The sequence below is a fragment of the Lycium barbarum genome, chromosome 2, assembly GCF_019175385.1.
Source record: "Lycium barbarum isolate Lr01 chromosome 2, ASM1917538v2, whole genome shotgun sequence".
Classification (NCBI taxonomy): domain Eukaryota; kingdom Viridiplantae; phylum Streptophyta; class Magnoliopsida; order Solanales; family Solanaceae; genus Lycium; species Lycium barbarum.
Genome location: NC_083338.1, coordinates 57,403,272 through 57,475,360, shown reverse-complemented (window position 1 = coordinate 57,475,360; position 72,089 = coordinate 57,403,272). Strand labels below are relative to the sequence as shown.

General features: G+C 39.3%; 2 protein-coding genes and 1 non-coding gene across 3 annotated transcripts; 1 reads left to right on the top strand and 2 right to left on the bottom strand.

Annotated features, from left to right (window-relative positions):
• Positions 1-23,438: 23,438 nt before the first annotated feature.
• Positions 23,439-47,733, top strand: LOC132628593 (mavicyanin-like). Its single transcript, XM_060344360.1, has 2 exons — positions 23,439-23,562; positions 47,267-47,733. Exons 1-2 carry the CDS (start codon positions 23,439-23,441, stop codon positions 47,560-47,562), a joined length of 420 nt encoding a protein of 139 aa, XP_060200343.1. The 3' UTR covers positions 47,563-47,733.
• Positions 47,734-48,554: 821 nt separating this feature from the next.
• LOC132626529 (origin of replication complex subunit 1A-like) lies at positions 48,555-66,283 on the bottom strand. Its single transcript, XM_060341443.1, is given in 18 exon segments — positions 48,555-48,936; positions 50,012-50,095; positions 50,496-50,572; positions 50,844-50,939; positions 51,516-51,586; positions 52,599-52,713; positions 61,422-61,600; positions 61,687-61,708; positions 61,711-61,746; positions 61,832-61,993; positions 62,066-62,188; positions 62,315-62,414; positions 62,491-62,642; positions 62,730-62,864; positions 62,944-63,096; positions 63,547-63,682; positions 63,795-64,637; positions 66,154-66,283. Coding segments are annotated over 17 exon segments (2,478 nt in total). The 5' UTR covers positions 64,568-64,637; positions 66,154-66,283; the 3' UTR covers positions 48,555-48,872.
• LOC132629658 (small nucleolar RNA snoR28) lies at positions 62,959-63,036 on the bottom strand. The gene has a single exon (XR_009578418.1). It is a non-coding gene; the product is annotated as a small nucleolar RNA snoR28 (small nucleolar RNA).
• Positions 66,284-72,089: the final 5,806 nt, after the last annotated feature.

Sequence of the window (72,089 nt, the reverse complement as noted above, 5' to 3'; positions counted from 1 at the left end):
TAAGGGTTCTAATTATCCTAAAGGGAAGGGGTTAGGCATCCTCTAGGATCCGTAACTACGGTTATCCGGCCAAACTTAGGTTAATTAATTAAGGTTAAATAAGGTGCTTAAATTTTAAGAAAATGGCTTCTAATATTACTAAGGTTTTAAAGGAAAATACAATAACGTTGTTTAAAATAAGATTTAAAAAATATGTGCTAAGGCTTTAAATAAAAATGCTATTTAAAAAACAAGACTTGTAGGATAATTTGCACAAAAAGAGACTTCAAATGCTATTTAAAATAAACTATAAATATTGCTAAGCTTTAAATAATAATGTTATTTTAAAAATGAGACATGCAAAATATAATGATTTGCATATAAATAGAAGCTTTTAAGAGAAAACCTAGCCAATTTAAACTTGGGATAAAATGACATTATATGAGTATAGTGATATAGAAAATCTACACTTGTTTTATAAATCGAATGCAAAAAAGGTTTAAAATAATTCAATTGGCTAGATATGCTTACTTAATCTAGACTATTTATAAATAGAATGCAAAAGGTGATGGATTTTCTTTCTCTTTCTTATTAATTTTATTTAACTGTGTTTGGCTAAATATATGTATAATCAGATTAATCTAAAATGTTCATGAAATGTACTTGGATTAATATTTACATATTAGGGGGCGTTTTGAAATTTTAAGATAGTAAGTATAAAATATGATTTCCTTAACTCAAAATATATGGTCATGCTATTTTGTAATCAATTATTCCGCATAGAGTAAATATCAGTCATTATAAGTAGTTTTAACAAAAAAAACTTATGGAAATAATTATTGATTTTCCTTAAATTAGCTACCCGTTACTAAACCCATTAATTCGCTAAGGTGAAACAAGAATGTTAGTCATACAAGGCAATTTAAATGCACAAGACGAAAACAGCATAGAAGGATGAATATTTGAACGGATCGGCCCAATTAGGCCACTGCTGTAATCCATTTTCTGCCACTGGGCTTCGGCCCAGAATCTTTTTATGCTGGACAGGGGCTGACTCGAGAGAGATTTCGTTGGGCTTTTAGCCCAACACCGAATATGGAAGAAGAACGAGTCCCTCGGACTCGTATGCGGTGGTCATGCAAAAATGAAAGGAAAAGGATTAGTATATAATCAACAAATGAGGTTAAACATATAAAATATAAACTCAAAACAGATTGGTAGATTACGTATATGCTGTGTATATTTAAGTATATCTCATGTATACACATTCGTAGGGATGTATAGAAGGTTAATATTGGAAAGCTTTCGCCCTCGTCTTCCCAATGTCGCACAAGTTCCAAGGGATTTCACGAATCCCAGGCATGGCTAACATCGGGGAGGGTTCAAGCTTGATCCATGATGACCAATCTAACCTCCCCATTAACGTGTTTTCACGAACATACTTCAAATATACATTTATATACATACTTCAACGGAAAATATACTTGCAACAACGCACAAAACTTAAACAAACCAAACTGATAATAAACTATACACAGGATTTACTAATGCATGTTTTACTTGTACGAAAATATATCTTATATAGACTGAGTACGTTCACAAGGATACTTTTCACAAGAGAGACGTAATATTTAGGGGAAAAGATAGGTAAGAACATGTACAGAGAGATTTATATCAGACCATATTGGAAATTTCACGAACTCAGGAGCACACAACAGACATATGAGATGCACTACAGGACTTTGATTGACTTATTTAGCAAACACCACTACTAAGACATTTTAGCTAGTGACTATATACTCCTGACAAGGTCTGAACACTTCTAACTTACATACGAAACAGATTTTGCTTTTAAAAAACACAGCAAGGCATCAAGGATTAGGTTCCTAACGATTCAATGAATGGCAACTTATCAAGAATACAGGTGAAATTTCAGACCAGTTTTCAATCAGTGTTTCGAATCAGTTTTCACAAGTATACATGCGATGACAACTAATCTCACGAAAGGATCATTGCAGGCTTGAACACTCAAAATTTAGGCATGAGTGGATGCACAGAGTTCTCAATGTCATTAGTAATTAATCATGACTAAATGCTCAGATGGGTTACATTAGAAAATTTTTAACATATACCTTTGACATGAACTCATTCAACCGAGTGATTAAGGCACAAGTTAAGTTGACTTAGCTAACCTATGTTCATAACCTTAAACTGATTTCATTACCATATTTTCCTTCATGGACGGAATTGGAACCAAAAGGGAATGGAAGTCCAACTGGACATTAGGGAACAAAAAGAAAATACACTCAAGAAACATACATTTCCAAGTAACTTCTAATATCAAACAAGACCCATGGACTAACTAATGACAGGTTAAATCATACTAACTTCATTTTAAACAAGTCACAGGATCTAGAACCAAGCATATAGAACAGTAATGGCTTAAATCATTATATTAGCAGGAAGACTAAGCATGTGACAGTCTGATTAGGCAGGTTGTGGGCTAATTTAGAATGCAACTAAATAAACTTAATCTTTTATAGCATAACGAAGTAATTGTAGACCCAAACTACACACGGCTGAATTAGAACATATCCTAGATAAATTGTTCAGGCTAACTAATCCTAGAAAAAAAAGCTAATGCATACAAACACGATTGACAGGTTACCTAAATCAAGGCTAGCACATGATTAATCCAAGGATATACAGGCAAACAAAGATAAACTTAAAGCACCAGGTTAATCTAAACTTGCATATAAAGCTGAAATAGTCACAAAACTGAATTAAACAGAACTAAGCATGCTTAATACGACTAGAATAACTACGAAAAAAAACTGAAATACAACTAAGCAAAACAGATCGCATAAACAGTTTCAAACATTCCAACAAGCACTAAAAATAATTTAAGGGAAGGAAATTTACCTCCTTAGGGTGCAGCGAAGTGAGGCCTTGAATCTTCGATCCACTTCGAAACACTACCAATCTCGAGTTTATCACAATGCGATCTCAAACAAATACCAAAGGCAAACAGAAAGGAATTTAGTGTTTGAGATGATATCCAGAAAATTAAGGCTAATATCTTTAAAGGGAAACTCGTGCGATTAAAGACTTGTATTTTCTAGGGGTATTCAAGGCTGCTAAAAGAACTGTTTTTCAAGGTGGGTTTGAGGCGGCTCCAAAAAACTTCTTCCTAAACGAACCCAGAAAACGATTATTTATAGGGGGGGGGGGGGGGGGGGAAATCTAGGGTTTGCTCGGACTCCACAAATTTGAGCTGGATTTTTTGAAGTTCAAAATACCTTTTCAAATCAACAACGCTAGGGCTTTTTCTATCCTCGATCAGAAACGGATGAAGAAGAATACAAAACCCATTAAAACCCTTGTACCCGAAAGTAAAAAAAAAGGAACCAATAAAACGATTTTTTATCACAACTTGACAAAACTCATCAGAATCATTTCAGATTCTAGCAGAAAAGAAAGAGGAAGAAACAAGATTTACCCGCGTCAACGATCGAAAAACTGACGGGGAAAGGACAAGCATTAAATCCTTTCCCCGAAATGGCCACGCATGGCCTGATAAGGATCGAAGGGTCTGTGATCTTCGCCATTTTTGTGACGAAGAGATAGAGGGGGTGAGGAGAGAGAGGAGCGGAGGGGGGGGGGGGGGGTGCGGCGTCTGAAAGGGATGAAAACCCTAGTTGTTTCATTAAGAAACGAGATGGGCCGGGTCGCCGGGTTTTGGGCTAGTTATTATTTGGAACGAATGGGCTCGGATTTAGGTTCTCCATTGGGCTGATGAATTAAAAATGATATGGGCTGGTCCGAAAAATGTTTATAAATTGATTGGGGCGGAGTTGGGCTAATGAATTAAAAATATGGGCTGAATAAGAGAAATAACTTGGCTCCTAAATTTAAATAAAAGACCCATTTTAACTAATTATATGCTAACGTGTCTTAAAATATTACCTCATATAAAATATATGTAATTATCAATGCCCGGATAAAAATAAGATTATAAAACGTCGTAATAACCGTGCGATAATATTTTAAAAGTTCAACAGTAAATAAAACGCTATTATTTAAATTGCGTAAAATAAATGTGACGCGTGCGCATAAGCTGGTAAAAATGCTGAAATGATAAAAATGTGAATTATAATAATACTAGTAGTAATAATAACAAATAATAATAATAATAATGATGATGATAATAATAATAATAAGTAACAAAAATAATAACAGCTAGTGACTACAATAGAATAATGAGACGCCGGTATTAATAAAAGCTAATAATTATAGTAAAGTATAAATAATTATTTTTTTTTAAAGTTGCATAAAATACTAGAAGTGTAAATAGATATTTCGGAGGAAAGGTGTGACAAAATTGGGTGTCAACACTCTTATGACGAAAACAAGAGACATAACAGAAATCTACTTCAAAAGAAGAGGAGAAGCAAGCAAGACCTTCTTAGAGCATGAAGAGGAGCTGAAGAACTTAAAGCTGAACCTCACTGCTGAAACTAAAAAGAATGAGCATCTCAAGAATGACTTAGAAAAGGCTAAGTTCGATCTTGACAAAACTCTCAAATGAGGAATTTACTTCCAGAAATGATGAATTTACTTCTAGAAATGAGACTAATGGAAACAACAAAAGAGGACTTGGCTTTGTGGAGGAAAAGGCGCCCTACAATCTTCACAGCAATCATGTTTTCAATATGGAAAACTGGGCATACACACACGGTGGACAAGTTGATCACCACCGGGAAGCCTTTGAAACTAGGACTAAAGTTGTTCAATCAGAAAGGAACCTTGTCAAGAAGGGAACGAGAAAGAAAGGAACAAGTCCTCAAAAGAAAGGATCTCAAAAGAAGAAAAGGAACATGTTGGCCTAGTAGGCCAGAAGAACTTTAATCCATCCTTTCTACAACTACAAAGGTCTCAAGCTGGTTTGGGTTTCCAAATCCAACTACTGACATCGTTCCAAAGGGGTGGGAGAGAGAAGGAGCAGTCAACATGAATTGATAAATCGTGACAGCTCCAAAAAGCAAGACTGAGGTCAATATCTTTCCGTTCAAAGCCCTTATAGCAGTATGTGTATCGTATGGAGATGAGTTTTTTTTTTTTTAGCAGGAAGGGATCTCTCAATGGCTACAAAAGAGGCTAGGTACATCGCTGGCAAGTGTTTTTTGGCTATCTAACTCACTTTTGTACCATTACAGGTATACATACATGGGAGGATTAGGAGAACTTAAGCACAAGCAATTATGCACAGTTCACAGTGATTGCTGATACATTCAAATTACCGTTCAGAGACCTAGTCTCCATATCTCACGTCAGTAATCCCTTCAGTACTCATAAATGTATTTGAACTGTAAGATTGCCAAATAAAGTATACGTTCTTTCCTCTTCCAAGATCTTTCAAAATAGTATTTGTGACAAATCGTCACTTAAACAAATTCCTTGTCCTCTATTACACCTATTCCAAAAGTGTCAACTCAGCCTGTTTAAAAGACATCCTTCTCATCCTGCCCTATAATCTCTTCCCCAAACCGTCGAAGCACAAAGACCAGGTTCCTCCAAGAGGAGAAGTAGTAAAAAAAACCTACAAAATCAAAAGGTTCTCCTTGGGAGAGTTCTTAACTGTCAAGATTGAGAGAGTATCCAGAAATGAAGGTTTTCATGGAAGTGGTGGAATTCCAGGAGCGGAGCTATCTTTTTTATTTAACCACCACCATGTGTATATAAAGCAGAAGTGGTTGAATTCTGTAAGAATCTGCTCTGCTCTGATAATGCTCTGGCCCTTACAGTAAATCTGACAGAGTGTGTGATCATTAAGTTGATACTTGGGAAAATCTTGGAAGTAAAGACAGCGAGACTGAGAGCTGTAGCAAATAAGAGATCTCCAAAATCCCAGAGAGTCATTTTTCAAGTTTCAGGGTTTACAACAACTGTTTTATGAAATAGTGAGCTTAAGCCTGAGCAGCAACGAGCTTTCGTGTTTGTCAACAAGGACCTTTTGCCAAGATGGAGGGATGATCTACTGTCATAGTAGCAGACTTGGTCTCCCATATGGACTTTTTTTAACAAAATTACTTGTGCACTTTAATGTAAGAACTGGTAGAGCCTCCTTGGGATCTAAGGACCATGTGTTGTTTCTGGCCACCCTGAAGGAGTATGAGTTTATACCACATGGACAAAATGCTAGAAGTCCATCCTCTCTCTCAATTCTAAGTGAAGCTCAAGAAGCGGAAAATGTAGAGATCAAACAACTCAAGGAAGAAAATGCCCTTCTAAAAGCCCAATTTGCTAAACGACCGAAAGAACCAGGCTCCGGGCAAGAAGCAGAAGAAATTGAGAAGCTACAGGCAGAGAGGGATCAATTGAGAACTCAAGTGGATGCACTCCGAGATGAGATGATAAAGGATCATCAAGCCCATAGAAATTTACCTATACTTGCTCAGCCCCTTTATGTTTGTACACTGTCCAGAAAATCCTTCCTAGCCTCCATCCTTTTGCATAAAATTAATGTCATCTTTTCTTGAATTTTGGCAGATTTGCAGTTTAACTATCATTTATGTATACTAAATTGATTACTATCTGCACTTGTGCTGATCTTTTTATTGGCATACTGATGCGTTCCTGTGCATTATTGCTAGCTTGCTTTCCTCTATCTTATCCATGCTTATGTTGTCCCTGTGGCTATGAGTTAATAAATCTGAACTTCTTGATGGTTGTGCTTAAATATTTTTTAGGATGCCAAATGGGGGGGATATTATGAGGTAGTGAACTGTAAGGAGAATTGTAAGGGGGAATACATGTCGAAGAATTGGGCTAAGCAAGGGGGAAGAACTGGAAGATTGATATGTGATGATATTGTGGCAATGTTTGTCTTCCAGTTGAAATTGGTATTATGTTGCTAACATATTGCAGGTGCCTTGATAATGATGGTCTGCTTCGCAGGGGGAACACGTGGGAAGTTGGTTCTCAGAAGGAACATCAGTCTATGAGTTTGTCATCATCAAAAAGGGGAAAATTGATAGTCCCTAGTGCATTCGTGTTTTGATGATTGTCAAACAGTTTCAGAACCAGACAAAGACCTGGTTTGTAATCTGCTCTCTGTGCACCTTGCACTATCGGCAGAGACAGCTGTAAAGCCGAGCCACTTGCTGCACACAAGTACAGCTGTGAGTTGGCCCATGCTTTAGGTTAAAGTGGACAAGTGGTCTCTATCCATCCCGCATGCTCCTACAATATATAAAACATGATGGCAACATATTGAGTAGACTTGAAAACCTAATCAAAATTGAGCAAATCTTTGCCGTCACAAGTTCTCAATTTCTCTCAAGAACAAGTCACTTGCAAAACTGAAGAACCCGATCCAAACGCAGATTTAGTCTAAGTTCTTTATGTTATTGTAAGCCTTTATTCGTTTGTCCTTTAACTATAAACCTACTCTTCTTGTTTAGAAGCTAGTTGTAGGTGTGTCTTAAATTCTCAAAGTGTGCATGTTAGAAGTGTATTTCCACAAGCTTTTGAGTGATACACTAGGCTAGGTGTCATGCCCCAAAACCCACCCTAGACGTGACCGGCATCCGACGTCATGAACAACATCGGAAGAACCTAAAAAATGCAATAACAATATTCAAACCCGCCAGGTTCAATATTCGTCTCCAACAGTTTATAAAATAAATGTAACAAATCATGAATATATGAATTAAATCAGCGGAAGTCTTTATTCACCAAATACTTAGTCAAACGCGATAACGTGCCCGAGAGTTAATCAATAACTCAACAACTACCCACAAGAGCGTATACTATGGAGCTTCTAAAATAATTAGCAATGTCTAAATCATCGGGACGCAGCCCGAAACTAAAAGATGAAAAGTAAAGATAGAATGGTGCCCCACGAACAATCATGTGGGCTCACCGAATAGTCTCGAAAGCAGCAAGTTCTCTTAAGTCATAGGCGTATCACGAACCTGCTCCTCAATGATACCTAACATACCATAAAAAACAACAACGGTATGCCTGAGTACTAGGTACTCAGCAAGTGTCTAAGGGGCAATAGTTAGCAAAACAAGATATAGTGAATAAAATCAATAAAATGATATCAATGAAAATAACAGTTCAAACCCAGGAATAAAGTGAGTCAGCAACATTAAAGAGTCATCAAAGAACCCAACAATGACAGACACATTAACTTAACTCCTTATCATTTACCAGGCCAAGTATTTCACTGACGAATTCAAATCACCACAAGCCACTCACAGGTAACAAGATATGAAACAAGCCACTCACAGGTAGATCAATCAATCGATACTCCGGGTTAGGAAACCACGGAGGCTAATCGTCCTCTGGACTAGCACAGCAATAGATACTCTGACTTGGAAGCAACGGAGGCTAATCGTCCTCTGGACTAACACAGCCATAGATACTACGGTCTAGGAAGATACGGAGGCTAATCGTCCTCTGGACTAGCACAGTAATAGATACTCCGCGCTAGGAAGATACGGAGGCTAATCGTCCTCTGGACTAGCGCAGCAATAGATACTCCGCGCTAGGAAGTAACGGAGGTCAATCGTCCTATGGACTGACACAACAATACTCGTATCGATACGTTAGGATCCATAACAGCTAATCGTCCTCTGGATTAGCACAGCTTGCCCATACAGGCCCAAACACCAACAAAATACAAATCATGGCATATTACCGAATCATCAATCATGGCTTAGAGCCGAATCTCACTTCTCAAGTCATCATATCAAAATGGAGGCATTTCAAGTCATAACCTATTTAGAATCTTATTCAAATCTCTTATTCAATTCTAAGTTCAAGAAACCCATTCAACAACAAAACAAGTTGAAGGTCCAACCTTTAGAAGATTAAGTTCAATCATCCAATAATGGGAAAAGCGAGTTTCACAAAGTAGTATAGTTCGTATAAGGTTCGATGCGGGCTTGACCCTACACACGCATGACCTTGTCTAAAAGAAATCATATTTAATTCCAGAATAAATTCCACCAAACAAGAGTTATAACTTATACAAACAATCAAGGAAGGATTCTCAAATACAATTCATTGCTTTCAAAATATAAGCGTACTTCACAAGTAGACATAGTTTAAAAGATGATTTTTGGAATATAGACATACTTCAAGAAAGATTTTCGGGAAAATCTAGACATACATGAAAAGACGAATTTTTAAATATAGACATACAAAACACATTCATGGTCAAAAGGATTTTTTTAAAAGAGACATACAAATTACCTTTATATTCAAAAAAGGATTTTATTTTTAAAGAGACATACCTTAATATGTTAAAAAAATTTCAACACTTCACTTTCCTAATGAAGAACACCCAAACCCTAGCTTGAATCACTTTAGGAAGAATTATGCTGCAAACCCTAGGTTTTGATCACAAGAATCATAGGTTTGATGTTAGAATAGATTAGTAATGTTAAGGGTGTTCTTACCTTTGATTTGAAGACTTGGAGAGATGATTTTCGTGCCTAGGGTTTGGAAGGATGAAAAAAAAATGGGAACAAAATAAGACCATACCCATTTTAAACCCAATTTTCTGCCAAAAACGGAGAAAATACGGCCTACAAAGTACGTCCCGTACTTGGAAGTACGTCTCGTACTTGTAGCCCGTATTTAGGCTGCCAAGACCAGTGAAGAACGGAAGAATTACGTCCAAAAGGACGTCCCGTACTTTAAAGTACGGCCCGTACTTTCTGGGCGTACTTTGGGCGAATTCTCCAGCTTTTCTGCCCTTTAGTAAAACGGACATAACTTTTTGTACATAGCTTTGCTCGGGCTGGGCGACCTACCGTTGGAAATATATTTCAAAGATATACAACTTTCATCAAGGAAGTTTTTCCAAATTCTCAACAAAATTTCATGAAAATCGCCCAGAAGACAGTCCTACCAAAATTTAGGCGAAGTTAAGAGCCCTTAAGAACTTTAATTGTTAGTTTGACTTCAAAACGACCATCTTCCACCCGAATTCATCAAGAATGAATTCATATAGATATAATATCATCTTAACACTAGTTATTTACATATTCACACTTAACCCGAATTTACGGAGTGTTACACTAGGGTTAGTCTAGGTATATTAGTGGTCCTTGGCTAGAGTTAGTCAGGTGGAGGTGCTTGCAATCGGAGCATTGCAAGTGATGAGGGACTACGGGGGTTAGCTCCTATGTTGCATAAGTGTTATTGTAAGGGTGAGGGATTATGGGAGTTAATTCCTAACTTACGATAGAGTTGTAACCTGAAGTTGCTCGTGTAGTGGAGTAGAAATCCTACTGGGTTGAGTCGTGGTTTGTAATCCCTTGAGCAAGGACTTTTCTACGGTAACATCTTGTGTCCTTTACATACTTCACTGCATAAGGGAACCGGTACACAATCAATTCTCTCATATACTATTTGGTGGATGCACAGCCTTCAATAGTTCTCCATTGGGAAAATGATGTCTTCTCATCCATTTGGTGTAACTCTAGATCCAAACATGCAACAATATCCAAAAGTAAGTGAATTGAGGTAAACTTCATAACTTGTGAAAAGGTTTCCTCATAATCTATTCCATCTTGTTGGGTAAAACCTTTTACGACCAATCGCGCCTTGTATATTTCTATGGACTCGTCTGCTTTGTGGTTAACTTTGAGAACCCATTTGTTCCCAATAGCTCTATGCCTAGAAGGAAGGTCAACCAGATCCCAGACTTTGTTGGTTCTCATGAACTCCAATTCTTCTTTTATTGCTTTCACCCATTCATCTTTTCCAGGGCTTGCCAAAGCCTCAGTAACATAACTAGGCTCATCTAATTTTTTAGGGGATACCAAGAAAACGTAATCCTCAATCTCGTATGATCGTTTGGGTATACCTTTTCTAGTTCTCTTATGCAATTGAAGTTCAAATTTCTCAATCGGATTTTGGGATTCAAAACTCCCACTTGGATCAGGAACCGATCCTTGATCTATTTGACTATCAAACATGTCGAAGACATTGTCTGATCATCTAAATTCAACATTTCGTAAAAAGTCTCTCCTTCCTTTATTTCACCCTTTTTTTAGAAAAATATTTTCTAGAAATGTGACATCTCGTGATTCAATTTTAGTTATACTTCCATCTTCTAATTCAGCAATGAACACATACTGTAACACCTCGTGAATTTGAATTAAGTGTGCATATATTAAAAATCTAGTATTAAGATGATATTATATGTATATGAATCCATTCTTGATGAATTCGGGTGGAGAAGGATCGTTTTGAAGTCAAATCAACTAGTGAAGTTCTTAGGGGCTCTGAAATTCGCCTAAGTTTTGGTAGGTCTGTCTTCTGGGCGATTTTCATGAAAATGTGTTGATAATTTGGAAATATATCCTTGATGAAAGTTGTATATATTTGAAATAGCTTTCCAACGGTAGGTCGCCCAGCCCGAGCAACATTTTGTACAAAAGGTTATGACCGTTTTACTGAAGACTGTCTTCGCTGGAAGTTTGGTGGCTTCGACGGAGTAGATCGACGGTTCGTCGAATGAACCGTCGATTGTGCCTGACTCACTGGAAATTTGACGAATTCGACGGAGTAGATCGACGCTTCGTCGATCTGATCGACGGTTCGTCGAATGAACCGTCGATTGTGCCTGACTCACTGGAAAATTGACGAATTCGACGGAACAGATCGACGGTTCGTCGATCTGATCGACGGTTCGTCGTTTGAACCGTCGATTGTGCCTGACGGGCTGAAAATTTATAAGTTGCCAAATTTTAGTTTTTCTTCCATTCTTTTCACTCTCAAAACCCTAAGGACGAAAATCATTCCCCAAGCCTCCAACACTAAGGTAAGAACATCTTAATCATTGATTATCAATCCTAACAATAAACCCATGATTCTTAACATGATTCTTGTGACAAAAACCTAGGGTTGCAACATAATTCTTTCCAAAGGGATTCAAGCTAGGATTTGGGTGTTCTTCATTAGAAAGTGAATTGTTAAACCTTGTTTAACAAATTAAGGTATGTCTCTCTTTTAAGAACTTATTTTGAATGAAAATCACTTTTGAATCTATGGGTAGAAGTATGAATTTTCTTTCAAGATTTTTTTTTTATGAATTAAAGGAAAACTAACCTTTTCATGTTTCTTGAACTCTAATTCATGTCTAAATGGTGGTTAATGTGTGTGAGGGGACAAACCCACATTAAACCTAGATTGTAACAAACCCTATAGAGGTATGAGATATTGTGAATGTTTTTCTTCTATGAGAGATGCGTAATGATGATGGTTAAGGGTTGGTAATGACATATTCATTGATGAATTTGGGACATGGAAATCTTTTGTAAAGAAGTTATATGTTTTCAAACCGTTGATTTGAATGACTTATTCCTTCGATATGGCTTAATGAATTTTAATGTTATTAATGGTGTGACTACTTTGAGATAAATTGTAAATCGGCTTCTATGCCATGAATCTTGTTGTTGTATTTGCCTTGCTATTCGGGAGGAAGAGTAGCCACTATGGATCCTAGTGCATTAATTGCCTTGCCATTCGGGAGGAAGAGTGGCCACTTCCGGGTTCGCTACCTGGGGGTGCATTAATTGCCTTGCTATTCGGGAGGAAGAGTAGCCACCGTGAAGTCATGTTCCGGTGTATTACGAAATGTTGATGATATTGAGTTGGGCTCATATAGGCGATTGTGATATCCATCTTTATTATGAAATTGGTATTTATGCCAGATTGATTTAAAGCTTAATTGAAACTGGTATTTTGAAATGGCTTATTAAACTGTGCAATAAGTGATATTAAGACTCATAAAGTGGAATAACAGTTTGTATACTATCTTTTTCGGAACTGATTTCTTTATGTATTATTCATTTATGTCTATATTACTTATTGTCCCCGAGGCACTCACTGAGTACGAAGTACTCAGGCATACCATTGTTGTTTTTTTGGATGGTATGTTAGGTAACGGAGAAGAGCAGGTTCTTGACACTTCAGGCGCTTAGAAAGGACTCGCTGTTGCTGCTGATTTGGTGAGCCCACATCATTGTTCGTGGGACACTTCCTGTTTCATTTATTATTTTAGATTTCCGGGCTGCGTCCCGAAGTTTGAGGATTGTTATGTCTCTTAGAAGCTCCATAGATAGTTGTTAGAATTGTGGGTAGATTGTCAAAAGTCTCGTACGACTTAATGGGTGTTTGCCACGTTGATGGCTAGTACTTATAAAGACTTCCGCTGATTTAACTCATGATGTGTTGCATTTAATTTATAAATTGTTGGAGGCGAATGTTGAACCTGGCGGGTTCAAGTACCATTATTGTGTTGTTTAGGTTCTTCCGATGTTGTTCGTGACGTCGGATGCCGGTCACTTCCAGGGTGGGTTTCGGGTCGTGACACATACCCTTTGGAGTGTTCGAAGTATCTTATAAAGATACATTTCTTCGCTTTTGGACTCAATTTTCCAAACTCACTAAAACGATCTTTTACATATGCAACACAACCCCAAGGTTGTAAATCATTCATGTTTGGTTTAGGACCAGTCCATAGCTCATAGGGAGTGAAAGTAACTGACTTAGAAGGCAATTTATTCAATATGTAGGTCACAGTCAACTACGCATCTCCCCAGAAAGAGATAGTTAAATTTGCCTGCACCATCATGGAACTTGTCATGTCCAATAACGTTCTATTCCTCATTTCTGCTACAACATTCTGTTGAGGTGTGTAAGGAGTATTTAACTGTCTCGTAATGCCTTTTTCATTACATAATTCTTCAAACTGTTTAGATAAATATTCACGGCATCTATCAGTTCTTAAAGTATTTTTATTTTTATCTAATTGATTCTCAACTTCATTCATATATCTTCTAAAGCATTCAAGTGCTTCAGATTTGTGAGAAATCAAATAGACGTAACCGAAGAGCGTGAAATCATCAATAAACGTAATGAAATACAAAGCACCCGACCTTGCCTTCATATTCATTGGACCACAGATATCATAATGGATTAATTACAATGGGGAATCTGCTCTCTTAGCCTTCCCAAATGGTTTACATGTAATCTTTCTGGCAAGACAATTTTCAAAAGTTGGCATTTCGATTTAAGAGAAAGGACCTAAATGCCCTTCCTTTGCCAATCTATTCATACGGTCTTGCCCTATGTGACCTAATCCTGCATGCCATGTAATAACATCAACACCATGTTACTAGAATAACATGTCATTACACAACGGTCAACATAATAGTCATAAGTTGAAGGATTTCAATCTAAAACGATAAAACCATCATAACGAAGTCCAAAACCATAAAAAACATTGTCTTGAGTAATTCTAACATCATTGCGACTAAACTTTAAATCGAAACCAAGATCTAGAATAACAGACACAGTTACTAAGTTACGTCGGATCTCTGGAGCATATAGGACGTCATGCAACATCAAAGATCAGCCACCACACAAGTCCATTTCGCAAGTTCCTATCCCGTTGACTTCAACCTTTGCATTTTTTTCTACATATATCCACCTTGATCCAGGTGAGACTTGATGAAACTCCACAAATGCTTCTCGATCACGACTCACATGGTCGGTGGCCCCTGAGTCTACAATCCACACAGAATAAGATTCAGTTAGTAAAATAGTGCTAGAAACATATGTAGCACTTAAAGATGTATTTTGAAATACTACCTTTTTCAGTTATGGACGCCCATGAGCAAACCTGGAACATGGCAGTTGTAGCATTTCATCTTAATCTTATCTTTCTTCCTGAAAAATCATTTTCCCTTCTTGGGATTTGGCTTGTTCCTTTTCTTGGAGGGTCCTTCTCGGTCTCCTTACCCTTTCTGTCATTTTTCCAATTCTTCTTGCGCTTGAAGCCTGAAGACTTCGTACCACTTGATTCTAGCACATAGGCACTAGATACAGTTTTAGCAACATCAAGGTGCTCGTCTTCAAGCTTGACTTGACGGCAATATCAGAAAAAAAATTGATGCTATCATTGTGGGTTAAGTTAACCTTCAAATGTTCCCAATTGTTGGGAAGAGATCGGATCACTTCCTAAATCTGCTGCTCATCAGAGAGAACATGAGCAGCACTTTTGAGTTGAGAAATCATGTTAGAAATCACCCTAAGGTGTTGTTTGACATTGTGATCATGACGCTTCTTGTAAGTGTCCAATTTGATATTCAGCTGTCTAAGGCGGGTCACAGTAGTAACCCCATATGTCTCTCGTAAGTGTGCCCACATAGCATGAGCAGTAGGGTATTCCTCACATTAGTGAATGAGATCATCAACAACAGAACTCACAATAATCCCACATCCAGTAGAATCTTTCTTTTTCCATGCATTGTAAGTTTACAGATCTCTTCTGTGTTGGGCAGTGTTACCCTCTTCTGGGTGAACCAAAACATGGTTAATATCTTCCAGAGCATTTTGTTGTTCCAGTACATACCTCATTTTACGACTCCAGTTGTCGTAATTCTCACCGTTTAGTTTCTCACCCTTGTTTAAATCAGCAATGATGCTCTTAGATGCCATATCTATTGATTGAGACAATTAACCAAGTTTTTACTCATCAATATTTACCCTTAAAATAAAAGCATGTGATATACACATTCAAGCAAATCAATTTTCATAAAGGTTTCACATTTAGTGTAAAATCGAAAGGTCACAAAAGTTTCCAATCATCATCTTCGAACTAAATGTTTCACCAAAATTAATCATTTCTTAATGTGTATTTAATTATATTCATGACTAGAATCACACAGATTCTTTTAGTCTTATCCCCTTATAAGATTATGTTATACATATCAATTAACAATAAATATATAAATATTCATATGTATATATAACAGAAGAGATAAACAAACATATGTTCATAAAAGGAATTTACACAATTACAAGTCATATACTACTCGTCTATGGCTTTCTTCTCATTACGCGGGTGGCTAGGATCTAAAATACTTTTAGTCACGTATTTAGCCAATTTATCTATAGGAGAAAGTCTAGAAAGCTGAGATTGGACAAAGTTCAGAAAGCTAAGATTTAGGAACTATCAGACTCAATCTGGGTGTAGAATAAGTCTTTAGTGTCACGACCCAAACTGAAGGGCCATGACGGGCACCTGACTGTACTAGTCAAGCACCATCTGACATACATCTGTGACAACAACATAAACATAGGTGGGACAATAGGGCTGTCATATGACTCTCAATAGACTCATAAGAAACATGCATGTATCAACTGTTCTGAAAGACTCATCTGTGAAAATGCTGAACATACTGTATGAGCCGGTAAGGCTATCATAACCATCTGTAATGACATATGAAATCTCAAGTCTGGACCTCATCTGACTGTACATAACTATCTACAAGCCTCTACTGGAAAACATAACACAACGTGGCCGGGACAGGGCTCCGCCATACTCATATAAAGGTGCGTACATATGTACATATACATAAGACATGCTGACTCCTGGCATCTCCAGAACGAATGGACTGCATCAACTACACCTGCTGAGCTGACATCCTAATTAATGGATCACCTACCAGTATCTGCAGACCTGCGGGCATGAAACGCAGCCCTCCCAGGCAATAGGGGAGTCAGTACGAATAATGTACCGAGTATGTAAGGCATGAAAATAGCATATACACAAGAATCATGAAAGGAATCTATGACATAAGAGTCAATCTGTATGTCTGACTATAGCTGTATGACTATATATCTGAAAGTGTCTGTATAACTCTGTATAACTGGAAATGCCTCTGAGGGTGTATGACATGCATGTTTTCTTTGAAAAATCATATACATATATCATAATTGTTAGTGCTGAGGAACATACAGTCCGATCCATAAATGTCAGTGTTGTGGAACATACAGCCCGATCCATATATCATATCATCCCGCGTCCGGGGTATCATCATAATCTGCCCACTGCAGTGGTGTGCACATCTACGTGTCTGCCCGGCCGATTATAGCGCGGCGCGGTGTGAGAAAATAGCTATACATATATATAAATGCATGAAGGACTCATGAAAATGACATCTGAACTTTTCGGAGTGACGTAGAGTCGGTAACCTCCGAATGTCGCTATGGATTTAACATCATCAACATCTCTTACCTCTACTGGATCAATGATCATGAGAATCATAAGCATGAAGCAATAACATTATCAGGAGTTCAAAGAAACATAAGCTTTCTAACATTTGAAGAATGGAATCGCTATGGATAACGCTCGTTCATTCGTTTCATTCTTTCTCATATGATCATGCCAAAAGAATAAAAGAGATAGCCTTAACATACCTCGTGTCTCCATTATGATCCAATAACGAACTCATCGTAACTAGTGTGCCAACCCTATAACAAAGGGATACACATATGATCTTAGACGACACCAGTATATCTCATGTATCAAAAGATAAATCTATTCTAAAATGAAACGAGCAACATTTCCCCTATTCCCTAATCACTACAACACAACCAGCAACCAACAACAACAACAGCAACAACCTCATATAAGCCTCTTTAAACTCAAAGCATCATCTTCCAAAGATATACACCAAAATAGCCCAATATACGCCTTGTATGCGATATATTTATACACTTTCTTCTTCCAAATTCAGGAACAACAACTTAACAATAACATCAACCCCTATGTATATTTTAGAAAATCCATCCATAATGACTCAAGATCATATTCCAAATCAGCTGACAAAACTAACAAGAGCTCTAGCATGTATCCTAAATTGTCTTCCACAATTTCTTTATCTAACAAGTTGACTAATGACCAAACTAACTCAAGGACATAAAGAAAAGATGTAATCTTACTTCAATCCACAAGAACAGCCTTAATCTTAGGACACTTCACCTAGAAAAAGCTTCAACTTCAACACAAAATAAATCCTGAAATTGCTAAGATTCGGAGGCGACCAAAGTTATAATCATGAAATCGATGAAGGAATAAAGCTATACTTGATCTTGGATGGGCTTGAGAGAATTTGAGGAAATTTTCATAAAAGAAACCTTTAACAAGTTGCCACCGCACTACGTTGAAATTCAAAGAAGGAACAAGATTTTTGTAGTACTTCATTAATTTGGAGAGGAAGAGAATCAATTGTTGCTGCTGTGCAAATTTGAAAGAAGGAATAAAATACTTGCCGGTACTATTGATTAATTTAAGCAAAAGATATTTGCTACTGCTATCAACGAACTTGAAAGAAGAAAACAAAGATACTTGCTATTAGTACTAATGAAAAATAGGCGGTGGAAAGCATATGTTGGTACTTATCCATTAATTCTTTAATATACTACATTTATGTCAATTAGACATGACACGTGAATACAACATGAAACAATTAAAAAATATAAGTCTTACCTCATGTGCTATTATTAAAATATTAATGAATCATGGTACCATATAAAATTAATACATACACTAATATTTCATTAAAACATCCATGTAAAAATATATATATATATATTATCAACTTCTAATTTTCCCAATCTCATATAAAGAGTACCAATTTTTGTACCCTTAATTCTCAAAACGGTAGAAAGATAATCTTCTTTTCTTATGAGAAAATAATTTCTATCTTTACAATAAAGAAAATTCCATTTATAAACTTCCTCATACCATGTGTATAATTTAAAGCATATTCAAAAAGTAGTAGCAATAATAGTAAGTACTCAAAATCATACTTTTCAAATTTTTACTAAAAGGTTTCACTTAAAAGAAAATACCATATCAAGGCTATATATAATAGTTTCAAAACTCGTCAAACTTATGGGTCTTACATATATAATCTCATGTACGACGTTAATCCTCTAAATCCATATTGATCAACTCGTGACGCAACTTAACGTAAATATACGGGATGTTGTTATTTCCTTTTCCCCCCACTTGGATTCAAGTTCCATAGTGTATACCCAAATGGGTTCATTTGGACCAAACTTGTGATAAATATCAGCCAACTGACCCTTCCAATAATCTGGTAAAGATTACTCTAATGTTCCCAAGGCATCCCAACTCGAAACATATTTAAAATGTTCAAACATTAATTCTGACAGTTTCTCCCCAAAAAGACAAAGATGACTTGGTATAGATGCAGATGGGTTCATTTTAAATTTTTGAAATTCTACATATTTTCTTTCTCCTTCCCTCCACACAATTCTTTTCTCCTTAAAGATATTTTGTAGCGTCCTTGGGACATTCTTGATGACTTCAGGCTCAGAGTCAGAATCATTACTGAATTTAGTCATTCGACGACGCATTCTTCTATGTTGTCCTTTTGCTCTACTTTTACCATGACTCCCACTTAGAGCAATTCGAGCATGTCCCCGTCTAGCCATGTCTGAAATGGGAACAAGAAAACAAAATGATTGTTACCATTCAATGTGACAACATATGCCACAATTAATCGTAGAAGACAAAATTATGTTTAAGGGTCATCAGGACTAAACAAAATACACTAAGGAGACAGAGAGTTATTTAAAGACCAATATGCAAAAAAAAAATATAGGTCCATAATCCAGATGACACAACATATGAAATCATATAACAATAACAAATTCTGGGCATGAGCACTTTTATTCTTTTTAAAAACTGAAGAAAAAAAAAATGCATCATCTAGAAACGTGACTTCAAGGAGAAAAAAATAGTCACTCTTAACACATAAGAGCATTTATGACTCATTCCCACTTATTTAATAATAAATATTGATACTTATGCAATTAAAAAGTACATGAAAAAGTACAACAAATATTGATACTTTAAACAAGGTTGAAATAACTAGTTTGGGTACCATAGATGAAATAGGTACCATCCTTGAAAAAACTTGTTTCGGGTACTAGTGAAACTTGTCTTGGGTACCACCATTGAAATGGGCACCACTAGTAAAATATTCCAATAGGTGCATGAAATATTACTGACAGGTACCACTGATGAATATTCCAACGTGTTTTAGTCTTTATTTTCAGATATTAGTCTTTGTTTTCAGATATTACTGCCAAAAGAAAATGGACAACAATTTTCATGACATTAACTTTTTTCAGAAAGACTAGGAAACAAATAAATCCTAGGCTCTAATACCATTGTTAGAAAAATAATACGGAGCAAGGACAACAAATTGTGTACCTTAACACAGCGGAAGAATCGTTGAACTTGCCACCAAAAGAATCGCCCCAAGTCAAACTTTGAATCTCGTGGAAACAAAAGTAAAAATCCCACAAACTATATGCCTTTAACTTATGTGTGTTTCTATGGAAGAAAACAGAGAGATTTTCTACTAGTTTTTAGAAGGGAGACACAATTATCCTTTTTAAAGAAGAAGACAAAAACTGTCACGGGGGGAAACTGATTCCATCCTGTATACACGTTTACAGGAGCAGTTTTCCTATTTTTCATTTATAGGATAACTTAGATAACTTCTCCCACACGTATCCCCTCTAAAACGGGTCGGGTCAGTCCACATGGGCAACCTGCTATCCAGACCCGAATATCCGACAATATTGATATATAAATTTTAATTTGCATTTTAGATGGTTTAAATTTTTTGTCAACTATAATATTCAAAAATTATTTTCTATCAGAAATATAAATTTATTTTGCTGAAATGAGATTTTTATAATATTTTATTGATGTGGTGTAATTTCACATGCACATTTAGATATTGAAAACGAACAGACTTAATCATTTAGTGTTCAGATCTAGAGACCACATCTTAATAATCAGATGTGCATTCAAATCCAGACATCTAGATCTTAATGCATATCTTAATATTCAGACGTCTTAATCTTAATTGCTTAACTTGATTTGGTTTTAAAAATAAAAACCCGACTACTCTTGGTTTGGTTATGTTTTAGCTAAAAAAAAAAAAAATCAAACCGAATCAACCCAACCCGATATTACAAGTATAAAATTTCAAAGATATTTTATAAAATTTCAAAGATATTTTATACATAAAAATAATTATTTATAATGTAATTTATAAATATTTCTTAAACTTTTTCATAGTTGTTTTTCTTTACATATTATTTCAAGCTTGAAATTAGAATTTTGAATGGTCCAATAAGTTTTATAGCCCATATATATTAGTAACTCGAATAAAACCCAATAAATATCAAGTCAATACTAATGCTAACAACAAAAAAAAATTCAATTCTAACACTAGGAATGATAGTAATGTTGGATATCTATTCTTTAGTTTTATATTCGTTTAGACAGTGAAAATAAATAACATAAATTTATTTTTTCTTTAATATTTAGTAACGTATATTACTTATTAGTCGTACTTATTTTAGCATGACTTAGTACTTTATGATCATTTTCTATATGCCTTATAAATTAGCCGTATTTATTATAGCATGACTTAGTACTTTAACATTATGATCATTTTATTTTATGTGATTTCATTACTTTTTTTGTTGAATATTTTAGTACAATGTCATCTCTCATTTCACATTTTGTGTTATTTTCTTTAAAATATTTTAATTAGATAGTTGTATCATATTAGAACTAAATAAATATTTGAAGTACAAGTTATATATTTTGTATGAAGACTTTATTGGGGACAAAATCCGAAAAACCCAAGCAACCCGAAAAAACCGTAAAAATCCGAGGTTGAAAAACCCGAATTTTACTAGTTTGGTTTGATTTATAGATTTAAAAATCCGATACAATTGATTTGGTTTGGTATTTGAAAAATCCGAATCAATCCGTCCACGTACACCCCTAGACTGCTACTAATGTCTATACATGCAATTTCCTAATTTGTTTGTTGATTATGATGGAGAAAATTAGCATGTATTATGAAGCAGTATTAGAATATCATAAAGAAATCATTCAGATATGTACAATTTTAAAACCGGACAAATTAATAAGGTCAAGATTGAAAGAAAATTATTTTTAGAAACGTACTTTAAAAAAGTCCTGAATATAGTTGCATTCAAGAATATTCTTGGAGGACTATTAAGTCAGCATAAAGAATGGAAAATATGTCTATTCCGGGTGACGACGCCAGGAGTTTTATTAAGGAGGTTCAAAAATATAAAGAAGTAAACACACAAAAAAACCAAATGATTCAATATCTACTATATATACATAAAAAGTAATTTAACCTTACATATATAGAGTAATGAACCCCTCAGCTCAAACCAGCTCCCCCCCCCCCCCCCCCCCCCCCCCCCGGCCACCCACAATACTTCCTCTCTATCCTAATTTATGGGACACCATTCATATGTTTAGGGTCAAATTCTTTAATTTTGACCATAAATTCGGATATGTAATTAATCTTTAGTTTCTTGAAATAAAATAAATATTTGAAAATTGCGTAAAAAGTAGTATTAAGTCACGTAAATAATTGACAATTTAAAGTATTAAAAAGACGTGAAAACATCGTTATCCCCACGGTGCCACATAAATTGAGATGAAGGAAGTATATAATACTCCATAATTTATGTAAGTACTAGGGCTACTAGCACAGAATCAACAAACGGTCAATTTTCGTAATCCCGACTTCTTAGTTGTAAGAAATTAAATCTAAAATACTATATGGTATAAAAATATAGAAAATAGAGGAAATTATTGCTTGCTTAAGGTATCATTAACTTGAAATTCTCCGAAGAAGCCCACTGACTATAGTCGGCGTTGCCTACAATCCAACCTTGAGAATCACCAACTTCATAAACAGCACCAGTTGAGAGTCTCATAAATGTAATAAAAGAAAGAAGCATTATTGGTATTTTGGTGAAATCCATGGTTAAGCTCCGGAGAAAATTTTGCAATACTAATGTTGAATTTTTCACTAAGGGATGTCAAAATATGGATGTAAAGGCCTATTTAAATAAGCCCTGAAAACCATACTTATTTTACTAGGAAAACCGATTATATTATTTTGAAATATTGCTTCTCAATATATGGAAATTAATACTCCATAAATGAAATTATGTAGTACGGACTTAAACATCGCACAAAAACCTATTTTACTAGGAATTCGTTTTCCTAACTTATAGAAATTTAGTATAAAGGAAATGCCATGATTTAAAGAAAGGTTTACAACATAACAGAATTCTCTCCTCTACTTATGGAGATGAATATAAAAGGAAATTGTCCAAACATAAACCTTTACAAAGGTGCAGTTACCTTTGACGTACGTATAAAGAAAAAATAATTAACCTTGTGAATGTCAAAAAACAAAAATGGTAAGTACTTGGTCGAGATTCTTTTTTTTTTTTCTATGGAACTTCAAAAGTACTTGGAAATTATTATTTCCAAAAGTACTCTGCGTGTTTCCTTAAATTCTATTCATAGAAAGGCAAGAAGGCAATTAACTACTCCTGTAAAAGCCTCACTTCAGAACCTCAAGGGCTCGTTCATCAAATCATTAGTAGTATTCAGATTTAGAAGTCTTAATTTTTTGTTAGTGTAAAAGTAAGCTATGCCTTTCTTCAGAAAAGCAATGTTGGTCGTGATGATGGCTGTTTTGGGATCCACCAATGCTACTGTGTATCAAGTTGGTGAATCTGCTGGATGGACTTTCAACTACAATTATGATACATGGGCTTTCTTCAAGAACTTTCAAGTTGGCGATACCCTTGGTAAGATCGTTATTATAGTTTGGCCTCTGTTGGATGGTCGTTACCAATGATTTCATAATGTACAATATGGTCTCCCTCAATTTCAGCGTCATTGTAGTTCCTTTTCTATACGGTAAAAATCGAATATATGTTAGACCGGTGAGACCGGTGACCGAGGGAAGAAACAGATCAACACGGGTATGGAGATTTACTTTCTGGATCGGGGGAGTGCTTGAACCGAGGAAAGGGAAGAACATCGTTTGGTCCGATTTTCCTATAGCCGAGTTGATTATGGCCGTTCCTCCGTTTGATCATGACCGTTAGTCCGTTTGATCGTGGCCGTTGGACCGGGAGATCTGTTACGCGATTGCCACGCGTCGATAACGTCCTGTCATGTTCAACTACCGATCGTACGGGTGTCAGACCGTACGGCCAACCTAACCCAACCTAATCCATTTCAGAGTTTTTTTTCTTTATTTTTTAGTTTCTCATATTGTATGAAGCCCATGGGGCAATACTATAAATAGGGCTCATTGCCCTACTTTTGAGGGGTTGGCTTCCTCATATCAAGAACATTTTGTACTAAAAAATATATACAAATCTCTCTCAATATCGTATTTTGATCCGAATTCATTGTGTTCATCTCTCAAATTTGTTCAATCAAATAATACTCATATATTAGTAGACACATAAATCTATGGCGAATCTCTGATCATTATTGCTCTCTTCATATTGATACCACTTTTGTCACGACCCAGCCCCGTGGGCCGCGACTGGTGCCCTACTTGGGCACCCAAACGGACATACAAACTAAATCATCATTTTTTTAAACAGAGTTGAGAACGACTATTATCTTGCGCGATTGCGCGTACAAAACATTATATCAGAATCAGAAGAGGCGGCGGAATATACATCGCCAAATCGAATACATACAGATGGCATATATGCCCATAATCATTATACGCCGTCTCAAACTGTACCAAACTGTATCGAACACATTTCAACGCAACCATATGCGGACATATATATATATCAAAAAGTTGGCAAGGCAATCAAATATGTCAAAAGCCGACAAGGCTGTCAAATGGCACAACGGCCCAAAACGCATATACAAATGCACGCCGACAAGGCTGCCACAAACATATACAAATTGCACGCCGACGAGGCTGCCATAACGAATAGAGTCATGCAAACACATCCGTACAGAAGTAGGCACACACACCCACAAATACGTCTACAGACCTCTAAACAGACAAACTGAATCATATGGCAGGACAGGGCCCCGCCGTGCCCCTGAACAAATACATGTATACATAGCGAACGAATATATACCAAAATGTGTGCTCTAAAATGAGAAGAGCACTCCAAACAGCAGAAGAGGGTGTCCTAAATGGGTAGATCACCAAACTGTGCGTCTGTACCTGCGGGCATGAAACGCAGCCCCCCGAAGAAAGGGGGTCAGTACGAAATATGTACTGAGTATGCAAAGCAGAATATACAGAAAGCAAATCTGAGACATAAACGAAATGGAAGTACCAAACATAAGTGCAAATCCAACATATCAAAATTTGCTTACTTTCAAAAATAATTTAATGTTAGTTTGGAATGAATGGCTTAAGTGCCTATGTTTAATATTGGATATTCGTTGGCATATTTGTAGACCTTGGGGAGCCCGAGGCGTAGATTGGGATTTACTTTAGATTGGCTATCTTGGAGTGCGTACGAGGTATGTAAAGCGCAACTCTTCTTTCTTTTGGCATGCCTTAGTTTTCAATAGGTTATATCACGAGCCTCGAGGAAATTCCAAATTCGAAATCCGAGCACGTTATGATCCTTATATATATTTCTTGGCATTCTTATGTATGATGTGATGAAATATGAACCTTTATGTTTTTGAAAGAATTGATTTCCAAACTTTGTACAAAAATAGTTGTTTTAAAGAATTCCGTAACTACGAAACGCCATATCTTTCACCGAAAGGCTCGGATTGCTTCACTATTGTTGTAGAAGTTTATATGGCATATAATGAGTATATTTTCCATAGGCGGGCCCGATTCGGGTCAATACCCATCCGTGGGTCCCGCGACTTTCCTTTATGTAATTCGGACGACTTTTGAAAGAATTTGGTATGATTATCATTTCGAATTTCAAGTATGGTCATTTACTTATATTTAAGTCTATGATAATGATTTTATGCATATGGTTACTCATGACTCTGCTCGTGCGTTCTGTTATATCTTTCGCCGGTTCCCGGGCCGGTTCTGTTATCATGCGCATTTTGATATACTCCGGAGTTATGCTGTGATTATGGTTCACCGTGCTCCTCGCTCGAGGGCCGGGTTCCACTTATGTTTGGCGTTATGCTGTGTTTGGCGTTATGCTGTGTTGTGATGTGTGACGGGGATTCGGAGATTTGAAACGTTTTGGTGTTATGCTGTGTTGTGGCGCCATCGACAGGCGGGCGACCACATTTTCCTGTGCCCTATGCATAATTTATACTTTGGAAATAAACATTTTGATATTTTTTTTATATGTATTATTTTCTATATATCTGATTCGATTATTGTTCAGATTTATTTCTGTACCTTCTGCTTTGCATACCCATATCCGTACATATCTTTTTTCCATCAAATAGATTGAGGCTTAACCACATATCCTATACCTACTAACAAATTTAATTGATTATCCAAATTTGGGGTAAACAATTTGGCGCCCACCGTGGGGCTAGGATAATAGTGATCTTTGATCTTGATCTCAATCTTACCCATCAAAATCAAAAACATCTTCTGTTCGTCTCTGAAAAAACGGACCAAATAGCTAACAGTGGGCAATCTGGTCACGTCAATAACAACGAGATCGTGGTCGAAAATGAAGGCAGCGGGCCACGAGGATTACTAAACCCCGCTGACCCTAACCCCGTTAATTCGAGGGAGGGCCTCGACTATCAAAACACCGTGGACCAGGAGAATGCCGCCCAGCCGGCCACTGACCCTTTAAATACTCACAATTCAATTACTTTGTCCCGGACATAGGGCCGGAAAGAACCGGATACCCCGAATGATAATATTGAATTACGTTTAATTTTTGAATTGTTGCAGGAACAGAGAGCGGCGATTGCCGAACAGGGAATCTCAATAGCCCAGTTGCAAAACGGAAGGGATAAAACGACCTCGGAGGAGGCGAAGGGTGTTGCTGAACCCAGAAGAGATGAGGCACGGATGGTTGAAAGCAATGGGTCCGGAGCTGGTTCCTCCACCGAGGTTCTGAAAATGCTCGAAACTTTGGCAAAGCGGGTAGACTCGACCGAAAAGAGGGTGGAAACATACAACTCTCGGGTGGACCAAATTTCGGGGGCTCCGCCTTTACTGAAAGGGCCGGATTCGAAGAGGTACATCCAAAGGTATTTTCCTCCGAGTGCATCTCCGAAATTAATCCCGAAGAGGTTCAAAATGCCGGATATCCATAAATATAACGGCATAACGAACCCACACGAACACGTGACCTCATACACCTGCGCTATAAAAGGCAATGATATGGAGGAAGACGAGATTGAATCAGTGTTGCTGAAAAAGTTCGGGGAAACTCTGTCAAAAGGAGCATTAACGTGGTACGACCATCTGCCCGAGCATTCAATCACTTCTTTTGAAATGCTCGCCGATGCCTTCATAAAAGCTCACGCCGGTGCCAAGAAGGTGCAGGCCCGTAAGACGGATATTTTCCGTATATCCCAAAGAGACGATGAGTTGCTGCGTGAATTTGTCAACCGGTTCCAAAGGGAACGAATGGAGCTCCCTCCGGTTACCGAGGAATGGGCCGCACAAGTATTCACATAGGGGCTCAACCCTCGGAGCTCGACGGCTTCATTCAAATTAAAGGAAAATTGCTAGAATACGAGGCCGTGACGTGGGCAGATGTCCATAACCGATACGAGTCAAAGATTCGGGTGGAGGATGACCAACTCGGGCTTCCCCCAGGGCCAATAAATATGAACAAAGGTTTTGAGAGACCAAGGAAAAATTATGAACCGGAGGCCAGATCGTCGAGGGAAAGGTATCGGCCATATTCTCATTCGGAGAAGCCAAGCTTCAGGTCGGAGAAATCTAAGGTTGGCTCGAGCCATTTCTCCGGCCAGAGGGATAAACGGGTCAAGCGCCCGTCGAACAATCGAGATCTCTCATTTAGGAGCGATGCCAGAAGCCCTGCAGGCAACAAAGACTTGTCGAAGATATCGGAGTACAACTTCAACGTCAACACCTCGGACCTCGTCTCGGCTATTGGCTGTATCCCGGATGTAAGATGGCCGAGACCTCTGAGGTCGGATCCGGGCCAACGGGACCCGAGCATGATGTGTGAATATCATGGAACCCATAGGCACAGAACCGAGGATTGTCACCAGCTAAGAGAAGAGGTAGCCCGGTTACTGAAAAATGGCCATCTCCGAGAATTGCTGAGTGAACGAGCCAAAGGTCACTACAAGGAAAGGGAGACAAGGGCCGAACCAGTAGAACCACAGCATGTAATCAACATGATAATTGGTGGCACCGATACCCCACGAGGGCCGGTGATGAAACGAACCAAGGTCTCTGCTGTGCGTGAGAAGCGCGACCGGGATTACGTACCCGAGGGTTCCATCTCTTTCAGCAACGAGGACGCAGAAGGCATCATTCAACCGCACAATGATGCATTGGTAATCTCTATTCTCATCTTTAAAACTCATATTAAACGTATTTTGATTGACCCAGGTAGCTCGGCCAACATCATCCGGTAGAGAGTGGTCGAACAGCTAAGGCTACTCGATCAGATTGTATCGGTCGCCCGGGTACTCAGCGAGTTCAACATGGCGAGCGAAACCACAAAGGGGGAGATCTCATTGCCGGTAAACATCGATGGCACTATCCAGCAAACGGTGTTATATGTAATCGAAGGAGATATGAAGTATAATGCATTGCTGGGTAGACCCTGGATACATAGCATGAGGGCCGTGCCGTCGACATTGCATCAGTTGCTAAAATTCTCGACTCCGGAGGGGATAAAAACCATCTGAGGTGAACAACCCGCTGCAAGGGAGATGTTCGCGGTCGAGGAAGCGACACCTCAGCCCAAAAAATCGGATCAAAAGAAAGAAGATTCAACTAGGGAAAAGGATACCAAATAGCAATCAAAGCAGTCGGGGTTAGATCCGGGGTATGAAGAGGATGATTTTGGTGTACCCAGATCATTCGTCATGCCAGATGACTCGGATGCAACCAAGTCAACAATAGAGGAGCTGGAGCAGATCATCTTGTTCGAATATTTACTGGACAGAAAGGTATACCTGGGCACGGGGTTAACCTCAGAGCTCAGGAACAAGTTAATTGAATTTCTTCGAGCTAATGCCGATTGCTTTGCATTGTCCCACATAGATATGACAGGTATACCACCGGGAGTAACAACTCACAAGCTCAGTTTGGACGGGAGGTTCCCCCGGTAAAGCAGAAGAGAAGGCCCATGGTAGAAGCGAAACACGCCTTCGTAAAGGACGAGGTAACAAAGCTTTTGAACATAGGCTCTATCCGGGAGGTAAAGTACCCGGACTGGCTAGCTAACGTAGTAGTGGTGCCGAAGAAAGGTAATAAATTTCGAATGTGTGTTGATTACAAGGATCTAAACAAAGCATGCCCAAAGGATTCATTTTCGTTGCCTCACATCGATAGAATGATCGATGCGATGGTCGGGCATGAGATGTTAAGTTTTCTCGATGCCTACTCCGAGTATAACCAAATTCGGATGCACCCGGAGGATCAAGAGAAAACATTCTTTATTACCCGATGTGGGACTTACTGTTATATTGTCATGCCTTTTAGACTAAAAAATGTCGGTGCAACTTACCAACGCCTAGTTAATGGGATGTTCGAAGAACAAATAGGGAAAACAATAGAAGTTTGTATTGACGACATGGTGGTCAAGTCCCTGGAAATAAAGGACCATTTAAAATATTTGCAGGAAACCTTTGATGTACTCCGCAAGTATAACATGAAGCTCAACCCGAAAAAATGTGTCTTCGGTGTCCGGTCTGGCAAATTTTTGGGTTTCATGGTGTCAAACCGGGGGATTGAAATCAACCCGGACAAGATCAAGGCCATCGAGGATATTGAGGTGGTGAATAATATCAAGGGAGTGCAGAGGCTCACCGGAAGGATAGCGGCGCTAAGTCGTTTTATATCGAGGTCCTCGGACAAGAGTCACCGCTTCTTCTCCTTACTGAGGAAGAAGAACGACTTCGTTTGGACACCGGAGTGTCAGAGAGCTTTACAAGAATTAAAAAGATACTTGTCGAGCCCACCGTTGTTGCACACACCGAAAGCGAACGAGCAGTTTTTTCTCTACCTTGTTGTCTCCCAGGTAGCGGTAAGTGGCGTTTTGGTCCGAGAAGAATCAGGTACACAATTCCCTATTTATTATGTAAGTAGGACTTTGGGGGATGCGGAGACCCGTTATCCCCACTTGAAAAAATTGGCATTGGCATTGGTTAGCGTTTCTAGAAAGCTCAAACCTTATTTTCAATGCCATCCGATATGTGTAGTGACTACTTATCCCTTAAAAAACATCATGCACAAACCGGAATTATCGGGGAGACTAACTAAATGGGCCGTAGAAATTAGCGGATATGATATCGAATACAAACCTCGAACGGCCATCAAGTCCCAGATCTTGGCCGATTTTGTGGCAGATTTCACCCCGGCTATGACCCACGAGGTTGAGAAAAAACTTCTGCTAACCTCGGGGAAAGCCTCGGGTATTTGGTTGCTACACACGGACGGAGCCTCGAACCTCAAAGGTTCCGGGCTAGGAATCGTCCTCAGAACCCCGGCCTGGGATGCCGTTCGACAATCCATTAGAACTGTTAAATTGACTAACAATGAAGCCGAGTATGAGGCTATGATTGCAGGTTTGAAATTATCTCGGAGTATGGGGGCTGAAATAATTGAAGCAAAGTGCGATTCGCTTTTGGTCGTTAATCAGGTGAATGGCATTTTCGAGGTGAAAGATGAGCGGATGCTAAGATATTTGGAGAAGATCCAAGTGATACTACACCGGTTTAAAGAATGGATCATGCAGCATATACCGATGGAGCAGAACAACGAAGCCGATGCATTGGCCAATTTGGGATCTTCGGTCGAAGGGAGAGAAATTAACCCCGTTACTACGGTGCACTTGATAAATACGGCGATAGAGAACGGGTATGCCGAAATAAACACAATGGGTTTAACTTGGGATTGGCGCAACAAGTATGTCGATTACTTAAAATATGGAAAGCTCCCGAGTGACCCAAAAGAATCCAGATCGCTAAGGACAAAAGCTGCGCGTTTCTGCCTGGTAGATGGCCAATTATATCGACGATCATTCTTCGGCCCCCTGGCCAAGTGTTTGGGCCCCGGAGAAACGGAGTATGTTTTAAGAGAAGTCCACGAGGGGACCTGCGGCAACCACTCCGGTTCAGAAGCCTTGGTCCGAAAAATTATAAGAGCCGGTTACTACTGGAACCGGATGGAGGAGGATTCAAAAAATTTTGTCCGGAAGTGTGACGGGTGTCAGAGACATGCTCCGATGATTCACCAGCCCGGGGAGTTGCTGCATTCAGTGGTTTCACCTTGGCCTTTCATGAAGTGGGGAATGGACATTGTCGGTCCATTACCATAGGCACCAGGTAAAGCCCGCTTTATTCTGTTTATGACTGATTATTTCTCCAAGTGGGTTGAAGCGCAGGCCTTTGAAAAAATCAGAGAGAAGGAAGTCATTTACTTCATATGGGACCACATCATCTGTCGTTTCGGCATCCCTGCCGAGATAACTTGTGATAATGGTCCTCAGTTCGTGGGCGGCAAAGTCAACGATTTCCTCGAAGGGTTGAAGATCAAGAAAATTGTATCAACTCCATATCACCCGTGTGCTAACGGACAGGCAGAATCCACGAACAAAACAATAATCCAAAATCTGAGGAAAAGACTTGAAGCATCAAAGCATCACTGGAGGGAAATACTACCGGAGGTATTGTGGGCTTACAGAACCACATCGAAATCAAGCACGGGGGAAACTCCTTTCTCGTTGGTCTACGGGGCCGAAGCCCTTATTCCCGTAGAAGTTGGTGAACCCACTCTCCGGTTCAGCTATACCACCGAGGAGTCAAACGAGGAGGCCATGGCCGTAAAACTCGACCTCACAGATGAACTTCGCGAAAATGCGTTGGTCCGTATTGCAGCCCAGAAACAGAGAATGGAAAGGTACTACAATCGGAGAGCCAATTTTCGGCATTTCCAAGTTGGGGACTTGGTGCTTCGGAAAATTACCTTGAACACTAAGAATCCCAACGAAGGAAAACTGGGTCCGAACTGGGAAGGACCGTATCAGATAACCGGGATAACGGGCAAAGGATCTTACCAGTTGGAATCAATGGACAGGCAACGGTTGCGCAATAACTGGAATGTGGCTCATCTGAAAAGATACTACTGCTAAGGTATGGACTCCCCCGTGTTTTTTTTATTAACCTTTCTTTTTTTTTTGCAGGTTGTTGAGTACCGGATAAAGTTAGAATCTAGGCCTGAAAACACGTGTTGCACTCTTTTCCTTAGTACGGTTTTGTCCCAAAATGGGTTTTCCGACAAAGTTTTTAATGAGGCAACAAGTACAACGTGTTACTCAACGAAGACAAGGATAAACGCCCGGAAACTCGGGGTCACACCCTACGAATAGGGACTTAACAGCGCTTACCCGATCTTGCAGCTCGGATAAGCGCTAGGGGACTATTATACCCACTTCGAAGTTTACCCCGGTTAGCGGAAACCGGAGGAGCTCAACAAAACAAAACCGGATTTTTAATATTAGGTTTCGATGTAAGGACCAAACGATCAGAATGAATCGTGTCCACGCAATATTTGATACGGCAAAACCAAGAACCGGACCTTCTGCATTAGGTTCCGATGTAAGGACCAAACGATCAGAATGAATCGTGTCCATTTAGTATTTGCTACGGCAAAGGCAGAAGGAATTCTCATGTATATAAATACTTGCAATGCAAAAGTTATCGAAAGTTTGGATAACGATATCTCGGATGTCTTCCTGTTAAAACACTTTACCCCGATGATTATGGCCGTATTTCGGCACTGCTTCATTCATATATCCTATACCAGGCACTACGGTCGAAATTCGACGAAGGCAACAAGGTCATAGTGAACCGAGCCAAAATCGTTAATCGCACAAACGGGGACTTTTACATCAAAATTTAGCTAAGGCTGAGATTCAGATGTCCGAAAAATACCGGCCCCAAAAAATAGCCGAAAAATACTGTCCCTAAAAATGCCCGTCGTGATTCGGAGACGTCCGAATTCACAAAGCATAAGATAAGTCCCATGGGCAAAAATTCCATAACATTCCCGAACAAAATGTACCAGATGAAGAGAAAAGCCGATATTCAGGCACGGTCAGAAATAATGACTCCTTAAAACGGACCGACAATTCGGGCGGAAGTCATAACGAACATTCAAACAAAGTAATGAAAAATGCATGTTCTATTTATACAAAAGATTTTACATCGGAGTCTCCTACAAAGGCAAAATAAAAATAATAACAATAATAATAATAATAATAATAATAATAATAATAATAATAATAATAATAATAATAATAATAATAATAATAATAATAATAATAATAAAAGGCTAAGTACAGGCCCTAATTTATCCGGAATGACTGGAGCCGGAGTGTTCGGACACTGTCCGCTCGGAGTCGTTGGAGTCAGTGTCACGACCCGAAACCCACCCTGGACGTGACCGGCATCCGACGTCACGAACAACATCGGAAGAACCTAAACAACACAATAATGGTACTTGAACCCGCCAGGTTCAACATTCGCCTCCAACAATTTATAAATTAAATGCAACACATCATGAGTTAAATCAGCGGAAGTCTTTATAAGTACTAGCCATCAACGTGGCAAACACCCATTAAGTCGTACGAGACTTTTGACAATCTACCCACAATTCTAACAACTATCTATGGAGCTTCTAAGAGACATAACAATCCTCAAACTTCGGGACGCAGCCCGGAAATCTAAAATAATAAATGAAACAGGAAGTGTCCCACGAACAATGATGTGGGCTCACCAAATCAGCAGCAACAGCGAGTCCTTTCTAAGCGCCTGAAGTGTCAAGAACCTGCTCTTCTCCGTTACCTAACATACCATCCAAAAACAACAATGGTATGCCTGAGTACTTCGTACTCAGTGAGTGCCTCGGGGACAATAAGTAATATAGACATAAATGTAATAATACATAAAGAAATCAGTTCCGAAAAAGATAGTATACAAACTGTTATTCCACTTTATGAGTCTTAATATCACTTATTGCACAGTTTAATAAGCCATTTCAAAATACCAGTTTCAATTAAGCTTTAAATCAATCTGGCATAAATACCAATTTCATAATAAAGATGGATATCACAATCGCCTATATGAGCCCAACTCAATATCATCAACATTTTGTAATACACCGGAACATGACTTCACGGTGGCTACTCTTACTCCCGAATAGCAAGGCAATTAATGCACCCCCAGGTAGCGAACCCGGAAGTGGCCACTCTTCCTCCCGAATGGCAAGGCAATTAATGCACTAGGATCCATAGTGGCTACTCTTCCTCCCGAATAGCAAGGCAAATACAACAACAAGATTCATGGCATAGAAGTCGATTTACAATTTATCTCAAAGTAGTCACACCATTAATAACATTAAAATTCATTAAGCCATATCGAAGGAATAAGTCATTCAAATCAACGGTTTGAAAACATATAACTTCTTTACAAAAGATTTCCATTTCCCAAATTCATCAATGAATATGTCATTACCAACCCTTAACCATCATCATTACGCATCTCTCATAGAAGAAAAACATTCACAATATCTCATACCTCTATAGGGTTTGTTACAATCTAGGTTTAATGTGGGTTTGTCCCCTCACACACATTAACCACCATTTAGACATGAATTAGAGTTCAAGAAACATGAAAAGGTTAGTTTTCCTTTAATTCATAAAAAAAAAAATCTTGAAAGAAAATGCATACTTCTACCCATAGATTCAAAAGTGATTTTCATTCAAAATAAGTTCTTAAAAGAGAGACATACCTTAATTTGTTAAACAAGTTTTAACAATTCACTTTCTAATGAAGAACACCCAAATCCTAGCTTGAATCCCTTTGGAAAGAATTTTGTTGCAACCCTAGGTTTTTGTCACAAGAATCATGTTAAGAATCATGGGTTTATTGTTAGGATTGATAATCAATGATTAAGATGTTCTTACCTTAGTGTTGGAGGCTTGGGGAATGATTTTCGTCCTTAGGGTTTTGAGAGTGAAAAGAATGGAAGAAAAACTAAAATTTGGCAACTTATAAATTTTCAGCCCGTCAGGCACAATCGACGGTTCAAACGACGAACCGTCGATCAGATCGACGAACCGTCGATCTGTTCCGTCGAATTCGTCAATTTTCCAGTGAGTCAGGCACAATCGACGGTTCATTCGACGAACCGTCGATCTACTCCGTCGAATTCGTCAAATTTCCAGTGAGTCAGGCACAATCGACGGTTCATTCGACGAACCGTCGATCTACTCCGTCGAAGCCACCAAACTTCCAGCGAAGACAGTCTTCAGTAAAACGGTCATAACTTTTTGTACAAAATGTTGCTCGGGCTGGGCGACCTACCGTTGGAAAGCTATTTCAAATATCTACAACTTTCATCAAGGATATATTTCCAAATTCTCAACACATTTTCATGAAAATCTCCCAGAAGACAGACCTACCAAAACTTAGGCGAATTTCAGAGCCCCTAAGAACTTCACTAGTTGATTTGACTTCAAAACGATCCTTCTCCACCCGAATTCATCAAGAATGGATTCATATACATATAATATCATCTTAATACTAGATTTTTAATATATGCACACTTAATTCAAATTCACGAGGTGTTACATTATCCCCCCCTTAAGATCATTCGTCCCCGAATGAAGATAGTATTCTAGGAAGGTAAGTAACCAACATGAATTTAACCACACAATCACCTTGCGCACGAATAGTTCAAAACTTAACTCATACCTGAAATAGGGAACAAGTGCGGATATCTCTTCTTCATGTCCTCTTCCGCTTCCCAAGTAGCTTCCTCAGTATTATGATTTCGCCACAACACTTTGACTGATGCAACATCCTTTGTTCTCAACCTTCTAACTTGGCGATCTAAAATCTGAACTGGTTCTTCTTCATAAGATAAGGATTGATCAATCTCAACCTCTTCATAGTTCAACACATGAGAAGGGTCAGGTTTATACAACCTTAACATCGAAATGTGAAACACCGGATGGACCATGGACATCTCAACCGGTAACCTCAACTCATATGCTACCGTTCCAACTCTTTTAACAATCTCATAAGGACCGATGTAGCGAGGACTAAGCTTGCCCTTCCTGCCAAAGCGCATTACCCCTTTCATAGGTGACACCTTCAAGAAAACCTTGTCACCAACAGCAAATTCCAATTCCCTACGCCTCATGTCCGTATACGACTTTTGTCTACCCTGAGCGGTCTTTAGTCGTTGCACAATAAGATTTACCTTTTCGATCGCCTCATGAACTGAATCAGGACCCAACAACGCTACTTCTGTTGGTTCAAACCAACCAATTGGAGACCGACAACGCCTCCCATAAAGAGCCTCATAAGGAGCCATCTGAATACTAGCTTGATAGCTATTATTATAAGAGAATTCCACCAAAGGTAGGTGTTCATCCCAACTTCCTCCAAAATCAATTATACAAGCACGCAACATATCCTCCAAAGTTTGAATAGTTCTCTCTGCTTGCCCATCAGTTTGAGGATGAAAGGCAGTGCTCAGTTTCACCCTAGTCCCCAAACCTTCTTGAAACGTCTGCCAGAAATGAGCAGTAAATTGTGTACCTCTGTCAGATATGATAGATGTCGGAACACCATGCAACCTAACAATCTCCTTCAAATATAACTTAGCGTACTCTGCCGCAGCATATGATGTCTTTACAGGAAGAAAATGGGCAGACTTCGTGAGTCTATCCACGATCACCCAAATTGAATCATACTTGGCCCTTGTGCGAGGTAAACCTGAAACAAAGTCCATATTTATCATCTCCCACTTCCATTGAGGAATTTCGATGTTTTGAGCCAAGCCACCGGGCCTCTGATGTTCGGCCTTCACTTGTTGGCAATTCAAACACTTAGCCACAAAGTTAGAAATATCAACCTTCATACTCTTCCACCAATAGTGTTGTTTCAAATCCTTATACATCTTGGTGGATCCCGGATGAACCGAATACTTAGAACTATGAGCTTCCATCATTAGTTCTTGTCGAAGACCATCAACATCGGGAACACACAATCGTCCTTGTAATCGCAGAACGCTATCGCCAGTCCCAACCGTAAATGAAGTGTACTCACCCCTTTCCACTCCATCTCTCAGCTTTGCCAAAAGTTCATCATCATATTGCTTGGATTTAATCCTTTCCACAATGCCAGACCGTGATGGAGTGATTCCCACTAACTCTCCATCTTTAGTTTCATCAAGCCTAACTCCAATACTGGCGAGCCTTCGAATCTCTTTCCCCATGGGCATGTCATGAGCACGCAAATAAGCCAACGTGCCCATAGATTTTCTACTCAAAGCATCAGCAACCACATTAGCCTTACCAGGATGATACAAAATGTTCAAGTCATAGTCTTTCAACAACTCCAACCACCTCCTTTGTCTGAGATTCAACTCTCGTTGTTTGAAGATATATTGTAGGCTCTTGTGATCAGTAAAAACATCACAATGCTCACCATACAGATAATGACGCCAAAGTTTTAAAGCAAATACCACAGCAGCCAACTCCAAGTCATGAGTCGGATAGTTCTTCTCATGCTTCTTCAACTGACGCGAAGCATACGCAATCACCTTACCATTCTGCATCAACACACATCCCAAACCAATTCTAGAAGCATCACAATAGACCACATATCCACCAGACCCCGAAGGTAACGTCAAAATAGGAGCCGAAGTCAATCTTGCCTTAAGCTCTTGAAAACTTCTTTCACAAGATTCAGACCACTGAAACTTAGCAGCCTTCTGTGTCAATTTAGTTAGTGGAGAGGCTATTGATGAAAAACCTTCCACAAACTTTCGGTAATAACCTGCCAAACCCAAGAAACTACGAATTTCAGTCGCACTAGTGGGTCTAGGCCAATCCTTCACTGCTGCAATTTTCTGAGGGTCTACTTTAATTCCGTCTCCGGTTACCACATGGCCCAAGAAAGCCACTGAATCAAGCCAGAATTCACACTTAGAAAATTTTGCATACAACTCGTTCTCCTCAAGTGTTGTCAAAGTTATCCTCAAATGATTAGCATGATCTTCACGATTCTTAGAGTACACCAAAATGTCATCAATAAACACAATAATGAATCGGTCTAGATACGGCTTAAAAACACGGTTCATCAAATCCATGAATGCAGCAGGCGCATTAGTCAAGCCAAACGACATGACTAAAAACTCAAAGTGCCCATAACGAGTACGGAAAGCAGTTTTCGGGATATCTTCCTCCTTTATCTTCAATTGATGATATCCAGACCTTAGGTCGATCTTCGAAAAGAACTTAGCACCCTGAAGTTGGTCAAACAAATCATCTATCCTAGGCAAAGGATACTTATTCTTAATGGTCACTTTATTAAGCTGGCGGTAGTCAACACACATTCTCAAGGAACCATCCTTCTTCCTAACAAACAAAACTGGAGCACCCCAAGGCGAGGAACTTGGTCGGATAAAACCCTTATCCAACAAGTCCTTCAATTGATCCTTAATTCCCTTAGCTCCGCTGGAGCCATTCGATAAGGTGGAATAGAAATAGGTTGAGTGTCGGGAATAACATCAATTCCAAAATCAATAACTCTATCAGGAGGAATACCAGGAAGGTCTTCACGAAATACCTTGGGATAATCGCTCACTATGGGAACAGATGTGAATTCGGGTACTACGGATTTTGTATCATTAACAGCAACCAAATGGTAAATACACCCCTTAGTAATCATCTTACGAGCCTTAAGATAGGAAATAAATCTACCCTTTGGCTTGGCAATTTCACCCTCCCATACAATAACGGGCTCATCGGGAAAAGCGAAATGAATCAACTTATGGCGACAATCCACATTAGCATAGCACGCCGACAACCAGTCCATCCCCATAATTACATCAAAATCCACCATCTCAAGTTCATACAAATCGGCCACAGACTCACGGCCTTTAACCACAACAACACAATTTCTATATACTCTAGAAGCAATAACAGGAACACCTGTAGGCGTATCAACAGCAAAGGGTTCCAACAAAGATTCGGGTTTCATACCCATATCAATAGCAAAATAAGGAGTCACATAGGATAAATTTGAACCCGGATCAATCAATGAGTAAGCATCATGAGAACAGATGGTAAGAATACCTGTAACCACAGCGTCAGAAGACTCAGCTGTCTCCCTACGAGTCAGCCCATAAAGTCGAGCTGTCCCTCCACTAGAAGTATTAGCAATTTCTTTTCCCTTGCCATTATTATGAGCATTCTGATAATTATTGGTAGCATTCCCAACAGACGGAATTTTAGCAGATGCAGAAGCAGGCGAATTATTCTTTTGATTATTCATAGCAGCCATCTCACGTAGCCATTTTCCGCAGTTCCTCTTTATATGCCCTTTCACTCCACAATGATGACAGGTACGATCCTCCCACACTGGCGGACGACTACTTCCCCGCGAAAACCTACCAGTATTGTTATTATTTTTCTGGCCTTGCCTACCCGAAGGCACACTGGCATGGGAATGGGTGCCAGAATGAGCAGGTGCAGAATACACTTTACTCTGCCCTCCCTTATAATTAGTACTACTAAAACCACCCGCTGATCGGGCCTTCTTGTGCTGATCTCGATCCACCCTCTCTTCATTTTTCCAACTTTCTTGTTGTTCAGCAAACCCAACCAGAGATGAGAAGGTGCAAGTGGGAGACATAGCAACAGCAGCACATGCAGACTTGATACGTGGTACCAAGCCTTTCACAAAACGAGTCAACCTATGCTTTTCAGTCGGAATCATGTATAAAGCATACTTTGACAGACGAGTGAACTCCAAACTATACTCTCGAACTGACTTGTTACCCTGCTCCAGTTTCTCAAATTTCGTAGCCATAGCAATTCTTTCCTCATCAGACAAGAACCTTTCCATGAACGCCTCCTCAAATTCAGCCCACGTCGGAGCTAAAGCAGCGTCACCTCTCTCCGATTCCCACATCTCAAACCATGCGTGAGCAACATCCTTCAACTGATACGAAGCAAGCCTCACAGCTTCTGAATCCTGGGCATCCATTGCCCTCAAAGCCTTAAAGGTCTCATCTAAGAAGTGTTGGGGGTCGTCCACCTCTCGTGACCCAAAGAACTTTGGTGGCTTTAAGTCTAGGAACTGCTTAAATCTGCCTCCACCATGAGGTCCCACACCTCCACGCTGCTGTTGAGCCGCAACCAAAGCAGTCAACATTTGAATAGCCGTTTTCATAGTACCAATCTCAGGCACACCCGCAACGGGAACAGCAGGCGGTGCTGGAGGTGGTGCTTGATTTCCAGCATCATTTCCATTACCAACATTGGCGCCCCCCAGATTTTGCTTAGCTTTCGCGGGACGTCCTCGTTTACCATTTTTGGATCGCGTCAAAGGCATTTCTGCAAGGCACGAATTAACGAGCGAATTAGAACGATCCTAAAAAGACTTTAGGCTCTACAGCACAATCTAGAGTCAATAAGAATAGGAAACACCTATAAATGTCCTGGGAGTTTCTCAATCATGTAGGTGATCAGGCTGCACAAGGAAAACTCCACTAGACACAGCTCCACAGACACCAACAATAATCCTAGGACGTATTTAAACCTAGGCTCTGATACCAAGCTTGTCACGACCCGAAACCCACCCTGGACGTGACCGGCATCCGACGTCACGAATAACATCGGAAGAACCTAAACAACACAATAATGGTACTTGAACCCGCCAGGTTCAACATTCGCCTCCAACAATTTATAAATTAAATGCAACACATCATGAGTTAAATCAGCGGAAGTCTTTATAAGTACTAGCCATCAACGTGGCAAACACCCATTAAGTCGTACGAGACTTTTGACAATCTACCCACAATTCTAACAACTATCTATGGAGCTTCTAAGAGACATAACAATCCTCAAACTTCGGGACGCAGCCCGGAAATCTAAAATAATAAACGAAACAGGAAGTGTCCCACGAACAATGATGTGGGCTCACCAAATCAGCAGCAACAGCGAGTCCTTTCTAAGCGCCTGAAGTGTCAAGAACCTGCTCTTCTCCGTTACCTAACATACCATCCAAAAACAACAATGGTATGCCTGAGTACTTCGTATTCAGTGAGTGCCTCGGGGACAATAAGTAATATAGACATAAATGTAATAATACATAAAGAAATCAGTTCCGAAAAAGATAGTATACAAACTGTTATTCCACTTTATGAGTCTTAATATCACTTATTGCACAGTTTAATAAGCCATTTCAAAATACCAGTTTCAATTAAGCTTTAAATCAATCTGGCATAAATACCAATTTCATAATAAAGATGGATATCACAATCGCCTATATGAGCCCAACTCAATATCATCAACATTTCGTAATACACCGGAACATGACTTCACGGTGGCTACTCTTCCTCCCGAATAGCAAGGCAATTAATGCACCCCCAGGTAGCGAACCCGGAAGTGGCCACTCTTCCTCCCGAATGGCAAGGCAATTAATGCATTAGGATCCATAGTGGCTACTCTTCCTCCCGAATAGCAAGGCAAATACAACAACAAGATTCATGGCATAGAAGCCGATTTACAATTTATCTCAAAGTAGTCACACCATTAATAACATTAAAATTCATTAAGCCATATCGAAGGAATAAGTCATTCAAATCAACGGTTTGAAAACATATAACTTCTTTACAAAATATTTCCATGTCCCAAATTCATCAATGAATATGTCATTACCAACCCTTAACCATCATCATTACGCATCTCTCATAGAAGAAAAACATTCACAATATCTCATACCTCTATAGGGTTTGTTACAATCTAGGTTTAATGTGGGTTTGTCCCCTCACACACATTAACCACCATTTAGACATGAATTAGAGTTCAAGAAACATGAAAAGGTTAGTTTTCCTTTAATTCATAAAAAAAAATCTTGAAAGAAAATTCATACTTCTACCCATAGATTCAAAAGTGATTTTCATTCAAAATAAGTTCTTAAAAGAGAGACATACCTTAATTTGTTAAACAAGGTTTAACAATTCACTTTCTAATGAAGAACACCCAAATCCTAGCTTGAATCCCTTTGGAAAGAATTATGTTGCAACCCTAGGTTTTTGTCACAAGAATCATGTTAAGAATCATGGGTTTATTGTTAGGATTGATAATCAATGATTAAGATGTTCTTACCTTAGTGTTGGAGGCTTGGGGAATGATTTTCGTCCTTAGGGTTTTGAGAGTGAAAAGAATGGAAGAAAAACTAAAATTTGGCAACTTATAAATTTTCAGCCCGTCAGGCACAATCGACGGTTCAAACGACGAACCGTCAATCAGATCGACGAACCGTCGATCTGTTCCGTCGAATTCGTCAATTTTCCAGTGAGTCAGGCACAATCGACGGTTCATTCGACGAACCGTCGATCAGATCGACGAAGCGTCGATCTACTCCGTCGAATTCGTCAAATTTCCAGTGAGTCAGGCACAATCGACGGTTCATTCGACGAACCGTCGATCAGATCGACGAAGCGTCGATCTACTCCGTCGAAGCCACCAAACTTCCAGCGAAGACAGTCTTCAGTAAAACGGTCATAACCTTTTGTACAAAATGTTGCTCGGGCTGGGCGACCTACCGTTGGAAAGCTATTTCAAATATCTACAACTTTAATCAAGGATATATTTCCAAATTCTCAACACATTTTCATGAAAATCGCCCAGAAGACAGACCTACCAAAACATAGGCGAATTTCAGAGCCCCTAAGAACTTCACTAGTTGATTTGACTTCAAAACGATCCTTCTCCACCCGAATTCATCAAGAATGGATTCATATACATATAATATCATCTTAATACTAGATTTTTAATATATGCACACTTAATTCAAATTCACGAGGTGTTACAGTCAGCCCCGAGGGAACCCTTAGCCTCTTCCTCGACTCTTTTAGCCTCGAGAATCAGGGCCGAAAGATCCGTAAAGCCATGCTCTTCTTGCTCAAGGGTGATCCTCCGAGACTTCCATTTTTCATACTCAGCAGCAATAGTAGCATGAGCCTCGGCGGCCTCCACACTCTTCAGAGCTTCTTCCAAATCGGCCTCGGCCTGGGCTAACTTTGCCGCCAGAACATCCCGAGCATCTCCGAGGACATTTTGCATTTGGGTGGCCGACTCAAGCTCAGCCTTGAGAGTGTCATTAGCATCAACCGTCTCTTCGAGCTCGGTTTTTAGATCAGCACACATCTGGGCCCTCTTCTCCGCTTTCTCCTCAAATACCCTCATACGCTCTTTATACCGGGCACTTTCAGATTCGAGCAGCCGATGCCTATCGGCCATGCTCGTAGCTCCGGACTTGACAGAGTCCAGCTCCTCCCGGAGTTGAGAAATGGCGGTTTCGAGCTCACCAAGCTTTGAAGAAAGACGAGTGTTATCTAGGCTAAGGCCGATCTTGTCCGCTTTGAGACTCCGGTTATATTCGACCATCTCGGCCAGCTCACCCTTTAATTGACGATTTTCGGCCTTTGTTGCGTCGAGCTCGGGTCGGAGGTTGGAAAGAGTAACTGCTTGGTTCAACTCATCCTCCTCACCCGCAGAAGGTGCAAAAATTTCTCCGTCTCTCGACTTTGAGCGTCCAGCTGGCCCTTGAGATCGTCCACCTCTTGTTGGGCACGAACGAAAGCCTCGTTGACGAGCACCACACTCTGCAAATGAAGCAAGTTAAAAACTTGAACAAACGAGACTAAAATTCTCAGTGAAATTATGCAAGGAAGGCTAATAAACTTACCCGGTTGCCCGTGTGCATACCCTCGTTAATGAGGCATTGCCAAGGGACCCCGTTCATCTTTCGCTTGTCCGAGTCCGAGAAAAGGGGCCTCAGATAGCTTGCCACACCCACCGAGAGAGAAAGAAAACTGCAATCCTCGGGAACGGTGATCGTAGCCGATCTTGTCCTCCTCGGTTCCACACTTGGGGCCGGAAAGGTGCGCACCAAGCTGTCCCTGGCACCAGACTCGGTGGTCCGACTAGCCGCCCTCGTGGCCCAAGGTATCAGGAGATGTCCGAATCCAGTAGCTTCACCGGTAGCGGGAGGAGTGTCCTAGAACATGTCATCAAACTCATCCGGTCTTGAGGTCGGAGTTGGAGAACTCGGAGGGACTTCAGCAGCTTCGGCAAAGGTAGGGATCTCCGAGGTTGCGGCAGTCTCGTAGTGGGGCAGCAGATCAACATCCGTGGGGGCTTCGGTCTCGGGGGCCGGATCAGTCCTTTGACCGGCTCCGGCAGCAGGTGTCTCCCCGAATTTTCTTGTCCTTTGCAGAGGGGTTTCTTCGGAAGAAGCGTCACCTGAAATATCAATGAATTCAATCGACCGTAAAGGAGCTGGGTAATGAATTTCTTCCTCACCTATGCGTAATGCCAGAGCCGAAGGTCTTTCCCCGGCTGAAGGAAATGGTGACACGGTGACATCCTCCTCCAGAATGGGAGCCACGGAAGGCACGGAAGGGGCCTCGCTGATCCTCCAAATGAAGAGTTCGGGCTCTGCTTCATCCCTTAAAGTCCTGACGACGCTCCTCGCTCTTTTCTTCGGTTTCTGCCCTTTGTCCGAGGGTCTTTTTATCTTGGCGGCGGCAGCACGGATACGAGAGGCACCCGCTGAATCGAACTCGGGTGCCGACGTTGCTGGTTCTGCCGCTGACTCCGGCCTTGGATCCACCGAGCCCTTAGGTAAACCTGAAAATCGAAGGTGTTACAGGAGGGTAGAAGATGCAATGAATACGGATATAAGCCGAGTATTACCGTGGTTCTGGGCGACCCATCAGCCGCGTGACAGGTGTCCCCACGTCCGGTTGTCGTGGGCATGTTGGCTGAGGAGAGCAGTAACCCATTCATTGAGATCCCGAATGACCGGAGGAATCCAACCCACGACTAATATAAATAAGAAGAGTAGTGAGAAGGTGGATGAACTGAAGTTCGACAAAACGCACAAGCAATTATTAAAAGAGTTCAGACTTACGATTATTATTCCACCTTTCCGGAAAAGGCATGTAGTTGTCTGAGGTCCGCACCCGGACATATCGCTCCAACCAGCCCCTGTCTCTATCTTCGTCCATTTTTGTGAAAAATGGATTCCGGCTACGCTTTGCGAGTTTTATTACGCCGCCCCGGAACAACCTCGGGGAATATAAGCGTATCAAGTGGGCCAGCGTGAACTCCTTCCTGGTATTATTGGCCAACAGCTGGAGGCAGGCCACGGCCCTCCAAACAATTGGACCAATCTGTGCCAAGGTTACGTTATAGGTCCGGCACATATCTAAGATGACCGGATCGACCGGGGATCGAGCTTGAGAGTGAAAGGGTAAGTATAAACGTAAAAGAAACCTTCCCGATGGTCAGTGACTGATTCGCTTGGCCCGGGGGTAAAAACTTGAACTGAACGGGTGTCCCACCCGCAATCAGCCCGGACTAAGTTGAATTTTCCCTCGGTAATGGATGAGAGATATCGTCTCACGTCAAACCCTCTATCGGATACCGGAGAAGGTTTTTCAACCTCAAAATCTTTGTTGAAATTAGGTTTGGCCGGTATAATGTCCGAGGCAGTGGGCTCGAAGGTGATTTTTGCCTTAGGTGGTGAAGTTGGCTCGGTTCCTTGAGACGAAACCGAGGGAATATCATAGGAAGTGGTTTCGATGTTGGTGGACATTTGAAAGTAGGGAAAAGAGAGATTGGGTGATTTCGAAAAGGAAGTTAAAAAGTGAAGGGGACAGTCAAAGAATTCAAAAATGATAAAGAACGAGAGGAAGAAGCAGCAACACACAAGAACGACCAGTGGAGAAGTTGGCAGAATCGTTCCCTTTTACGTACTACAAGCGACAAATCAACAAGAGATGTGAATTGGAAGATGGTAAGTGAGGAGAAGAAATGAAGAACTGAAGCTGTAAGAAACGAAGGATTGAAGATGAGATTAAGGGGATCGTAAAATGGAAAAATGAAGCGTTAGAAGACGTTATATAGACATGGGGTTGAGGCGGTTACAGTTCTCAGCCAACCGGGGAGTGCCACGTGTCCTATCATTAATGAGGAATGACTTGAAGCGACGTGCGTTGCGGCGGTTGTCAGAGCGGACCGTCCGGGATGAGACACGTGGCCGATGGTAGAGGGACGTGACACAACTGTTCCCGCCAAAATGAAAAGATAACAACGGACAAATGGAGTCACCGGTTTCTTGATTCATCCACTTCCCGTTACTCCGATAAAACTTCGATCCGGAAAGTGTGGGGACTATCTGTATACGGTAAAAATCGAATATATGTTAGTTAGACCGGTGAGACCGGTGACCGAGGGAAGAAAGAGATCAACACGGGTATGGAGATTTACTTTCTGGATCGGGGGAGTGCTTGAACCGAGGAAAGGGAAGAACATCGTTTGGTCCGATTTTCCTATAGCCGAGTTGATCATGGTCGTTCCTCCGTTTGATCGTGGCCGTTAGTCCGTTTGATCGTGGCCGATGGACCGGGAGATCCGTTACGCGATTGTCACGCGTCGATAACGTCCTGCCATGTTCAACTGTCAATCGTACGGGTGTCAGACCGTACGGCCAACCTAACCCAACCTAATCCATTTCAGAGTTTTTTTCTTTATTTTTTAGTTTCTCATATTGTATGAAGCCCATGAGGCAATACTATAAATAGGGCTCATTGCCCTACTTTTGAGGGGTTGGCTTCCTCATATCAAGAACATTTTGTACTAGAAAATATATACAAATCTCTCTCAATATCGTATTTTGATCTGAATTCGTTGTGTTCATCTCTCAATTTTGTTCAATCAAATAATACTCATATATTAGTAGACACATAAATCTATAGCGAATCTCTGATCATTATTGCTCTCTTCATATCATATACATACATATCTTTTTTCCATCAAATAGATTGAGGCTTAATCACATATTCTATACCTACTCACAAATTTAATTGATTATCCAAATTTGGGGTAAACACCTTTGTCTTGTGTTATTTAATTACACGTCATAAGCTTCCGAAAAAAGTAATAATTTATAGGTATGTAGTTAATTTGAAACGATTAGTTAGAGTAGGGGAAATTTATATAGGAAAACGTCAAATTAATAGAAAGAGAGATAGGCATTATTGGAATATATATGTAGCACAAAAGTATAAATTTAAACGACATGCGTTTAAATATCATGTGAAAAGTAGAAGCTAGTCAGATTAAATAGCCGATTTTTCATGTTATATATTGTCAATTAAGACACGCAAATAATCAAATAGCTTTTAATTGGGTTTTAATTTTTGCAACTAAAAAGATGCATACGCTGTTGATATGTAGTAAACTTACATGTGGTTTGCGCAATATGTAGTTTTCAATTACAAACCACAATTGCATAACGTGAGGCAAGTGGACATCAACGACTACAGCTCATGCACAGATAATAATCCAATTGCCAGCTACAACTCCGGCAGTGATTCAGTAACCCTAGAAACTCCGGGCGAATACTACTTCTTGAGTGGCGTTCCTGGTGATTGTAATGCTGGACTCAAATTTCACCTCAACATCGCAGCTGCAACAACTACTACCCCTACTACTCCAGTAACTCCTTCAACTCCGACTACGACAAATACTCCTTATCCAGATCATTTTCCTGTTCTCCCATAAACAAGCCAAATGAAACTCTGAAACATCACCCTTTTGCAAGTGTTGCTTATTCATCCAAGTGGTTTCCCATGAGCATGTTGTTGCCATATTTTCTTCTGGCCATGATATAGACACTACATTGCAGGGTCATGCAGTTTTGCCTCTATATTTTTCTATTTTAGGTTAATTTTCGTCTGGAATAGTTTTGTTTTAGGTAGTCATTTAGTAATAATTTTGTAAGTGGTTTTTCCACTCGTTTATTAAAGACAATTTTAGATTGTGATTCACAGTTATTATTGATAAATTCAAATAGTATTTTGTATTTATTTAATTACCTAAGAGATTAACTAATTGATCAATTTTTCAAGAACTTCTAATAATTAGTCGTATGTAGTATAGAACCTGACTTTTTACGACATAAACTTTGTTGTATGCGTTATTAATCCTGCCGTGTTTGTCATTAAAAAGGGAATGAGAAAAAAGACTAAAGAATTAAGTCATTTGGCAACGTGATGTTTTTGGGGCCCCCAAGTCCTTGTTCAGAAAAATGAATTTGTGTATAATATAAATTGAGAAAGTTAGGCAAGGTCTTGACAAAGCCTAACTTCAAACAAAATGTCTCAAGTTTCATATGGTTGAGGTTCAAACAATTTTGCATGATATATGGCTAGAGACCGTATATTTTTTAATGTTTTTGTCTACAATTTCAGACACATGACTGAAGTTCAACAATTTTTAACTAAATTTCGGACATTTTATCAAATCTAATTTCAACCATCGCATGCCTAAAATTGCTCCAAAGTGAAGTAGAAATGTAAATATTTTTGAAAACTAAATACAAGCTAAGTAGCGGTGGCCAAATAGGATACACGCCGTGCATGGAGATTTTAACATAAAAGTAAAGAAGATGATTTGCTATATTAAAAAAACCCATTTTTCTCGTGTAAATATGAGATTATTTAGTGTTCATTTTCAACCCGACCCGCCATTTGCCAAGTAGCTATTACATCCGGTCAGCAGAATCTCACAATACTGTTAAATTTCATATTTTTTAGTCTGGAGAAACAATTAAATATACAGATTCTCCATACTCAGGCAGTTGGAGAAACATCCTCATAACACATTCAAAGAAGTCCGTATCAATTTTAATCGAGTATAAAACTGGTCCATATAAATAATGTTAACAAGCTCATAGATGCCAAGGAAAACAGGACTGTTTTTGTGAAGAATCTTCAGGTTAGACGTGAACTGAGTGCTCGTAAACAAGGATATGAAAACAATGAGTATCCAAGAAGGAAAAAGAATTGCAACCAAACTTGAACATCCACAAGTCAGAGATACTTAGCCAACCATGGCAACTCCTTGCTGTCTTTAAGTGCAAAAGAAACATCATCACTGCAACAAAGACGTAACAAATCAGTATCCAAGCAACCGTTGCAACTCCATCTTTGATTTTTCAAGCTTTAGGAGAGGGGGAGGAGGAATGAAGATAATTCTCTCTTCATTTTAGCCAGAAGTACCTCAGTCTCTTTAGCGATATTGATGAATTAAAACTACTAAAAAATGGGGGATTTCCGAAACTGTACAGGATTAGCAGCAGAAAACTTCACTTTACAATCATCTCTTCAGAAAGCAAGCAATTCAAGAAGTTATTTGATGGACTAAAACTACTAACACTTGAAAGATATACAGGATCATTAGTAGAATATAAGAGTTTCACTTAACATATGATTTCTGAAAAGAGCAACAAGTTATTCATCCTTAATAACCTATCCAAAACATCTCTTTCCTAATATACAACCATCTATGTATGAGACAAGCATAAGGGCTTTTCATAAGAAATAAAACAAGCATAAGCTCTTAATGTTGAAGATCTATAAGCTTTCTTAAGATGGTTCACACAGTTAAGATCTTGAATTCAAGTCTTGCCATCACAACAACAACAACAACAACAACAACCCAGTGAAATCCCACAACGTGGGGTCTGGAGAGGGTAGAGTGTACGCAGACCTTACTCCTACCAAGATAGGACGGCTGTTAAAGTCTTGCCATCACCTATAACCAAAATGCTTAGGCCCCAAGAAAGAATAGGCATGCGTTGGAAACCTAAATATATAAAAGTATATGTATTATGAAAAGCATTTTGATGATGGGTCACACAATTAAACACTTAATAATGCTGAGAACCCAATCCAACTTAGCCTAGACTTTAAGTAAACATGGAAAAGCATGGATGAAAAAAAATTCCAGTTAAGAATTCCACTCAGTCCAATGATGAGTTTCTTTCTCAAATATGTTGATAAATGGATTTGTTAGTCTATCATAAAAGGAGTTATTATAGGACTTCGGCACGTATGATTATGCATTTTGATTATTCGGGATTAGCTTCTATGACAACATTTTAGTTGACAGAAAATTCAAGTATAAGAGTTGATTCACATAAAATTGAGTATTCATTAAAGAAACTGACCTTGGGAAGTTGAGCTGTATCTTTTGCAATTTATGCTTTACTCCAGGTTCACATAGAAGTATTCTACATTCACCAAGCTTGCATCTGCCACCAAACAAAATAAATGACATAATTAGGATAACTAACAAATGAAAGAAGATTTACAAATAAATGGCATAATAGGACAATTAACAAATGAAAGAGCATTTACAGCCACCATTCACTGGCATCCACTTGTATCCATATCAATAATTAAATGTGATAATTAAATATATTTCAAAATATTATGAGAACAGCATGATCACGAAATGAAACTAATTTGTTACGATGACAGCCAAGGCCACCAACAAGGTAGGAATTAGGCATTATCGTACCAGTTTATAAAATCAAGACTGGCAGTTCAGACATATAGAGCACAGAAACGAGGAATCTGGAATTTCATTAATCCAAGTTCAAGAATTTATAGCCTGACAATTTCAGGAAGCAAAAGAATATTGTGGCTTACCCAGCTTTTAGAAGCATATCCCACCCTGGAAACTTTTCACCATTGCTTGTACAGAGGCAGGAAACAGTCATTGCCAACTGCATTCAGATAATTATTTCAGGGAGCAAACAAAACAACAATAAAGCTAGTACACCAGATAAAAGGCAGAAGGATAGTTTGTAAAATAAGTGCATAAAACCAAACCAAAAGAAAAGGGAAAAATCAAAATTAAAAAAAAAATCAATATTTTGAAATATAAAAATCAATTAACCCGGTTTATTTTATCCACAAGAGACAGGTTCCATCATTAAATTATAGATGTCACAAAAGCCAGTTGAAACTGCAAAAGTCAAAGGATGGGTAAACTACCTTGTCAAAGGTGGTTTCACTCATCCCTGTCTTATGACCCTCATATACCATAGCTGCCAAGAAAATTTTACTCAGTTTGGAGCAGCTTCTCATCACCTACAGAAACAAAAAATTAGACATATTGCAAGCACTATGATACAGTGCATAAGAGACAACAAAATCCTTATCTTTTCCCTCTAATATAGCTAGTGAAAGCTTAGCAAGTACCTAGTTATTACATCATTATATTTCAACTTTAATTTAGAGAAGAAAAGAGCTAGTCATAACACTATTGCATAAAGAAGATCATTGCAGTTATTTTGTATCTTGGATGATTACCAGAACTCCTTTAAATTTATTTCAATGCTTACATACAAGAATACTCCCATTCTTCTAGCAATTAGTAGGATTATAATCCAATGTAGATATCCATTTAGATACATGTAGACTTTTAGGGTAGCAGAGAGGAAAAAGGTTGACTGTATTTTACACTGGCCCCTCTGCCTACCCAAATAATGTGGAATTGCTAATAAAGCATATTATTGCAGAGCTCCACTAGTTTGGGATTAAAAGTACAGGAAAAACAAAAAAGAGAGAAAAAAGTTGGTTTTTGGTTGGTCTTGACAGAATGTGTCCCCATTAGCTTGAATGCATATTTAAGTTAACACCACAGGGTGTTGCTTTAGGACTCACTTGGATATGAGGAGCCTGGAACATTTCTTGAATGGCTGCTTCGACGTCTGCCATTCTGACAAGTATTTTACCTGGAACATACAGCAAGCAGAGATAAACAATATGAATCAAAACGCTAGGAATGGGAGACCCATATGTTTTACTAAGTTAACAAATATTACTATCTAAAAGGATGCTCCCTTTGTTTCATTTTATGTATCCTACTTCCCTTTTCAATGTGTTTTTTATATTTAACAACTCGTAACTCCAATATCCCACATGGCATGTTTAAGAGCACAAGATTCAAAGAACATTTTGGTTCCTTATGCACATATTTAGTTTAAGATTGTAAGATTTAGAAGTCCTCCTTAAATTCTTAAACCCGGTTCCCCAACAACAAAGACACATAAAATGAAACGTAGAGAGTAATGCAACAAGCAAGAGTTGACGTCATTGACTACAATTAAGCCAGCCAGGACCAGATCGATGGAATGAATAGGAAGGACCAATTCTAATTCTCTTACTCAAAACAGATGACAAATTAATGCTGTTTTGTGACAATGTGAATAATCAAGAGACTGCTGAAAAAAAGAACCTAACAATCACCTTGGCTGCACTTTCAAATAAAACATGGCAACCCCTGAAACACGATAGTTAACACCAAAATGATCTTAGGAAATGGCACAGTTGATTATAAGCAGAACGAAGCCTATCAAATAAGCATGCACAATTGACACATATCTAGTGCATCAACTTCCTGTTGGATGTGACTACTGGATTGAATTCAGTTTAAAATTTCTAGGCATTAGTTCTTTTGATTTTACATTGGTATGCATCTCACAAGGCATCCTTTTGAAGTTGTGAGACCCCTGTTTGAAGTCAATTAGTGAATGAACATTGGGGAAAAAGAAGAGGCATCTATTGCTGAAACTTATATCACAAGTTTAAGAAATGCCACACCAGGAGATAGACGCAGAGATGTAGGCAACGTTCCATCTGTTACAGATGTTCATTGCCAAAACGTGTGTGTATTTCGTTCCAATGGAATTACAAGTATTTCTTTCTTGCCATTAATGTCTACATATTTCGAAATTTAGCACTCACCTGCTGCAGCAGAACTGGGAATTAAAAGCAATTTCTTAGCATGATAATCTGCAAGTTCCGCAGCTCGCCTACATATTTCTAGTGCACGGCGTGCATCACCTGAAACTGCTGCCACCTGGATTTATGTGTAAAAAGCACATTGCTTTAATAATCACTCAAGTCTCATATTTGCAACAGCACGAGAAAAAGATAGTCCCTCCAGTATCAGGATAGGTTTATTTGATCCTTAATGTATAACCTTGATATTAATAGTCCTTCAAAATTTTCAAAAGAGGACAATTTAGTCCAGGGCTCATAATTCCTAAACAAAACAGAAAAGCTAAACTGAAAGTTAAAACTAACTCCTAAACCAATGTAACAAGAAAATCCATGTGTTATGGAGTTCATAGCATCAATTTCTTCCTGTATTTGGTGCCAGAAACATAATTAGAACTGCTTTAGTTGAATTTTGGTTACTAAATTTTCTTTTCCAAAGGCTTGCAATCTACAGGATTATTTACAGGAATCTTGCGAAAGCAGTGAGGACTGAGGAGACATAGATAAAAAGAAGATAACAAGATCCATTCCACCAATTTCATAAAAGAATGCAAGAAAAATATCTATCGTGAACACTCAAGGGAGTTTCTTTAATTCAACAGAAATTTATGCTTGTCAAAGGTTACACATTCCTTCTCAACAGCGTCCATCATTCCATCAAAAGGGCTTCTTATTTTCTCAAAATATTTCAGTGGATAAATTGGATTAGATCAGGAAAATGCTAGTTAAATTTGTTCCAAGTGGGGGAATCGTGATTCTTGATTGTTATCAGCACTGATGATTGTCGTTTTATCAGATTGAAGGTAGATTGGATGATCTCTGAAGTTGGGAACTAACATTTAGCAGTGATAGGCTACAAGTCTCTAATTTGGATAACCAAATAAATACCTTGTTAAGATTGGATTTTCCCATGCAGCGGAATTACTTCAACGGGCTGTAAAGCTTGCCAACGGGCAAATGAGCAGACAGCTTTCATGAAACTATGAGTTGGCATCTTAATCTTTGTCTTAACTCTAATAACACCAGAGAACTATCCTAATGACTCACTGTACTGGCTAGGTATGCTTCTGACTTATTTACCTTCAGTAAAAGTGAGTTCTTTAGCCACTGACAGTTTAAGATGAAAAGAAACAGAGTTTTGTTTATCCTTTATGGAGTTCCCATTTTAGGGCCATTAGGGGTGTGTTCGGTATGGAGGAAAACATTTTTTTCCAATTTTCTCATGTTCGTTTGGTCAAAAATTTTGGAAAACATTTTCTTGAGGAAAACAAGCTCCTTAAAAATGGGGAAAATGACTTCCCCGATAAAAGTAGGGAAAACAAGTCCACTATGCATTCCACCTACCCCCAACCACTCCCACCACCCCACCCCACCCCCACCGCACCACCCCCCTCCCCCCCCCAAAAAAAATTAATTTTGTTTTGAAAAAAAAGTTTTGAATTTTTTTTTTTAATTTTTTTGCTCCCCCAACCCCCCACCCCCACCCCCCAACTACCAAACCCCAACCACTTCCACAACCATGCACAGCCCCACCCCCCAACCACTCCCAAAACCCATGCACCACTCCCCCCACGCCGCACCCTACCCCCACACCCCCCCCACTGCCCCACCACACCCCCCAACTACCAAACCCCAACCACTTCCACAACCATGCACCATCCCACCCCCCAACCACTCCCACAACCCATGCACCACTCCCCCCACGCCGCACCCTACCCCCACACCCCCACCCCCACCCGCCAATTTAAAAAAAGAAAAAAGAAAATTCTTTTGGAGTTCTACACCACCACATTCCTCCCCCCCCCCCCCCCCGCACCACCACCCCCCACTCCCCGCACCCTACCCCCACCCACCCCCAAAAAAATTCTTAAAAAAAGTTTTAAAAGTTTCTTTTTTTATTTTTTTCACCACACCCATCCCCACGACCACCCCCCCTCCCGACACCCCACCACCCCCTCCAAAAAATTATTTTTTTAAAAAAGTTTTCTTTTTTGATTCTCTACACCCACCCCCTACCCCCTCCTGAATTTTCTACTTATTAAATTTTACCTTTATTAAAAAATTATAAAAATTGAAAGTTTGTGTGGTTATTGGAGGGGGTGGGTGGTGTAAAAATCCAAAAAAAGTAACTTTTAAAACTTATTTTAAGATTTTTTTTTTGGTGTGGGGGGGGGGGGGGGGGGGGGGGGGGGAGGATGTGGTGGTTTAGAAAAATCCAGAAAAAAAATTAGGGGTGGGAGGTTGTGGGGGTTGGTGTGGTATGGGTCCACGCGGGTGGGGGGAATGTGGTGGTTTAGAAAATCCAGAAAAAAATTAAAAACAAAAAAAAATTGGGGGTGGGGGTGGGGGGTTTGTCTGGTATGGAATGGTGGGGTTTGGGTGGAGTTATGGGGCTTGGGTGGGCATTTTTCTGAAAATGTTTTCTACCAACCAAACGAACATGAGAAAATAAGTAAGAAATTCACTTATTTTCCGCTACCCAAACGAACATGAGAAAATAAGTAAGAAATTCACTTATTTTCCGCTACCCAAACGAACATGAGAAAATAAGTAGAAATTCACTTATTTTCCAAGAACACATTTTCCTCCATACCGAACACACCCTAGTTGTTTTGAGTTTTTCTGTTTTTCTTTATTTTGTTAGCCTTGAACTAAAAGTGACTCATTTTTTGATGTAATTACTACTACTGAGATACGAAATTACAGGAAGAAACAATAATTAAAGAAAAGGAAATTGGTGCTTCATAACTGATAAGCTCTCACAGAGCAATGGACTACATATATATCTTCCAAAAGGGAAGTGAAGGACTGAAATGTAAACAAGTAAACATAGGGACTGAACTCTAAATACGGAAGTGTAAATACTCAAACTTATTAACCACTTAACCAACTAAGGAATGTACAACTCTTCAGCCAATGTACAACCCTTAAAGCACAGGTCCAAAATCAGTTCATATCATTGCTTCCCCCTTAAAACATTCCTTGACCTCAAGGAATAAATGTAGGAAATCTCACTTTAAGGGCATTGACATCTTCCCATGTAGCATGAGCCTCACTAAGCTGATCCCACTGTACCAAGAATTGAACTACTGCGTTGTTTCCCTTCTGAAGCATCCTTCTATCCAACACTTTGACAGGAAAGGGACAATAAGGACTTGCGAGATCAAGCACTGGAGGGTGAGATATGGTACTGGGAACCTCATGACAATATTTAAGGAGGGAAACATGAAATGTGGAGTGAAGAAGCAAGTGGGGTGGGAGTGATAATTTGTAAGCAACCTTGCCAATTTTTTGTATGATCTGGTAAGGCCCATAATATTTGGAAGAGAGCTTAGAGAAATGTTTGTTGGATAGAGTAAGTTGTCTGTAAGGCTGAATTTTCAAGTATACCCAATCACCAACCTGGAACTGTCTATCTGTCCTTTTCTTATTAGCTTGATCTACCATTCTTTGTTGTGACCTCTGTAAGTGGAACTTGAGCAACTGCACTTTCAACTCTCTTGCTAGCAAGCTTCTGTCAACTTCTTGTATGTCAGATTCCCCTTGTATGTATGATAAGTGCAATGATAGGGGCTGGCCATATAAGGCTTCATAGGGAGTGGTTTGAATGGATGTGTGGAATGTGGTGTTGTACCAATACTCAGCCAAAGACAAGTAATCAGCCCAGTCCTTCACAGCATCAGCATCTGAGCAATAGCATCTTAAATAAGTTTCAAGGCATCTGTTAACCACCTCAGTCTGACCATCAAACTGGGGGTGATTTGCAGTAGAGGTACTGAGTGTTACCCCTTGAATTGAAAACAGTTCCTGTCACACTTTGCTCATGAACATAGGATCTCTATCACTGACAATATCTTCAGGCATTCCATGTATTTAAAGATGTGTTCCATGAACAATTTAACAATATCCAAAGCTGAGTAGGGGTGGGACAAAACAATAAAATGGCCATATTTGGTAAGCCTATCCACAACCACCCATATAACTTCTTTTCCTCTTGATTTAGGCAGACCCTCTATGAAATCCATGCTAATATTTCCCCAAGCTACAGTAGGAGTTTGCAGAGGTTGTAGTAAGCCAGGGTAGGCTGATTGATCATATTTGCTCTTTTGACACACATCACATTTCTTGACAAATGCCTCCACACATCTCCTTTCATGCCCTTCCAATAGAATAAGCTGGCTATCTTTCAGTATGAATGATCAATGCCTGAATGTCCTCCTACTCCTGAGCAATGCCATATCTGTAGTATTTCCTTCCTAAGTGCAGGATCTGCCCCAATGACCAATTTGCCATTTCTTCTGAGTTGTTGATTCACAAAAGAATACCCCTTACCATCTTCTTTTAGCTCAGTAAGCTTGTGAATTAACTCAGTTAATGCAGTATCAATTTTCCAACTTTCCATAATAGCTTGTAGGAGGTCAGTTCTTACTGAAGAAAGAGACAGAGCAGCCAGTTCTACTGCTGGCATTCTAGAGAGAGCATCTGCAGCTTTGTTTTCTTTCCCCTTCTTGTATTTAATCTCAAAGTCATACTGCATAAGCTTGGTTATCCATTTGAGTTGTGCCCCAGTGTGTAGTTGTTGTTCCAGGAGAAATTTGAGTGCCTTCTGATCAGTTTTCACAATAAAATGCCTGCCCATCTAGTTACAGCCATCACCAAAGCTAGCAGTTCTTTGTCATAGACTGACATTGCTTGATGTTGTTTAGATAATCCTTTACTAAGGTAAGCAATAGGTTTGCCTCCTTGCATGATTACAGCTCCAATACCAATATCACAGGCATCAGTCTCCACTATGAATGGAAGGTCAAAATTAGGCAATGCCAGCATAGGAGCACAAGTTAAGGCCTTCTTTAACTTCTGAAAAGCTAGATCAGCTCCAGTATCCCATTTGAAACTGTCCTTCCTAAGCAAATCAGTCAGTGGTTTACTAATTTGACCAGAACCAAGGATAAACCTCCTATAGTACCCTGCTAAACCCAAAAAACCCCTCAATTGTTTGAGTGTAGTAGGGACTGGCCAATGGTGAACTGCTTGTATTTTTTTTTTATCAGTGGATACCCCTTTAGCAGATATAAAGTGACCCAAATATTCCACACAAGCAGCAGCAAACTGATATTTTAATTTCTTTGCATACAAATGGTGTTTGGTTAGGAGGTGAAAGGTAGTTTTTAGGTGTTCAATATGGTCTTCAATACTCTTACTAAAAATCAAAATGTCATTGAAGAATACAAGGATAAATTTCCTTAAATGATCTCTAAAAACATGATTATGAGGCTTTGAAAACTGGAAGGGGCATTAGTAAAGCCAAATGGCATTACTAGGTATTCATAATGCCCAGAATGGGTCCTAAAGGCAGTCTTATGCATATCTCCAAGTGCCATTCTAATTTGGTGATATCCTGATCTAAGATCAATCTTAGAAAACACTTGTGACCCTCCTAATTCATCTAGCAATTTCTTTAATAATGGGGATAGGATACTTATCTTTAATTGTGATCTTGTTCAGGCCTCTGTAATCAACACATAGCCTCCAGCTTCCATCTTTCTTCCCTACAAGCACCACAGGGGAAGCAAAAGGACTGCAGCTGTTTTGAAGTAAGCCTTGCTCTTGCAACTCCTTGATCATGTTTTCTATTATATCTTTTTGCACTGGGGAATATCTGTAAGGCCTGGCATTGATTGGATTAACACCATCCTTAAGAGGTATATGATGATCAAATTGGCTCCTGAAAGGAGGAAGTTCTTTTGGTTCCGGAAAAACTGTAGTAAAATCCTGTAAAACAGCCTGAACAACCAAGTTATTAGGGGTTTGAGAATCCTTTGCCTGTATTCCTGTACGCTCCTCAGTTTTAGAGTTAACTTTGATCATGAACAGTTGTACTGGCTCATCTGATGCCTTCTGTACAAAAGAAGAGTCCACCAGAGCCATTTTAGGAGTTATCCCTTTGAGTGAAAACAGTTTACCATCATACTTGAACTTCATAGTTAGTTGCTTAAAGTTGAATAAGATATCCCCAAGGTCACTGAGCCATTGTACCCCTAAGACCATATCACAAGAAACCAGTGGCAACAGCAGGAAATCAGCCTTAAAAACTGAGTTGTGTAACAACCACTCCACACCCTTGCACATGCCTGATAAAGGGACTGAGTTGCCATCAGCTAGACTAGCATCCTGCAGTTCACATCCATCCACCTTCCACCCCAACTTAGCAACGAGATTACTATCAAGAAAATTGTGAGTGGAACCAGTGTCCACTAGTACATTTAAGGCTCTCTTTTGACAATACCCCCATTAACCTCAATGTCCTGTACCCATGAGTACCCTGAAGTGCATGGATTGATATCTCACAAGTCTCAGCAACTTCATGTTCCAACACTATCTCCTCTTCTACTTCTTCTATTTGCACTTCCTCCTCCAATTCTAGTAAATACAGCTGAGCCTTAGCTTTACATATATGTCCAGGTTGAACCAGTTCATCACAAAGAAAACATAGAGCCTGTTTGGATAGGCTTAAAAAAAGCAGCTAATAAGTTGTTTTCAGCTTATAAGCTGCTTTAGATAAGCTTAACCAAACGGGCCCAATTATTTTTTTGGGCTTATTTTAAGCACAAAATGGCTTATAAGCTGGCCAGCCAAACACTCAAAAAAAGCTGAAAACAGCTTATAAGCTGTTTTCAGCAACTTATAAGCCAATCCAAACGGGCTCTATAGCCCCTTAGCTCTTTTATCAGCCAATTCAGCAGGAGTGAGCCTTCTCCTTTTGAACTTGTCATTGTATGGAACTATATTGTTTTTGGGCAAGTGGTTCACAAGTTTTGCATTTGGTTTAGAGTAAGAGGAAGTGTTGAAAGGGGTTCTGTTGTTATTGTGACTGGATTGTGACATAGAACTCTTCATTGCTTTAGCTTGTTTCAGGAAATTAGACTCTTGAATTCTAGCTAGATGGTAAGCTTGAGGTAATGAATAAGGTTTAAGGATTCTGACAGCATCCCCTAGTTCAGGTTTCAAGTTCTCTAAAAATATGCTCACAGCATAGCTAGGATCCGAATTGAGCCTAGTCATGGCTCTGTCAAAGGCTTCTTGGAATTCTGCTACACTAGCAATCTGTTTATGTTTGACTAGCTCACTCATAGGGTCATCAAATTCAGTACCAAACCTATCAGTTAAAGTCCAGATGTATACCTCCCAACTAGGAAGTTGCAAATTAGCTTGAGTTCTACTCCTCATATAGGCTTTATGCCATTGTAAAGCTAAATCATCTAAATGCATAGATGCAACTCTTACATCTAAATGCATAGATGCAACTCTTACATCTAAATGCATATATGCAACTCTTACCTTCTAATGATGGAGTATTTCATCCATGGAAAAGAATTGCTCCACTTGGTACCACCAATCCTGGAATCCAGTTCCATTGAATCTCGAAAATGCTACCCTATACTGTCTTAAAAGAGATGTAGGTTGAGATGGAGAGTTTTGATAGAATGGTGTATTATGTTTGTTGGTATACGGTAGAAGGCTGGGGAGGCATTAGGGGTCTGGATTCGGTTAGGTATTGTAGTATTGAGCAAGGGTTGGGAGTAATTGGGTATTTGAACTGGGTTTTATGAGCTTGAGCTGATGAAATTGAAATTTGGTACGGGGTTTTGAATGTGTGGAATCAATGTCGAGGTCAAAGAATAAGGTACTTGTCCAATAGAAATTGATGGTTGAGCATGTGTGTAGGTGGGTGTAGTTTGAGCTGGGGGTGTTAAAATGGAGCTCAAATTTGGTGGAGGTGGCAGAGAAGATGATAATGATGAAGTTTGTGGCATGAAGAAGGGAGGGCTAGATGATTGTGACCCAGAATTTCTAGGGATATTAGAGGTAGATTGAAGTCTGCGAAGTTGCAATTGAGAGCCCATACCTACAAAACACATCGGACCTTCCGTCAGCGAGTACAATTCGTCACAATTGAACTCCGATTGCAACTCCTTTCCTCTAATCGAGGTTTGTCCAGCCGTCATCGTGTCCTTGAGCTAGCGTATTGCTTTTTCATTCATGGCTTCCCTCTTGTTGAAGTTTGCCACCTCGACTGCCATACGATCCAGTCGACTGAGAATTTCTCCGATGTCACCTGCCATTACGTTCCCACTGCGCAGGAAAGTGCTCTGATACCACTGATGTAATTACTACTACTGAGATACGAAATTACAGGAAGAAACAGTAATTAAAGAAAAGGAAATTGGTACTTCACAACTGATAAGCTCTCATAGAGCAATGGACTACATATATATCTTCCAAAAGGGAAGTGGAGGACTGAAATGTAAACAAGTAAACATAGGGACTGAACTCTAAATACGGAAGTGTAAATACTCAAACTTATTAACCACTTAACCAACTAAGGAATGTACAACTCTTCAGCCAACGTACAACCCTTAAAGCACAGGTCCAAAATCAGTTCATATCAGTTTTACAAACTTAAAGGACTATTTATGTCTAGATATATATTAAGGACCAAAATAAACCTATCCCAGTACTTTGTTAGCCTTGGACTAAAAGGGACTCATTTTTTATTTATTTTCTTAAACTGGTAACTATTAAGAAAAAGCGACTCCTTTTTACAAACTTAAAGGGCTATTTTTGTCTATACTTATATATTAAGGACCCAAATAAACCTACCCCAATACTTAAGAAACTAATTTTGTCTTTTTCTCGCAACAGCACCCAAGCTCAAGTATGTCGTTGGGATGATTAGAATCGGCAAAAGAATATAAACTCTAGAGATAAATCAACAGAAGGACCAACCTTCCTAGAAGCAAATTCAATTGCAGGTTTTTCAAAGGCATCAATTCCATTGAGGCGAGTTAAAATAATTTCTTGAAGTTGCTGATGGTTATAGGGACCAAAGCAAAGTCTTTGTATGCCCATACGACTTGAAATCCGTGGAAGCAACTTCTCAGGAAGATCCATAGTATTTGCAATACCTGTTGATGAGAGAGGCTACCGTTTTATTTTCACATGTAATAACTAATACAGATGGACGGAAACTGACAGCAAATTATACACACACCTATAACGATCAGTTTTGAATGTGTGGCTTTATAGGCCAATCAAGGATGTTATATAAAACCTGTAATGAAAAGATAAAAGGTCATACATAGGCAATTTGCTGTTCTTGATATTTACCATGGTGGAAACAAATATGAATCATTTACAGCTTGATTTCTTGTAACGAGGAGATCAAGTTCATCTATAAGTAGAATACAAGGCCGGTTGTCCTCTTTGCTAAATTCAGCTGCATTTGAAAACCGATCATTCAAGAAGTGAAGAGCCTTTTTCCAACCGACCCTGTGTCCACTAAGTGCTTCATAAATAACCTGAAATAGTTGAGAGTTCAGAGAATGACAGATATTGTCTACATCATCAGAGAGATTCAGCTACATACTTGCACTATAAATATTCTCGGGTGAAGCCAATTTTAGGCCATTAATCTCCACAAAACAATAAGGTTTAATGCTCCCTGCATCAACTTCACACCTTAAATTCCTCATTACTGCTAGTACACTCATTGTCTGCAGTACAGTGCAGATCAAGAAAGAAATCAGTAATGTATGACCAGCCTAAACATAGAGACAATAAGACAATACATAACTGGTTGGTGTTAACAGTTAAGTGTCTTCTCTTGAGCCAATAGATACCTTTCCTGTTCCAGGAACACCGTGTATGTAAAGGCATCTACCCAGGCATTGATCCTCACATATGGCACCTTTTATGAATGTAGTTATCTCTTCCATTTCTCTGCAAAAGGGAGCACTTGTTTGTCGGATAAATACCGAGTAAATTGCATAAAGATTACACCTCAGGAAAGACATACTTAGTCCTACAAGGTAGAGACTTGGGCAGAGTTGCCAGTAAAAGAGTTGCTTTTGCTTTCTCAATTTCAGTAAGCTTGTGAGATCTCACATGTTCCGGTATCTTCTTTACACCTATCTTTTGTAGTCCAAAAAAACGTCCCTTCCTTGAATTCTGCACTACTTGAATAAACAATTTAGCCTTCTGCTTAGCCAATATGAAGAAATGAACTAGGAATCAAACAAAGGACAAGTTGTTTACTGCAGCCAATGGATGATCTGGAGACGGTCTGGTTAACGGACTACTTTGGTTTTCCTCTTCATATTCTATATCTTCCACGTCAGACTCTGGATCTTCGTAAGGGTTCCAGTCCTCATCGTTCTCTTCTTCATCATCCTACCAAATGAGAAGAGATATTTCAACATGTATCAACAAAAGGTTCCACAAATATCATCAGAAATTCTTTTGAACATACTACATCATTATCTTCAATCTCAGCAATGCGCTTGAAACTATGCCAGTGAATGTCATATTCATATTCACAGAGGAAAACATCATCTCCAGCATTTGTCGCCTTCCCAAATTCTTTTGTATTCATAACATAGCAATGCCTGATGACAGATTCCATCTGCAGACACAATCAATAGTCTTTATTAACATATGTAATGGTCGCTCAGAACATGTCCCGTCAATATCAGACTGCCTGATTAGCAGAGAAGTTGAGGCCTTGGCTGCTTTGCATTAGGAAGAATCCTGTTCCACTAAATTAGTTATAACATCCAAAACCCCAAAAGAAATCTTAGCACTTGCACTCATTCAGCTTTGAGAACTCTATACAAGAGCGATACCTAATGATAGATTGCTAAATTCACAAACACCTCATCTTTTGCTTTAGGGAAGTTATTCATCGATTGAACTGATCAACAATTAAAGGACATTTTTCTTCCTTAACAAACTCTTTTTTGGATAAGTTTTTTCTTCCTAACTTACAATCCTCAACTCAGGAAATAAGAGGCATATAATTTCCACAGTAAAAATCATTACATTGTAAACAAAAAAGAGAATAGCATTATATTACCTCAACATCAGCAAAATCATTAGTCCGATAAATTTCTCTCCTTAAGTTATGTGGCGGTCTTCCTGCAGCCGTCTCCTCAGGAATCATATACCAATGTGCCCGAAACCAGTAGTTACCGTCCACTTCTTTCCAGATACTTTAACATTGATATCACAATTAACCAAACATCACAACCATATTGATATGTAGAATTGAAGAAACCAAAAAAAGTTCCTATAATAAACATTGAAAATAAAAGGTTCACATACCTCTCAATTCGAGCTGCCCACAGATCACTGTCAAGTAACTTTTCCTTGGCAGTTCTTACCCGTCTCTTCCCCTTGGGCGGTGCGGGCATTTCCACAACTTTCCCTAATTTTTTCGCCTCACAATACAGACAAATCCAATCCCCTTCAGGAACCTCTTTCAATGGTGGCTTCAAACACTTCAAATGAAACCCTCCTAAGCATTCATCACATTCGATCATAATTACCCGGCCTGCTGGCCTGAAACAAACCTTACATTCCTCCACTTCGGGATCCTCGTAATCCAAACTAGCATCTTCTCTTCTCTTCACATATACATCATCCCCTACAGAAAACTCTCCCCCATCATAAACTACCTTTTTATAGTACACCCTCTTCTTACAACCCCTTAAAATGCTTCTTTTTTCAACACCCACATTTTTGTTCTCTGTACATTTTCTTTTCCTCTTTGATTCAGTGGGTTGCGGTGTCGAAATGGAGGTTGAAATACTGGCCTTTGATTTTCTTTTCGCTGACCTGGCGACATTTTTGGGAGAGAAGTTGAGAGATTTGCGGAGGCCTGCAGAAGACGGAGGTGATGGTGGTGGTGGTAGTGGGATCCGAGGGGTGGAGCTAAGGCGGAGGGAGCGGCGGGCGGGGGTGGGGTTTAGGGTTTGTGGGGTTGGAGGGATAATAGGGTTCAAAGGAGATGAATTGGAAATGGGCGATGGTTTTTGTTGCTTAATGGGGGTTGTATTAAGGGATTGTTTGGCTTTCTTCTTTGGGGTTTCTGCCATTGAAAGGTTCTTCAGAAATGTAAACAATTGCTTTATCACCAGCTACAATTTGTTCAATTCCCTTGCAAGCCTACAGAAGAATGCTATCACAATTTGAGTGTTCTGAAATTCAAAATTTCAGTTCAAAGTGGAAATGAAAGAAAAGAATGAAGAAGAACATCAGAAGCTTTGCAAGGTATAGATTATACAAGAAATCACATATCATGCAAAAAGAAGAAGAAAGAACTTTGCATCAAAAAAGAAGACCTTGCATTATTGAAAATTGAGCCTTTGTCAATTAGCTTCTTCAATTGAGATCACCAACAACAACATACCCAGTATAATCCAACAAGTGGTGTTAGGAAGGGTAGGATGTACGCAAACTTTACCCCTACCTTTGTGGGGTAGAGAGGTTGTTTTCGATAGACGCTCGGCTCAAAAGAAGAGTAATGAAAGCGGGGTTGAAAGGAAAATAATGATAGCAAAATAGCAAGATGAACAAAGCAAATGACGCAACAAGTATTAGTAAAAATTGAAGAAGAAGAAGATACTACGCAAATCCTAAATAATACTACTAATAAGGAGAAGAGGAGAAGAGGACACTAATGCCCTGCCTCTCCACTAAATAAGGAGAAGAGGAGAAGAGGACACTAATGCCCTGCCTCTCCCACATAAAAGTACAACAACACTCGGCTACCTACTATCCCTCTACTAATTCTCGAACTTCATACCTTCCTGCCTAGGGTCATGTACTCAGTAAGCTGAAGATATGTCATATCCTTTCTAATCACCTTCCCCAGTTCTTCGGCCTACATTTACCTCTCCTAAAACGTGTTATAGCGAACTTCTCACACCTGCTTACTGGTGCATCTACGCACCTCCTCTTCACATGTCCGAACCACTTCAACCTCGCTTCCCTCATCTTATCAGCCAACAGAGGTCACTCCAACTTTGTCTTGTATAACTTTGTTCATAATCCTATCTCTCCTAGTATGCCCACACATCCATCTGAGCATCGTCATCTCCACTACCTACATATTCTGAACGTGTGCCTTCTTGACCGGCCAGAGCTCTACCCCATACAACAATATAGGTCTAACCACCACTCCAAAATATCATTAATAAAAATATAGAGAAACAAAAGCATATAGAAACCGCAGGATAAAAAAGAAAACAAATATAAAACAGAAGATAAACCAAAGCAGTTCCCAGAAGAAGAGAAAGTAAATCACTCTAAAACACAGAAAAATAGTGAAATGACCTTAATTACCTGAAACGGTGAAAACCAACAAACGGAAAATATACAAAATCAGAGGAAAACTTTTAGAATAATATCTGTTTGGCCATGAAATTTGATCAGATTTTGAAAATTTATCTTCAAAATAATTTCAAGCTCCAAAAAATTGGTCTCAGAAATTTCACCTCCACTCACAAAACTTTAATATTTTTTTCCAAGTAAAATGCATATACAAACACAACTTCAAAATCTATGGCCGAACAGGAGCTTAATCATTACACTTTCAAAAAGTAAAACAACAAAAAACCATATGAGCATTGGAATAGAAAATGGATATCCGAAATCTAAAAATGTGGAGGAATTATATTACCTGGATGGCACTGCGAAATGAGGAATCTCAGGCGGCAATTGGAGAGTAGAAAGGAAAGGGGAGAAACGGCGCCGAAGAGAAAGGGACAAAAATGGCGGGAAACATGCTTTTATTGCACTATACATTCCCATAATATGATTTAAGTTTCGAATACACCTCATGTATTTTAAACAGAAGCACTTACGCCCACTTATATTAAGAAAATCATACACTTAAACCCTTATGAGGAATATTCATAACGTAGTACATTAAGATATAATTATTAAAAGATAAAGTTAAACTATAAATACCACAAGTTACTTAATAAGATTTATTAATTATTAATAATAATTTTTTTGCACTTACAACGACAACAACATACACAGTATAATTCCATTAGGTGACGTCTAGAGAGGGTAAAGTGTACGCAGACCTTACCCCTACCTTTTGACGGGTAGAGAGGTTGTTCCGATAGACCCCCGGCTCAAGGAGAGCTACAAAGCATCAGTAATAATAAGCAGTAATAGTAGCAAGATAATAGAAAAACGTAGTAATAAGAGAAGCAATCAGATAGTGCTAGATATAAGAACAAGCAATCCAAAGCAGTATAGAAAGACAAGGACCTACAAAAGTAATACTACGACAACTAGTATGCAAGGATAAGTAAGACAATACTTATGTAACAATCCGTAAATCTGGTTTAGGTGTGAATGTGTTAAATGAGTGTTAACGTGAAATTTTAGCCATATAAAGTCCAACCGGGATGATTTTGGGTGGAAATAGTTGTCTCGGAAACAAGACGCATAGCGAGGTGTATAAGATTCGATAGAATCCGCTAAGTTTTGATAGGTCTGTCTTTCAGCCTCATTTCGTGAAAATTCGTTGGGACTTTAAGAAAACTTAAAACATGAAAGTTGTAGCCCTTTGAGATACCTTTCCAACGATATATGGTGCAGCTCAAACAGAGCTTTGTACAAAATGTTATGTCTGCTTTACTGAAGTGCGCTCCGCAGGGCCTAAAGCTAGCAGGGAGCTCGCTAAGTGAGTGCCAAAGCTAGGCTTGTGCTCGCCCTGGAGCTCGCTCAGCGAGCCAAGGGGTACTTTGCCCTGGGCCTAGAAAAGCGACCCTTAGATGATTTTATGTTATTTTTGACGTTCCAATTTCGTTCTAAAGCCCTAAGCAGTCATTTTTCTCCTCTTCTCATCCTCCAACATCAAGGTAAGATCACTCTAACAATTCCTAAGCAATTCTAACATTAATTCATGATTAGTAACATAATTCTTTAACCAAATAGTAGGATTTTCAAGGTAAATCCTTCTCAAGCGATTCAAAGCTAGAGTTTTGGTGTTCTTCGTCAGAGAAGCAGTTTAGTTCTTTAGATTGGAGCAATTACATGTAGGGGTTCTATCCACATGTAGGATCATTGTTCTTCCCTACGCCACATTTAATCCATGAAAATACGACTTCTCCTCAGAGTTATAAAATTATGTCTCAGTTCATGATAAACCCTAGATACATATCAATAGTTATATGTTATTATGCTCAATCATGTTTCCATTAATTATATTCATGAATATCATTTCGATTATCATGAAACTGTCCATAATCTACGAATACTCATGTTTTGAATTCCATGGGTTCTCAATTACAAGTCATGAACCAATATTACTCTATATACAAGTAATATTATACTTACAAGTCATTTTATAACTCATGTTTACAAGTCATGATTACAAGCCATGTTTACAAGGCATGCTTACAAGTCATATTATAAAAAGATACCATGGGCTCAGATGCCACCTATATTCATGTTCATATTTTGGGAGTAGCATAGGTTTACCGAGAAAGTGCAGACCACCGGAAACTACGTAGGGTAAAGATCGCTCCGCCCAGTTAGGACGATACCTTTAGACTATTGATTAGATCATTTCATGTCATGTTCATGTCTCATACCCCGGCAAAGGTATGGGATTGCTCTGCTGGTCGGGCCAAGTACCAGACTCCACGTTCTTACGTGGTGATTTCATGTTGTCAGTTATACTAAGGCTCTCCTACATATATATTATGTCGGTTTTACTCATGTTATATTATATTCATGTCAAGTGTTATTCATGTTCATATTCAGCTTGTAGCTTCAGTTTCGTATTACTTAATGTATCCATGTTATTAATTTGGGCTGCCCATTCCTCGATCACCCCACTTACTATTCTTTCATTCAATTTCTTTACATATAAGTACAATTCCAGTGTACTTACGTCCTTTTTCTCGGGGCCTACATTTCACGATTCAGACATTGATTTACAAGACGATGGATCTGCTTGCTAGGATTCTCGTATCAGCTATTGGTGAGCCCCACTTCATTCAGGGTGTTATATTTATTCCATGTTTATGTCATATGCAATAGAGGTATGCCGGGGGCTTTGTCCCGGTAAACAATTTATCATTCAGACTCGTGTTCAGAGGTTTCATAGACAAGTCTAGCAAGTCATGTCAGATATTCAGTTGCGTCTAGCTTTGTCGGCTACAACATCACGTTTTCATACTATTTCCACACTTATGTTAAAATATTATTTTTAGACTTATGATTACTTAAGCTCATGCTTATTCAGACTTTTATGATTTATCTCATATTCCGCATCAGTACATGTCTCATGTTGATTCATCAAGTCATGTGGTTCGCTCAGTCACTTACAGCAAGGCACCAAGTGCCTTGTTATGCCCAGGCCATGGTTTGAGGTGTGACAAAACTTGGTATCAGAGCACTAGGTTCAAGTGTCTTAGGGAGTCTATGAAACCATGTTCGGTGGAGTTTCCTTTATATGTGTGTGTCGGCCAAACATATAAATGGTTAACAACCAAGACATTCAGGATTGTCTCACTTCTTTCATACTCTAGATCGTGCAATTAGAGTTATGCCTTCAGGAATTTTTCTAACTCGTGCCATGAAGCTTAGAGCAGTAAGCAACAATCTCTTCCTATCGAATTACGTACTATCGAATGCGCAAGCAATGGGCAATAAATCCAAGGTCCAAGTGAGAATGATTACCATTGGGGTAAAATTGTGAAGTGTCTGATAGTAATAGATAGGACTTGAGATGATCTTGAAAGTGGAATAAAGTGCATGTCACCCGAGAAAGGGAAGTTGTATCATTGATGTGGAAGTCAAATAATAATAACGTACTTAAGGAAGAAGAATGAGAAACTGCCAAAAGAGAAAGGCAGAGAAATCAACAAAAGAGCTAAGTCTACAGGTAACTTCAGCATGGAGGATTTTAGAGAGGTGGAGGCAAACAGTTTTCCATAAGAGGTCATCAGGACCCACTCTATCTGTAGCCAGTGCACCGGTCCTGAGGTCTAGATATGATCAAAAAGGTCAGTTCAGCCAGAAATAGAGTTTCAGAGAACCAGACTCTCAGTCACAGGCCAGTGTGAGCCACATATATTTTTACAATCACATGTGCAACAAGTGTGATAGGAGACACTAAGGGGTGTATAGTTTAAGCATGGGTGTGTGTTTTGGGTGTGGCAATGTTACACCCCGTATCTTAGAACTAAGGTTAGACTCGTATCGTTAGAGTTTTAGCAGAAAATTTGAAAGTTTGTACGTATTACGAAAGTGGTTGACAAGACTACTTCGAGCACCCATAACCTCTTGATTTGTTGAGAATTTGTGAAAGGTTCCTTAATAAAAGTTGTAGTACGTAGAAATATCTTACCAGGCATATAAGGACCAAGCCAATTAGAGTTCTAACCAAGGAGATATGATCGTCTCAAAATGGATAATAGAGAGGTTCTTAAGATTCGGTAGAATCGACAGTTTTCGATATGTCTGCCTTCTATCCCAATTTGGGAAAATCCGTTGATAATGTGAGAAAACTTAAAACATGAAAGTTGTAACCCTTTGAAATATCTTTCCAACGGTATATTGTGGAGCCCAAACGGAGCTATGTGCTATGAGTTATGCCCATTTTATTGAACGCTATCGACTGAGTGTAAAAGTGACAGGGAAGCTCGCCGAGCTCGCCCCAAAGCGAGGCAGGAGCTCGCCTTGGACAGTGCTCAGCGAGGTAGGGGTCCAAAAGTGGGAAAAATTCAAGAAAATTGTCTAAGTGTAAAATGGACAAGGGAGCTCGCCAAGCTCACCCCAAAGCGAGGCAGGGGCAAGCCATAGATCGCGCTCGGCGAGCCGGGGGTCCAAAATGCCCCATGCTATAAATTCAATACTTAACTTGAAATTTCAGTTATTAGACATTACAACTTTGCTCTAAAGCCCTAAGCAGTCGTTTTCCTCCTCTCATCATCTTCCCACGTCAAGGTAAGATTACTCTAACGATTCCTAAGTAATTCCAACAATTATTCATGATTAGTAACATGATTCTTCAACCAAAACATAGGATTTCCAAGGTAAATCCTTCCCAAGCGATTCAAAGCTAGAGGTTGGTGTTCTACATCAGAAAAGCAGTTTAGTTCGTTGGATTGGAGTGATTACAGATATGTGAGGCTAACTATCTACGTTAGGGGATGTTCATGATTCTCCCTACGCCTCGTTCTTCATACTTTTCAGTAAATTGCCTCAGAAAATAGCTTAGCCCTAGTTTCATGAATAGTTGTAGAACTTCTATCTTCTAGGGATACAGTTTCATAATTCATTCATGGTTATCATTTTGAATATCATGAACTCAGTACGTAATCATTATGGACTTGTGTATTGACATCACATGAGTCTCAATCAGTGTATAATCAGTCATTGGCTTAAGTTCCATAATCAGAAACAGTTATCATGCTATCAGTTATATCTCAGTCTCCATATCATGAATTGCTTAATGTTGAACACTTGTGTCTGTATTTAGGGCCTTAGGCCACAGTTTATGCATACGTATTGCTTGGGCCTGAGGCCACAGTTTTGTGCTCATTCATTTGAGCCCTAGGCCACAGTTTATATTTACATTTATAAAGGTGATTCTTCATTCAGAATAGGGAGTACTTCAGATCCTTACCTTCCTGTTTAGTTCAGTTCACAGTTATCAGTTTCAGTTTCAGTACTTATATTTCTTTCTTTCAGTTGCTTTACATACCAGTACAATTCAAATGTGCTGATGTCCCTCTTTATTGCTTGGGGGCCTGCATCGCAAGCCTGCATCGCAGCTTATAGGTTAGCGATTCAGCTAGCTAGGACTTGCTCGTATCAGCTACTTGGTGAGCCCCCAGTTCCTCTAGGGTGTTATCCTGCTTTCAGTCTTTTCAGTTTTAGACAGTTATTTTTTCCAGTATTCGTTAGAGGCTTCATAGACATTGCCCGGCCAGTCAGATATTAGCAGACTTTGAAATGTTAGTCGTGTTGGCATTTATTTCAGATGTTTAAAACTTAAATCAGTAATTTCTCATTTAATATATTTCAGTCAGACTTTTAGTTGATCAGCATATGTTAGTCTTATTTCCTTATTATTGCATGTTTTGATATCACATGTTGATTCAACCAGCCTATAGGTTTGCTCGGTCACATGCAGTTAGGCACTGAGTGTCGTGTTACGCCCAGGCTACGGTTCGGGGTGTGACAAAGCTTGATATCAGAGCACTAGGTTCAAGAGTCTTAGGGAGTCTATCAAGCTAGTGGGGTCGCCTTTATATGTGTAAGGGCCCCACACATATAAACAGTTGACTACTAAGACATTCAGGATTTGCTTCACTTCTTTCATACTCTAGTTTGTGCAGTTAGAGCAGTACTTTTAAGAATTCTTCTAACTCGTGCGAATTACGTATTTCAAAAATAGCTCTGAAAAGAAAGTACAACAAGAGGACTACAGCTACTAGCCAGAGAGCTACCACTAATGCAACCCCAAAAGAGAACACTCAAGCTCATACGGCCGCCCCATTTAATGATACAGGTACGCCTCCCAATGCTTCAAACGCTGATGTTAGAGGAGCCATTCAGCTGATCACTCAGATTTTGGCTAAT

What these genes read in the sequence shown, in the direction of transcription:
- LOC132628593 (XM_060344360.1), top strand. Translation starts at nt 23,439, where the DNA reads ATGGCTGTTTTGGGATCCACCAATGCTACTGTGTATCAAGTTGGTGAA. An exon ending in TCAAGTTGGCGATACCCTTG is followed by an intron (nt 23,563 to 47,266) that starts GTAAGATCGTTA and finishes CGCAATATGTAG; the next exon opens with TTTTCAATTACAAACCACAA.